A 72,089-nucleotide genomic window follows, 5' to 3' on the forward strand; every position below is an offset into this window, starting at 1 on the left:
TATGTATGTGTTATGTTTAGACATCATTTATATTGTAAGGTTAAGAATCTACAATAATACGGAGAAAACACAGAGAATCAAACAGTCCCCTATAAGCAAGCACTTGACGACAGTGGGAAGGAAAAACTGGAAAGCTGAAAAAGATTCATTGCATCATGTTGAAGCCCCCAGCGGCCGTGGCCTATTGCAGTGTAACTAAAGGAGGATTCAGAATCACCTGATCCCTAACTATATGCTTTAGCAAAAAGGAAAGTTCTAAGGCTAATCTTAAAAGTAGAGGAGGTGTCTGTCTCCTGAATCCAAACTCGAGGCTCGTTCCACAGAAGGGGGACCTGAAAGCTGAAGACTTCACATTCTACATTTAAAGCAACCACAAGTAACCACAAGCCTGCAGTCTGTTGGGGTGATACTGTATTATGAGGTCTTTAACATAAGATGGGGTCTGATTATTCAAGACTGTGAGGAGAAGAATTCAATTCAATTCTGGATTTAACAGGGAGCCAATTTTTCAGTCCCTGTCAGTATTCTTGGTGTAGCATGTCAATATTTACTGATTTGAAAATAAAAAATTGAAAATCCATGATTTTTTCCATATCACCCAGCCCTGGTTACAGATTGTAATCCTTATACAGCTGAGCGAGCATTCTCAGTTGCAGCTCCAAAACTTTGGAATTGTCTCTCTCTTCAGATTCATCTTCATCTATCTCACAGTAATCAAATCAACTTAAACTGACTGAAATACCTCATGCTTCTTCAGCTTCAGACTAGCTTAACTTACTGTGTCATTTTCCTCTTCTTCTTCTTGTGATAAGATTCAAAAGGAAATTTATATTATATTGAATTTACAAAAATGTCTCTGCAGTGTTTACAGAGCTAACTTTTTGCACATTTGCATTTACATTTAGTGTTTGCAAGTTTTCATATTTCCATATTTGCCTGTTTGAATAAAGTTTTTCTACTCTCTGATTGGTTAATTCAGTCACATGAGGGGATCATAGAGCGCAAAGTGTTGTAAGTGGAGGTGCTGAGTGTGGCAAGAGTAAAGCTGCTGCCACATATCAGTATAGTTTTCTGTCTCCATCTTGCTATTTTATTTTTAAGAGAAAACCATTATTATTAGAAGAAGTTGCTACAATCTGATACGACAACAGTAACAGTTTTCTGTTTATCCACAAACAAAACAAAATCTGCACGTGGAAACATCCATTGTAATATTGTGCATTACCCTGCTGAAGATTTATAGGTCAGGAGCTGTCAGGTAGCCAAAAGTGAAGACGATCAGACCCCAGGTAATGCCAAGCAGAGTGATGACCTCGAGTGGGGTAAAAATGTCTTTCTTGGCTCCGTACACAAACTGATTTGTTTGATTTGTCTGATTTGAAAATGCCACAGCAGATTATAACGCGAAGCTAACAGAATTCAAATTGTGTTTCAAGAGTGACTGCTAAAACTGCCATTCAAGAAAAATACTGTTGTCTGCACATCACAATACATCAATAGTGCCACATTTTTTAATCGGTTCTTTTTAACTTGCTGCTTGATGCTCTTCGTACGTTTTGTTTTGACAGATTCGACGACCTATCATCAAGTGTGTGTATCCTAGAAGATATTATCAATAATAAAAATGAACAAAAAGGGGTATACTTATGGAGAAAATGTGACATATTACTATACTTTTCAATACATAAGGATGACAAGATTAGCATGTACTATGTAAGTGTCATCTCAAAGATGATCACAAAACAGAGAACAACCTAGCTGAACAGCCCTACCTTGGTCACCATCTGTGCCTCGTGACAGGCATCTAGCATCTACAAAGAAATAGAGGGGATGATGACTGATGATATAATCTCTCACACTGAAACAATGAAAAATGAATTCTTAATAGAAATGTTAATTATGCATGTGACTAATGCATGCTTGCATGTACCTTCCTTATTTAAACATGCAAAGATCCAGAAACTCTGATGTAAATGCAAAACAGTAAATAGGTATAAGATTTTACATGCTTGCAAATTTATTCCTTGCATTGCTTTGTTGTTATAGTTAGACGTGTACAGAGCCATAAAAACCTCTCTCTGTCAGTCACTGAAACTGACTGCAGGGACAGCTGAAACACAAGAACTGCGCAGTCATTCAGAGGTTTACAGATACTGTCCTGCCTAAATTGTTCCACTCACCTCATACCACCACTCTGAGTTTGAGCCGGAATCGTTTGACAAACTTGTTGAACACTTTACAGTTTTTTCTGATGGCTTGAGCACATTTTTTGTAACTATTGGCTATTTTCGCAAAACCCTACACACAAATAAGAAAACTCTTCACCCAATCAGCAAAACATTGTAGTTTTCTTGTAAAAGCGAATAACCTTTGCTTAACTCACCACACCTTTGTAAAAATGGTATTTTTGTATCAGACAGTTCACACAAGCCATCAAATTAATAAGCACACAATGCACCAACTACACACTGATGGTATGAATGAAAAACACATCTGGCTTTTGCTTTCTCTGTGCACAAGGTAGGCTATGTCAGTTTGAGCTCATACTTTTGTCATAGATCCGTAAGCACAGAGGGATCCAAACTTCAAGTACTGGTGTTTATTCACACACATCAAAACAAACACAAGTGTTTATTTCCAAGTCAAAACGAAATAGTAATTTCACTGAGGAAAAAAAAGAAATCAGTCTACATCGTGTCATCTCTGTGGATCTGGCCACAAAATTTCGTCTACATCACATGAAATGTCCTCTAGTCCAGCGGTCCCCAACCTTTTTTGTGCCACGGACCGGTTTATGCCAGACAATATTTTCACGGACTGGCCTTTAAGGTGTCGCGGATAAACACAACAAAATAAAACTAGTACCGGTACCAAAGAAAAAGAAGATTTATTCATAACACACGTGAAAAGACCCAGGAAAAGCGAGTTAATGATAAAAACGATAACAAAACAACGCTGAAAACCGATAAAAACCCTGAAAACCACACATTTCACACCTGAGCCTCAACTCTCGCGGCCCGGTACCAAGCGACTCACGGGCCGGTACCAGTCCGAGGCCCGGGGGTTGGGGAGCGCTGCTCTAGTCCAAGGCACAGGGGAAAATATCTTCTGGAATTTTACATCTATGGTATTGTTGTGTTTCTCATTAGCATGGCAGTGCTACAAATCTTAGTGCAAAGTGACTGTACTAACCGACTCTCATTTCAAAATGTCCTTATGATGCTTGCTACAGTGTAGCGGCTCAAGTTAGGCTGAACCCGTTGGCCAGCTTCCCTCAGGGTCACTCCACGGTTGATTACATGGTCCACTATTGTAGCTCTGATGTCATCAGCAATTCTATTTCTTACTCTTCTTACCCTTCCTCTCCCCCCTCCTCGTCCTCCTCTTGCTCCTCCTTGTCCTTGTTGTCCTCTTCGTCCTACTTCTTCACCTCCACGTCCTCTTCCTCGGCCTCCTCTACTTCTCACTCTTCCTGCTCCCTCCACTGTACTCCACACACACAGCTTACCTGTATTATAATGCTTAGGCTGATTGCAAAGTGAACTAATTATCTAACAAAGTTTTCACATGTGACAGTGTGCCAGACAGTTGGCAAAATAGTGTAAATAATGGCCATAAATGTGTATAGTTTTGCTAGGAGTGTGTTGATCCTTTGCAAATTGAGTGTAAAGCCGTGAGTTGTGTTTACAGTTCTGCAAAAAGAATGCTGTGCAGTGGATTGTAGCTACAGGTTTGCAAAGTGTGTGTTACAAAATGGCAAACTGAGTGCAAAGCAGTGTTTGTGCTTTTAGTTTTGCAAACTCAGTGAGTGGTTTTGCTATAAGTATTAATAGTTTTAGAAATTGTGCTATAAGAATCACAGTTAGGGTTTAAGCATTCAGAAAAAACTGTAATAAAGAGAAGGGAGAGGTGGAACCCCTACAAGGCCATCCAACTGAAATTGGCCAGCAGGGAGCAGCGACACCCAGGAGAGAAAAAAAAAAGCGCCCAATTGGAGGACAGTGCTGCTACTGTGTGCCTGGACAGGAGATGCCGGTTAAGCAAGGTCAGGGTGATTACAAAATTGATGTTCATCTTCACAGGGATATCTTCTCTGCGTGTCCTCTCAGAATGGGCAGAAGCTGTCTTTGGCAAGTGACAAGTACTGGGTTGTTGTTAAGGGTCATATCGTTCTTGGGAAGAAGTTTTACAGTTTTGATAAGAAGTAAAAATAGGAAAATGAAGAAAGAGTTAAAGCATTGAAATAAAATAAAAAAATAAATAAATGCATAAATCCACAAATGCATCAGGAATGTGCAGCGAAAAAATTCAAGCAAGAAAGGAAGATAAGAGTGGAGCCATGAGTGGAGATAAGAGTTGATATATTAGGAGCAAGTACAAAACAATGCTAATGAAAATGAAAAAAGGGATTTTAGAAGCACAGCTGACTAGATATGAGGTTTATAAAACGGTCTAGAAAAGTAGGAACTCTCCACTGTGTGTCAAAGAGAACATTTTGAATTGGGCGTATATTTTGACAAGGTAAGTTTAATTGAAATAAAGACTGAACAGTGGAAAAAAATAAATGATTTTTCTAACTTTAATACGCTACAGTTAAGGTTATATACCTAATTTCTAGTATAGAAATCCTAGTATAGGATCCTATATTTTTATGTATGTGGCCCTCAGTGAGTTTGGACATCCCTGCTCTAAACTGAGTGCTTCCTAACTACAGTCACACTCCTTGCATGCAGACGGGAGGAACAAGGGATCGAACCACTAACCTTCCGATCAGCAGGTGACCTGCTCTAGCCTCCCGAGCTACAGCCACTCGCTGGCAAAGATGAGTAAACCGTCACTAGGTTCTGGATAAAGTGTACACTCACAAACCTGTCAAACCTGCATTTGAAATGCTGGCTACCATAGCAGTATAGTATTGTAAAAAGGCATTTGGGTCTTCTAACTAAAATAGGAAAATAGGAACATAAATAGTGCCATCATTGCCAGAACTGGCCCACATCTGGTTGCCATGACACCTGTCAGTCAGAAGTGCCAGCTTGATGCCAGACCGGGCCAGACCTGTTTTCTATGGGCCTAGGCCACATAAACCAAACCACAATCGAGCCAGATATGGCATGCTATCACATAGACAGTCCCATCTATGCCAGGCCTGGCCCATATCTGGATGACATACGTCTTATCATGCCAGAAGTCAACCAGCAGTGTCGGCTTGATACCAGATCTGGGCCAGACCTGCTTGCTATGTGGGTAAGGACAAAGGACAATAGTACCCCAACTGCCTTCTACACACAACATACAATTCGGATAAATTTCACTGTGACAAGGAGAGGATTCATTTCCCACCTAGGAAGGTAGGTTGTCAATTTACAAGCAACACTCATGAACTTTATTCATTAATGTCACTATACACAACAGGTGAAGTGCAGACATTAGTATACCTCAGTAATCACAACTTTTAAATGCTCTGGCAGAAACAGTTATTTTATTTTTATTTTTTTATTTACACCAAAACCTTGTATCTCTGATCAACAGATTGGAGTGAAATAGATTTTTGGTTTTGTAGTTGTTGTTCTTTTTTTTATGGCAAATGCAAGTTTTAAAATTTTCCCTTTTTAAAATGAGTAAAAATGTAAAGACAAAATGTTTTTTTGATTAATTGTGAATAAGCATTCATTATGCATCTGCAGTACCCTCATGTCCCATTAGATGGACTCATCATCAGTCATTTCAGTTATTATCAGAACACTAACTGAACAAAGAAGCAGGTTATGCAGACCTTGCAGAGGGAGTTCAGGATGCAGAAGAGGTAGAGGCCAGGAGTAGTCAGATAGCCAAAAGAGAAGAAGACCAGGCCCCAGGTAAGGCAGAGGAGAGTGATGACTCCAAGCAGGGTAAACAGGTCTTTTCTGGCTCTGTCACGGTCGACCTGTCCAAACTGATTTATCAAATATACAGTGACACAGGAGATTACAGAACATCTGAAACTGGTAGAAGGAGATTTTGAAAAGTGAATTTACATTCAGAGACAACATTCTTGCCAAATGAGGGAATTCACATTTCTTATTTGGTCTCTTTAACAGTGTTTAACATATTCAGACCACCATAGTGCAAGGTTTATGCTACTGTCACGGTTCTGGGTCCATCGGACCCAGTATTTTGAGTTTATTATGTTTTGGTTTACTTTTGCATCATGGATTATTCTTTATGTTTCTCTGGTACTTTGTGTTTCAGTTATCTTGGTGTTTTGGATTGTTTTCTCATTCTCTTGTGGTGGTGGTGATGATGGTTATTATTAGAGTTCATGTTTCTGTTTATTCCGTGCTTTAGGATTTGTGGTTTCATGTATTGTTTGAGTTCCATGTGGTATTTTCTGTCTCTCAGTGTTAAGTCTGCGTGCTTGTTCAGTAATTCATGTTTCCCGTTTTATTGTGAAAGTCCTTGTCTTATGTTAGTGTGTGCAGCTTGGTTCCCCCGTCTCGTTAGCCCTGATCTCTCCCAGCTGTGTCTCCCTTCCGTTGCCCATTCCCTCATTACTACCCTGTGTATTTAAGCCCTGTGTTTTCCTCAACCCGGTGTCGCGTCGTACCATCAGACTATGCCTGTGTGTTTCCATGTTAGTGTTCAGTATTCGCTACCATTGCTCAGTTTATGTTTTGTTTTTGTGCCAGCAATAAAGCTGAGGTTTAAGTTACAATTCAGTGTCTGAGTCCTGCGATTGGATCCACCTCTCCATCCGCCTGCACACAGAGCCCTGACAGCTACAGCTGCTCTAAATTAACAGAACTGGTAATTACCAAAATCTTTTTTTTTTTTTTTTTTAAATACACATTTCTGTAGTGTTTAATCCACTATTAAGCCAGGTGGATGCAAGCTTTTTGATTGAAGTTGTATTTTTAATGCTATGATATAATTATTGTTGTTAAATCTTAAATTAACTTTCTTATACAGTGCTTTTCTACTCTATCCGAGTACTCAAAGTGCTTTATACAACATTCCCCGTTCACCCATTCACACTCATTCATGCAAGCACTTTTTTTGTATGCTAAGTGCTTTCTACCCAACATCCACACACATTCACACTCTGATGGATGCATTGCAAAGCAACTTGGGATTCAGTATCTTGCCCAAGGATTTTTGACATCCAGACTTGAGCAGCCACCAACTACCAATTTTCTGATTTGAAGATTGACCTGTTTTACCTCCTGAGCTACAGCCACCACTATTTCTTTAATCAAAATATTATTTTTAATGTTAAAATTAAATTACTGTTCTAATGTTCTAATTTACCATTTTTACAAAAATTCTGAAAAAAATAGTAAAACTTATAATTATAATTATTATCCATTAATTTTCTTACTGTTTCACAAAAAAGCTGTAAAACAAATTGATTATTATTTTTTGACTAAGATGCCAAATCACTCATATTTACCTACATTCTTGAACAGAAACCTTAGTTTTAGTGGTTGAGTAACTTCTCTTAGAAGTTCAGTGTGTGGTCTAAATGTGGGTATAAAACGTGAATTTGGTTCAGTGAATTAAGTAATTTTTAGTTTCTAAATTAGTTGTGTTTTCTTGTTTTTATGACAAGTGTTAATCAGTTATTAAAACAAGAAAACATAAACGTATACAAACAGTGTGTTTAATAAAAGCAGCTAAGTATGAATTAGACAAAAGCCGGAACATCAATTAAAGGTGTCACGGCAAGTGGAGTGAGCCGTGTGGAAAAATAAAGGAGGATCCAATAGCAGGCAGTTGTGAAGGTGTGAAGGTGATTTATGGCAAACGAAGATAAACTAAACAATACTGGAACAACTAAACTGCTGAACATGAACATGAACGAGAGCGAGCAGAGGCAGACGACGGTTGACAGCAGGGAGAACACACGAGTGAAACATGGTGGATACACAGACGGACCAGCGACTACTATGACAGAAGACACGACTTAAATACACTCAGAGAAACACAGGGAGATTACACACAGGTGGGGGACAAAGCTGGGGGTAATTAACGAGACGAGACAAGGGAGGTAAACTGAACACACTGGCCCTTTCTCAATTCTCAAGTACGCAAGTACGTACTCGCGTTCTCGGCGAGTACGTACTGGCCGAGAACGCACGGGAGTACGGACTCGCCGAGAACGCGAGCACGGACTCGCGATTTGTACAATTGGAACACTAGCATACTTGATGATGTCACAGGGCCGGAGTTTTTACTTCCGTCCCCTCTTAATTTAACTGTGAGTAATATGTTATGAAGCTTAACTTTAATCACAGCCAAACCGGTTTACTCAGGAACAAAACACTGAAATAAACCAAACATTAACATTTAGAAGTGATCTAAGTGACTTATATATCATTTTTAACCTCAGTAGTGAAATCTCTATTAATAAAAATGGTGTACATGTACATACGTGTACAGACCTTAATAAAAACAAGCAGGTGAGATGTTACAACGCTTTTATTTTTATTTTAGTGGACACTCAATACAATAGACAGCTGGTGGGTTTGTTTAACCTGAGTAGCGAAAAGACCGCGGGGGGGGGGTTGAAAAACGATGTGCCGGGAGTCCGCTGTTCTCGCCGGCTCTAATAATCCTCGACCTCGCTGTCTGCTATGGAGCTGGCGGGTCACAGACGTCTCCGAAAACGTCGGAGCGCGTTTGGAAATATATGATATCTTGATAAATCGAGCAGATATTTGAAGTTTACACAGCTACATTCTCGCTTGAAAATAACTTAAGTTTATTTTGTGACCCAGAGAGTAATATTTAAAAGTTTTTAGTCCCGCTCGTCCGCCATTGCCGCGTTTGAGTTTTGGACAAAATGCATTCTGGGATATTTAGCTGTACCAAGTCCACACGAGTCACCACCGATGCATGCTCGATAAAACGGGCGGAGCGAGAACACATCCGGGACTTTTTCGCGTTCTCGGCTTGATACGTACTTCGAATTGGAACAGTACTTAGTCTCCGACTGATGACGTATCACGCGTACACGAGAACGCAAGTACGCACAAGTACGCATATTGAGAAAGGCCCACTCACATGAGACGCAGACCTTCACAATAAAACAGGAAACAAGAAAACACTTGTGGAATAAGGAATATTTTACTGCTACTTATACTTATTATTGGCATTACCATTGTATTAATTAACATCGCATTAAACCACATAACAAGCATTTGTAATAATACATATAATCAAGAAGCAGGCTTGAGTGAAGGCCTGAATGTATTCAGCTTCTTGTTGCATTTGAGTTTGCCTAGCAACAGGTGACGCAAAGAGGAGGACAAGTCCATGGGGACCTCAAAGGCCTGAGATCATCACCATATTTGAAAGAGGATGCCAGAAAGGGGAACTTCTGTGTCTGCATTTATTTCTTAGAATAGATCATTGTCTGTACAAGGGGCAAAGAATGTTCTTAAGATGCAAATTATGTGCTTGTAAACGCATGAGGGGGCGTCATAATACCCTGATGTTATAAAAGCAATCTGAAGCGTATTTTTGGGTGGGGATTTACAACTGATGGTTTCCAGTGTACGTCTCCCCACACTGCGTGTATTCATTAAAATCAATTGTTTGACTGACCTCTTTTGGACCATCATTGTTTTACTCTCGTCCTCAATTTCGGACCCGTAACATTTGGTGCATTGGCCGGGGTTGAGGAGAGAGTTGGAGGTTGAGACCGAGAGGGTCCGAGGCGCTCGAACGGGCAGACACGAGTCAGTGGTCGAAGTGAGTGGACATAAGCCGGCTTATTCAAAGGTAAGGCACTACCTGTTGAATTATTTCCAAAATGTGCCAATTGGATATTACAAAATTAAAAGTTTACTCACTGAAATTACTGGTAAATGTCTGTTTTGATTTTGGTGAAAATCTCATGAGAATTGAAGTTGAAGTAATGATAATGAAACGTTGAAAATAAGTAAAGAGAATAAGAGAAAATAAGTAAAGAGTAAAGAGAATAAGTGTATTTAAAGCAGTTGGACTGCAGAGTGAATTTAGAGTTATAGGTTATTGGCGAAGAGTTTGTGACAGTTAAGTCCTAATTGAATATAAAGCCGGGCTTGGACATCAATAACATTGCTTGTGTAATTTTATGGGGTGTCTTCAAAAGTAATTAAATTTGTGTAGTGCGGGATTCTGGGAATTCTGAGAAGTGCATTGTCGGAAGGTGACGCTTCCAATTTGTCGGTGACGATCGACATCTGCCTCGGTGAGGGATAGTTCACTTGGCAAGTGTGGAGAACAACGACGCTCCAGAATAGCTACTGACTAGGTCAGTTTACCGTCCGGGGCGGTGGTTTGCACTTTTTTGGTCAGTAGAAACCGGGTTTCGGGCGTGTAACTTTAACTTAAAACTTCGGGGAAGCCTGGGATGTGAAATGCCCCAAAATAGAGCTTCTCGGCAGGGGTTGAGTTGGTTGACGTTTTAAATTGTGTTAGGGCATTAGATATCCCAGATAGCAAGGAAACATTGAAACAATGTTGAGTCAATATCAGGCGACGTCATTGAAGCAACGCTGAAGTGTGACGTTGACCCAACATCACTCTTGCACCCATTTTTAACGTTGAAACAACGTCAGGTTTTGATGTTGAATCAATGTTGAAACCTGACATTGATTCGACGTTATATTTTCTAACACTGTTGACATTGAAACAATGTCAGATTCTGATATTGAAACACTGTTGAGCTATGGTATTGATTTTCCACCTCTTTCGTACAGTTGCTTTTTATTGAAAAAAAACAAAAAAGGTCAATAGACATGTATCATTTGCAAAATACTTTATTAAAAGACAAAGTTTCCTATTTACATTTCTATGTTTCACGTCACTTTTTATTATTTACTCCGGGATGGGGATGGATGATGTGCGTCCTGCGCGCCACCCGTACGATCTGGAGCATATCTGAGCCATTTCTGGACTGTTTGAGCAAAGACCAACTCAGACATAGAGTTCGCCCCTACCTGCTGCGCCAGGCCATCTAGGACAAAAACAGACACACACACAAAAAAAACAAAGACAAAAAAAGGGAATTAGAGCACATGAATAAGCTCTTGTTAACTGTCTTCAGCAGGGAGAAAGTATGTAAACTCCTAGGCTGATAAACATGAAAGTCACCAGGCGGAAATCAGCAAACTGTCGCATTTGATTCCCAAAGAGCTATAAGCTGAAAATGTGATATGTCTTAGCATGGTGTGCAGTGTATCCTTTAAAAAAAAAAAAAAAGAAAACATGGGGTCCTCGGGCTGTACAAAGTGTACAACCCGAGGACAAAACAAGCCGAAGACCAAAGACTCCATCTCCAGATTAACCGGACATGAAAGTCTTGTTATTAAGAAAGACAAAGTAATATAGCAAAAAACAGACATAGGAAATGTGAAACGCACCCAGCACATCAATTGATCCCTTTATTGTTCACTTTAGGCTCATAAAACTACAATAAATGTTAAAACTTACCAAATATGCATCTGCACAGCGCTGTCTCTTTAAATGCCCTTTTTTGCTTTGTCTGGTCCTTGGTTTTTTCCCCTGCCCAGTTGAGTACAGAGGCCAGCTCCTTTGTAATGGCATAAACCATTACACGGCGGACTCGCACCTCCAGTGTGGTCCAGCAGCACCAATCAACGCAAAGCGTCTCACCTTTAGACACATTTTATGAGATGGAATTAGCGTGTCTCATGTCTTAAATGTGTATGCAAGTGCTTGTGTGTTTACTTCATGTAATTGATGATAGAAACATGTCATTTAGTTTTCCCTAAAGCCTGATTTTCAAGTCATACAAAGAATAAACCAAAGTATTGGCAGTACAATGTATTTCTATTCCCTTTTGTTGGATATTCATTTGTTAGTTCTTGTAACTGCTAAAAGTGTTTACTAGTTTTTGCCTGTCACATATATTTGTCATACCATGTAAACTGTGAAATTCCAAGATTTTCAAACTTGCCTTGTAATAGTGGCCTCACAGTCTCTGGAATCTACAGAAAAAAAAAATCACAACAAGATGACATTCAGGAGTATAAATTGTTTGTTTTTTTTAGATAAGAGTACAATGACATTGTGATGCAGCTTTAAAGCTTTTTTAAAAGCATACCATCTATAGGGAAGACATCAGACTCTGCATGCTGGCGAGATCGCAAAGCTGTGTCGGTTTGTGCCGGAGTGGCGAAAGGTGCCGGAAGCTGGGTGGGGCATTATGATGGTTGCTATCAGTGGGCTGGGGGGCAGACTGCGGAGTGATGAGGGCTGTTTAGAAAAAGATAATTTTTTAAGTATTTAAGAATACAGACAACTTGTCAAAAAAGTTTCCTCGTGTCAGACACAGATATGTACACAGACACTAGACAGTATTTTATTACCTGGTATTTTCACTCGAGGGGCCTGGGGAAACCGTTTTTTTGTAGGCTGCTCATCCTCTGAGTCCGTATATGTGTACAGGGGATTTGGTCTAAAGAAAAGAAATTAAAAACGGTCTTAAGTAATTGTAAATATGCTTTTGGCATATTGTTTCCTAAAGTTAGTTTGATTTCTAACAACACACACAGGAAACAGAGACGTGCAAGAAGGTACAGTATACAATGAATTTTTGAAGTGCACAAGTGTACACGGCTTTGCATTTTTAAAAAGTTTACAAACTTCCACTTTTTGGACTATATTATGTGGTGATATTGCAGTATGCAAGCACCACAGATATGTATAAAAGACAAGATCATAAATTCTTAACAATCAAAGATATGTTTGTGAATAAAAAGGTTTTACTTGTGCTTTCTTTTAAGACTGGTCTGGGTTTCTTCTTCGGACTGAAGGTCAGACGTATCACAGCGTTCACGTGGATATCTCTGAAGACTGCGTTCTGCTTCGTGAAATGTGCCTGGAAATACAAACACAATGTACGGCCAGACATACATTACGTGTGGACAAAAGGTGCAAACCAGCGGTTTCAAAAATACGCCGGTACGTGTGGACGTAGCCTTATTCATTATTCAAGGCACAAACGGAAAGTCATGTACGCGTGCAACGTAAAGTTAGGTGACCGTGCAACGTACAGTCACGTGGGCATGCCGCGTGAGCATTCAAGCTGAGTCTAAAGTTTTCGTGTGCGAATTGAAACGAGTGCTCTCCAATCATCAAAAGTAACAAAGTCATTGAACACGTTTATACAGTTAACTTTACGTTTATCAATCATATATCACAGATTTAGAATTTTTTGTAGTACTAAGCAACTACAGAGTGAAAGTCTGGGTCAAGCGCCGAGGCGACGGCAAGAACAAAGGAAAACTCGAAGCGTTAAAGCTAGCTTTGTAAGGGAATATAACGAAGAAATTATGAAACGAAAATGTTTTCTTTGTTGATATACTTTGTTTGCAGTGCAATTTATTTGTTGCCGGATTGTAAGAAGTAGACACAATTTCGGGCTCGTAAATAACAGTAAAAAACTTGTTAATGTACAACATTAAGGAGTTTTTTACTGTTATTCAAATGCAAACATGGAAATAACGAGTAGGAAAAAAAAAATCATTCATTCTTACCTTATACTAATCGTGGTGCAGGCCAGTGCAGTGCATGACCTGATGCCTCCTCCGGTCAATTCCGCTGAGAGTAAATCAAATGTCCCGCTCTACTGTAGAAGACAATGAATACCTGGGGGATGTACCAATGTGAGAGGGGTGCTGCGGAATAGTCCAAGTGATCGCTGCTTTAATTTCGGTCAACTATAAATAAATTGTACGTAGACACGATTTTTTAAAGCTGGTGAACTAGACCAAGTCACTGATAACAAATGAACAATAAATCTACTTTCTCTGGTACTTTATACCTGATCAGTTGCAATGCAATTTAATGCTCAACTACAAATCGATGGTTTTTGATGGTGACCGGAGCCGAATGATCGTCAACTATAAATAGACGTTTTCTCGACGTTGTTGTTGTCACCTGGTCGACTATAAATAGATCAAATATCAATGACAAAAAAACAATGGTGAATCAACATCGTTACAACGTCTCTATAGTAAGACCGTCGGTTTACCACAGTATTTCAATGTTGTTACAACATTGGCATTTCAACCCCGACCATATACGACGGTTTGGATGAAAAATCAACATAGATTCAATGTCGTCTTGCTATCTGGGATGTGACCACGGTCCGGGGCCGAGACTGGTTAATTGATGACAAAAAACTCAGGGAGTTTATCGGTTGGACCGTTAATTTAAATTTGTAGAAATTGTGTAGGTTTTGAAATGTCAGGCCTAATACTGCAGTTGTAAATATAAAGACGTCTCTGTGTAATATAAAATATGAGATCTATGAGTAAGATCAGTCTCTGTGTCAGCAATGCACAGCCGGATGTGCACTGATGGTGTGTAAATGCAAATGAGGAGCGGTGACGCGCAGAGAGGGTGGTTTCAGTTTCGAGAGTATTGAGCTTTATAACTATTGTTTGCCAATATTGCTAAATGCCTGTAATTAAGAGGCTGGTTTTGCTTATTACGAGAGTATAAATACAGTTTGAATATATTAGTGTGGATGTATAGTAAATGACTGAATTTTGATAGATGTATATATCTTGAGTAACAAATGCTGGTGTGTTTTATTTTTTCAGTTATGTGTGTGTGGTGAGAAGCTGTGAGAATGATGAGAGGTTTCAGTTTCTTTTTCTTTTGACTTGCTCTTTCTGATTATGGAAGGCATGTCCAAAATACGCATAGGAAAGTGTATTTTGAGTGATTTTAACCGTGTGAATGCTGTCAGTATTTGATTTGAGTGACTCTGCGGGAGTTGTCTGAGTGAGAGAAAAGGCAGGGTGTGTGAGACGATTCATGGCGTGTGAAAGAGGTTAGAACGTTTAAAAAGTGTATATGAAATAAAGGAGTGTGAAATATATTTCTTTTGTGAGGTAAAATAGGATGTTTAAAGTTTGCAAGTGCTTTTAATTCAAGAAACGCATGAGTGATGTTATGAGAGGTTGAGTTTATTTTTCTGATTGAAAACACATAAGTGTATACGCTACAAACTGACCTAAAGAATGGAGATGTGTGGGAAGAAGTGTTAGTTGTCCTGATGTTTGAAAGAGCTCTATTTAAATGTGTGTGAGTGAAATGAAGGTGTATTGTTTTTAAATCAAGATTTAGGAGAATTACTGATTGTTTGTAGACTGTGAAATTTAAGGGGAGACAGACTCTGCCTGTTGCCTGCAGAGTCTGCACAAACAGGAAGTGTGTGTGTGTGGGACAGGAAACGCATGCCCATAAAAGGTAACTGAGTGTGTAAAGAGAGAACACAGAGAGACAGATGAGTTAAACTCGAGGGAGATGAAGCAAAACAGAGGTTTTAAGAATAAGAAATGAAAAGAATACTAATTCTATGCTTTAGTGTGCCAATACAGGTGGACTTCTCTCAACATTGGAACCTTGAGTGCAGCGGCATAACAATAGATTAACAGAATTGGGAGAAAATAAGCCAGTCTTTGGCTCGAAATTGTGCGGCTTGATCTCTCACTTTGTCCTTGAAACTGAGAAGAAACTCAAAGGACAGTCAAGGACAGTCAATTTCCTGATGAAGACCGACAGAACATCGTGGACTTGAAGAATTAACTGAAGCTAAAAGCAGTGCAAGCGAAAGCAGTAACACTGATGACGACTGATGAGTCCAGCAGTATGAAAGATGCAACATGCATGCTGGTGAAGAACAGTGTGATGTGTCTGCTTGAAGGCACTGACTCTCATATTTGCCATGCTTGGAGCAATCTTGGAAGAGAAGACTGAAAGGATGAATGGAGAAGAAAACAGAGCAAATGAAAATAAGACTGAAGGCACTGAATGTGATATTTTGCCATGCTGGGACTTAACCTAAAAGAAAGACTGTAAAGAAACAGAGAAGAAACAGACTGTGTTTCTTGGAACTTTGAAGCCCGGAGAGGACCGGCACATGAAAAAGGACCAGTGAGAGATGAAGCTGGACGAGTTTGACTGCGAGAATATAGGATATAATTGGAATGAAAATGGAAGCCGGAACTCATGATTGTTTAGGGATGTCCACCACATCACAACAAAGAGGTAAACAATACAAAAGGTAAAAATAATGAAAGAAAATAACTGACAACTCTATTAATGAATAGAAAACACACATATACAAATTGTTACATGTGAGATTATTTTTTAAATGAATCAGAAGTGAGATAGTTTGAATTTAAAAGCTCAGTGAAAACATGCATAAAGTGTTAAATATGAATACATGAAAATGCAATGAAAAGCACAAATAGGATGCAATGAAGATGCAGCTTACACTTAATTAAGATGATCACATTGCATGCAAGGAAGAACACGCTTACATGAATGGCATAATTGGTATTTCTGACCAGACATAGAGAAATGGGTCATTTAAGTACTTGTGATAATAATGAAAATGTCTTAGTTTTGTTATTTTCAGGAGTAAAGCAGAACCGGATCAACTTTCCATGGCCGCAGTCGGAAGAAAATTATAGGTTAACATCACTGGATATGTTAAGGCAAGTTTCTGGTTGAATTGTTCACAGAATGATGTGTCCAGGAACCTGAAAAGCAAGCCCTAACTCCTGGCTGAAGACCAGGAGTGCTTTTATTTAAGGTGGGAAATCAAAAGTTTGGGCTAGTAATTCAGGGAAAGAGAAAACTGACTGTTTAACTGGAGAGTTGGGAAGGAGTCTGGGAGACTGCGAAGCCATAGATGCAAAATACCACACACAAACAGAAAATGCATTAACCTTACAAAGACAAGCTCATGAAGCTTGTCTAATCAAAGCTTAATGCATAGAGAGATTGATTGAAAACCTGGCTAAGAACACAAGCATATGCAATGAAGATCAGCTTGCTGCTTGTATGAGTGAGAGAATGGTGTGAATGTTTAATATAATAGATGGAAAAAACAAAAGAAAAGTGACTAAAGTAGTTTAAAAGGGTGACTTAGGAGTGCTCTTGCACTGATTGATCAAAGCAAGTGATTAGTATAGAAAGAAAATGAAAGTAATTCAATAATGTTATAAGTTTTAAACATGTATTTCTCTTGTCAAGTTTACTTGTGGAGATATGAGTCAGTATGCAAATTAGCTCGAGTGAGTGACGACAGAGGAGCTTTCTGTGTGTGTGTTTGAGGCCTTGAGGAAAGGAAGCAAAGTAGACAGTTCAGAGGTGCAGATTTGGACAAGAAATTTATAATTTAGTGTTGACACATTGTTATAACATGTTTATATTTTAGGCTGAATCTAAGTATGGTGAAGTGTCAAAGGAGACATGGTTGTGTGTAAAACGGTGCAGCTTTGACAAGGTTTTCAGTGCGTTGAATGGGTGAAATTTAAGATTGTTTAAGATTTTTTGGGGCTGTTGTTTTTCATTTTAATAGAGGGAGTTTTGATAAACATGGACATGTCTAAAAGGGCCCATAGTTTTTGTAACAGTGCACTTAGAAAAAAAGAAGAAAAAACCTGTCAGGTGATTTTGTTTTGTACTTTGATGAGCTAATAATCAGCTCTCTTTTTTCTCATGTTTGCTCTAAGCAGGCCTGGAAGAAAGTGAACTAACAGCGCTGACAAAATTTCCGGACAAACAAATATGAGGTGACTTTTCCAGATTTCAATGGGTGGAGGAAAGGCTACCTGTGGGGACCTGATCAGATTGAAAGTCCCTGTCTAAAAGATTGCCGCGAGCCAATCCAGACAAAACCATAAAGAACTATTTTCTAAAAAAGAGAAAACAAAATAAAACAAATGAATGAGCTCATGTTGCTGAGAGTGAAGACTCTGATTATTTGCGAGGGAGTCCACACTATCAGCAAGACCTGATGTTAATGCATGTGAGTGAGTGTGTGACTGGACCAAGGTGGGGATGAATAAAATGTTGACAAACAGGAGGAGTGGAAGACTTAATTCTGGGGATGCTGATGTTTGCTTGGAGGGAATTTTTGTTTTATTTACTGGGGTTGGATTATGTTATTACATTATAAAAAGCTAAATGCTAAAAGGAAAACATTTTTTGATATAACTCATGTTACCATTAACTGAAGAAACACATGACTGATGACAGTTCTGTTTAAGTTTATTTTTGTGTTATGACACAGATTGGATCATAAAGGGGGAGAGTTGAGTACAGGTTTTGTTTCCAGGAAATTCCAAGGATCCTTCGAAGGGAGCAGGAGTTCAAGAAGATTTGACATGATGATTAAATTGATCTTATTCCTTAAACACAGGTTTTTAGGGCTGGAGCAAAATACCGGAGAGGAGGATGGCTGAAGTGTTCTGAGAAATGATATGATATGACTAACCTTTTTTCCCTTTTAATTTGTTAAGCTTGGGTGAAGCATTTTGAGTTTTTTGCCACATGAGATGTGTCAAAAAAGAGAGGGGTTTAAGGTTTAATTTGTTTAATTTGAAATGGGTTTTAGTATGATTTTATAACTATTGGGGTTGGTTGATAATTTAGGGTAAAACCGAGGCAGAGATTGTCATTTTTAAATAGAGTTATTTTTAAAGTAAAATGAAACTCCCTTGCTTCCTGTAGCTTTTAACTGTATAGCTCTTAACTTGCAGGGATGGCATGGAGTGTAATGAATGAATGCAAAACATGCTTACAGACACAAACATGACATAGATTTAGTTTATAGGGCAAAGGTGGAACACATGGTGCTTTGTTTCTGCTTAGCAACCACTGAGGCAGAAGGTGTTAAAGATAAGTATGTAATAAGTGAACAGGAAACATGTGAGGCTGAGACGGGTGAAGCAAAATGTTGTAGATAATGGAAACTTGTCTAACTGGCATTAACAGTAACTTTTGCATGTTATGTATATGCTTGAAGCAAAAAGAGGCGTAAATCCTGATAGAAATCTTGAAGCGTGCTTTCTAGCGCAGATTTAGGCTGACATGGGGATGGTGTATATTTTACCCGGGGTGTGTTTAATAGAACTAAAAGCATTGCTCACACACATAAAGAGCATTGAGATTAAGTAAAGTTAATAAAAAGGATAAAGCCCAGAACATTGTGAACCAAGTTTGAATAATTAAAGGAACATTGGATGAACACAGTAGATTAGTGAGGTGTAGCAGAGAGAGGCTTTTTGTTTTCTATCTTTTACAGGAGAAGATTTCAGGACCACAGCGACCATAGGGGGGCGAGAATCCTGGAAGCCCCAGACCGAACGGAACCAACCAGAGAAAGGAGAAAAACAGAGCACAAATACACCTAGTTGTTTATATTACAAAGAAGATCAAAAGCTTGTTAGACATAGGTTATAATGGAAGCATAAAAGGGATGAGAGGAAATTTACATAACATAGAAATCCTGCAACAATTCGTAAATTGCCCAAACACAGTGTTCAGACCGGATATGCGCTACCCGTTAAAGGGGGCGAAGAAATCAGGCCTAAGTTTGAAAAATGAAATGGGTTAACTCGATAGAGGATGTTTCCAAAGGTCGAGAAAATAATGTAGGACCTTTTACCAGGAGAAAGCTAATTGTATCTTTTACACTTTACAGTGTGCACTGAGGGAAGTCTATGGAGGACCAGAAGAGCCACGCGCATCGAAATAAAAATTTCTGTGCTTTAATAATGAATTTTAGAATAAATTCTGCAATTGTAAATTCATTTTTGAATTCCAATTTAATAAACTGCATTTCAAAATCCTTTTTCCAATTGCATTTCAAAATCCTTTTTCCAATTGCACTTTAATAAACTGCATTTCAAAATCCTTTTTCCAGTTGCACTTTAATAAACTGCAGTTCAAAATCCTTTTTCCACTTGCAATTTAATAAACTGCAGTTCAAAATCCTTTTTCCACCTGCAATTTAATAAACTGCAGTTCAAAATCCTTTTTCCACCTGCAATTTAATAAACTGCAGTTCAAAATCCTTTTTCCACTTGCAATTTAATAAACTGCAGTTCAAAATCCTTTTCCACTTGCAATTTAATAAACTGCAGTTCAAAATCCTTTTTCCACTTGCAATTTAATAAACTGCAGTTCAAAATCCTTTTTTCCACTTGCAATTTAATAAACTGCAGTTCAAAATCCTTTTTTCCACTTGCAATTTAATAAACTGCAGTTCAAAATCCATTTCCCTTTCCTGTTCGCTCTGGGATTAGCTGCTGGATTAGCTGCTGGATTAGCTCTTCGATTAACAACTTGCTGGAGGCTATTCAAATTAGCCACACCGTGGGATGTAAGGAGCTCTCTGATTGGTTGGTCGGACACAGGCTGTCTGCCAGCCTGGATTTTTCTAGCTCAAAGCTTCTCCCTGCTACGAAGCGTGTGTGCTTGTACAAAGGCCGTTCAGCGTCGGGATTTACACTCGGCTCGACACGGATATGTGAAGAATGAAGGGACCCTGCAGCGAAACGGAGAGCCAACCTCTGACTGAGTGCCTGTCTACACAGTCTGACCACCTGTTGAAGGTAAGGTGCTAACATGGCTAACGCTAGCGTCACCGCACGTAGCCCCGTTATTTTAAGATCATCTTAGCTAATGAAAGTTTTACGTCGCAGCTGTACGAGCTCGCTACGTGTTTTATAAGCTGCTGTGCTCTTCACAAATAAAGCTGGAAGCAGCTCAGACTGTTAGAACCAGCACTGAGCCCTGTTACATTTATACGGTGTTAGAGCAATGGCTGCAACCTACAGCCTTTAAACTAGCGATTACAAATGCTGACAGTAAACTCGTCAGTCCAGATGTTACCACATTACTCTGTGGTACTTAGAGTTAAAACAACTGAGACAGGCTGATTAAAATAACAGCTGTCAGTTCTCTCATTCAACATATAAAGACTGGAGATCACACTACTGATTTCAGTTCATGTAATATGTGAGTGCACAGATTCATTCTCAACTGGACATAAATGATGATCAAAGGTTGTATATATGATGAATTCATCAAATCCCAGCCTCTAACACAGTGCGCTGAATCTTAGCTTTGAATGTCCAGTATATTCTAATCAGTGCAATGTAAGCATTCACCGAACCTATAGTATCTACACCTGTGTGGCAAATGTGTGGTAAAGATACAGATAATGAAATTTAATTATTAATACAATATACATCATGAAAAATGAAAGCTGAAATTGATTCAGTTTAGTACTTTTCTCTGTATGCTCTGTGATTATAAAGGCCTTAAATTCTGTGATATATACTGTAAATGATTTTCACAGAGGTCTTAAAGTACTTAAATCACTGCTGATAGTCTGGTTGTTTATATTTTCACATGTTTTTGTGTCTGTAGGGCTGTTTGATGACGATTTGGACTCCTATGGGAGATGAGGACACACCCACATCTGTTCCATACTGCAGCCATTGATGGTGTTACAGCTCTGAGTCAGATTTGGGCCATCAGACGCACACACTGGAAAACCAGCACCTGGACTTCATGCAGGAGAGACGGCCTCAGTGATGGACTCTGCATCCTCTACTTTACCTCTAATCTCTTTCTTCTTTAACACACAATTAAAATCACTCCAAAAGAGTGTAAACTTACTGAGGAAGTCTCTAACTTGTACACATTTGTACTTTTACTTGTTTTATGAGTTATTTTTAAGAAGAGTAAAGTTATTCACATAAAGTTGTTATTCTTCTGTATTTATTCTTTTGTATCATGTACCACAGTCATACTGAACTTTACAGACCTGGTGAATTGGAGAAAACAAAGATCACACACACATACATACACACACATATCATTCAGCTTCAGCAGTATTTCTATTCATCTTATGAATTTCCAGTCTAATGTCAATTCACGGAGTTCAGTTTTGGTCTTAAACTCCAGAGAATACCACCTGGTTCAACAATCTTTTTATCTGATTATTGGCAAAATGTTTTCTTCTGAAAGAAGAAAACATTTTGGGCTCAATTTCAGCCTCAGGCAAAATTGAGCCCAAAGAAACAACAACAAAGTTTAGTTCCTCTGGATTTTCCATGGAAAATTGTTTTATCACTCATCCAGGTGACTTCTCCAGTGTCACGGATGAGTGATGAATGTATCTCCCACTGGAAACCATTGTGTCCAGTTAAAGTCAATCGACTTTTTTTAAGGAGAGTTGTTAGATGCTGTGCTCATGAGGACAATGGGTTTTAACTTGCAGCACAACACAAAGCTGCCATACTGGATCAACGATCAAAACACTTAATTGAGCAGAATTAAGGCAAAATGTAATATCCTCATATGATGACACATCACACATGATCCAGCATTGTTCTAAGAATGCAAACTTTCTTAATGGAAGTTTCCACAGCTGCCAGAAAGGGACAGATTTCTGGCTGGTCTTAATGAGTGGTCGTTGCTCTCTCGTTTTCTCTGGAATTGCTGCACAGAGGATGTAACACCCATGATAAGCACTGAGGTTTGTGTCCTTGTCAGAAATCAGCAATACTCAGCTTCCAGGTAAGGAAAAGTGGAACCAGAAGATATTCAAATGCATCTCTCCACAGCTGCTGATGAATTCTACAAAAAACAAAGTTTGTTAAAAACATTTGCAGGTGAATCACCACTGATTTATCAGTGACATCCATTTACTCAAAAAATACTGACAAGTGGATAACTAGGATATATAATATCTATATAGATATAATTTCAAAAATGTCCTGTACAAAATGGAACTGTATATGACAAATGTGGTGTGGTGCTTGTGGAATTTTTAACAAGGACCCTACAAAACTTTACAGTACTCATGCTGCCAAACTTTTGACAGCTAGGTGTGCAGTAGGGCTGGGTATCGTCACTGATTTCTAGAATCGATTCATTTCCGATTCACAAGGTCCCAAATCGATTCGATCCACGATTCGATTCAATTCGATTTGAATCTGGGAAATTTTGACAGTCAGAAATATTATAATTCAGATTTCATTGACATATTTTTGTATCTATAAAAAGGAAGCTGACACACGCAAGACTTTATCAAAGGTGTGAGCGTCACAGCAGATGCCTTTGTGTCAAAGTAGCTGAAGATAATACAGAAAAACATGAAGGTGGTTTTCCTGGCCTGGGATTTTATAAAAATATGTATCTGCAGTACATCAAAAACGAAAGAAAACCATTAATCAACATATGAACGTTACCTCTGACGTTACAGCGGTTTTATTAGAGACACGGCTAAGCGTTTTGCATAATTTTAAAAAGTTTAAATTTGTTCAGTATTGAACGGCAGAAATTAGGTTTTCTTTTCAGAAGTATGTAAAACAAAAAAAACAAAACAAAAAAACAGCGGCCGACAGCTCTGTAAACAACAGTAGAGTTGCGCGTAACAAGCAAGCGAATAATGCAGAAAACAGTACAGAGAGAGAGAGAGCTGTGCATGAAGTGTGATTTTATCGTGGGTGAAGCAAAACAGTAAAAGTCAGAGGGAATTCATGACGATGTTTACGTGAAGCGTAGTTTGGATCTTCTTTTGCTGTTGGTTCAGTCAATATTGTTTGGAGAGAGATAAAACTAACAGCTTTAGAATCAGCGCAAAAAGGGCGTGAACACAAAGCGCGGACCCGCCGAAACAGAATCAGCGAGCTGTCGGCTTTCAGCACCGACCGTGTCCGTGCAGTTGTTGTGCCAGAAAGTGATTGCCGTCTGCGGGAACGCGCGCAGACGCTTAAAGCTGCAGCGCCCGTCGGGTGAGAAAGGCGACATCTCACTGATTCTGATCCACGGGTCCGCGCTGTGTGTTTACGTCCTTGTGCAGAATCCGTGTACCTGCTCTCATTTACTGTCTTAGCTGTTTGGTGGTTGTTGAAATTTTGTGAGGTTTCACCTGAGATTCTGGCGTTTCGGGCAAAATAAATTTATATTAAAAAATCGATTCAGGATTTTAATGAATCGATTTCACGTTATCCAAGCCAGGCAATTTTAATCGATGAATCGATTATTAAAACCCACCCCTAGTGTGCAGTTCCTGCTTTAAATGCATTCAAAATCTAAGTGATAAGAGGCCAGAAATGTTTGAACTCGCTTATGAACCTACATCACTGAGGCCGTCTCTCCTGCATGAAGTCCAGGTGCTGGTTTTCCAGTGTGTGCGTCTGATGGCCCAAATCTGACTCAGAGCTGTAACACCATCAATGGCTGCAGTATGGAACAGATGTGGGTGTGTCCTCATCTCCCATAGGAGTCCAAATCGTCATCAAACAGCCCTACAGACACAAAAACATGTGAAAATATAAACAACCAGACTATCAGCAGTGATTTAAGTACTTTAAGACCTCTGTGAAAATCATTTACAGTATATATCACAGAATTTAAGGCCTTTATAATCACAGAGCATACAGAGAAAAGTACTAAACTGAATCAATTTCAGCTTTCATTTTTCATGATGTATATTGTATTAATAATTAAATTTCATTATCTGTATCTTTACCACACATTTGCCACACAGGTGTAGATACTATAGGTTCGGTGAATGCTTACATTGCACTGATTAGAATATACTGGACATTCAAAGCTAAGATTCAGCGCACTGTGTTAGAGGCTGGGATTTGATGAATTCATCATATATACAACCTTTGATCATCATTTATGTCCAGTTGAGAATGAATCTGTGCACTCACATATTAAATGAACTGAAATCAGTAGTGTGATCTCCAGTCTTTATATGTTGAATGAGAGAACTGACAGCTGTTATTTTAATCAGCCTGTCTCAGTTGTTTTAACTCTAAGTACCACAGAGTAATGTGGTAACATCTGGACTGACGAGTTTACTGTCAGCATTTGTAATCGCTAGTTTAAAGGCTGTAGGTTGCAGCCATTGCTCTAACACCGTATAAATGTAACAGGGCTCAGTGCTGGTTCTAACAGTCTGAGCTGCTTCCAGCTTTATTTGTGAAGAGCACAGCAGCTTATAAAACACGTAGCGAGCTCGTACAGCTGCGACGTAAAACTTTCATTAGCTAAGATGATCTTAAAATAACGGGGCTACATGCGGTGACGCTAGCGTTAGCCATGTTAGCACCTTACCTTCAACAGGTGGTCAGACTGTGTAGACAGGCACTCAGTCAGAGGTTGGCTCTCCGTTTCGCTGCAGGGTCCCTTCATTCTTCACATATCCGTGTCGAGCCGAGTGTAAATCCCGACGCTGAACGGCCTTTGTACAAGCACACACGCTTCGTAGCAGGGAGAAGCTTTGAGCTAGAAAAATCCAGGCTGGCAGACAGCCTGTGTCCGACCAACCAATCAGAGAGCTCCTTACATCCCACGGTGTGGCTAATTTGAATAGCCTCCAGCAAGTTGTTAATCGAAGAGCTAATCCAGCAGCTAATCCAGCAGCTAATCCCAGAGCGAACAGGAAAGGGAAATGGATTTTGAACTGCAGTTTATTAAATTGCAAGTGGAAAAAAGGATTTTGAACTGCAGTTTATTAAATTGCAAGTGGAAAAAAGGATTTTGAACTGCAGTTTATTAAATTGCAAGTGGAAAAAGGATTTTGAACTGCAGTTTATTAAATTGCAAGTGGAAAAGGATTTTGAACTGCAGTTTATTAAATTGCAAGTGGAAAAAGGATTTTGAACTGCAGTTTATTAAATTGCAGGTGGAAAAAGGATTTTGAACTGCAGTTTATTAAATTGCAGGTGGAAAAAGGATTTTGAACTGCAGTTTATTAAATTGCAAGTGGAAAAAGGATTTTGAACTGCAGTTTATTAAAGTGCAACTGGAAAAAGGATTTTGAAATGCAGTTTATTAAAGTGCAATTGGAAAAAGGATTTTGAAATGCAATTGGAAAAAGGATTTTGAAATGCAGTTTATTAAATTGGAATTCAAAAATGAATTTACAATTGCAGAATTTATTCTAAAATTCATTATTAAAGCACAGAAATTTTTATTTCGATGCGCGTGGCTCTTCTGGTCCTCCATAGAAGTCAGGAATAGTTTAAATTAGGATAAAAAAAAATTAAACTAGGTGAAAAAAGGGGTGTAGCAAGTAGATCTAGGGCAGCTCACAGCCTGGCGTAAACGCAAGGTGCCGTCATACAGCTTAAGTTATTTGTTTGATTTATTTTTATGACAAAATAATAAGGAAACATTGAAAACATACAACCCGTTGAGGAGACAGATAGGGTTGGGGAATTGAAAGGTTTTGTTTGTTTAGCATAATGCACTACAAAGTATACAAAGTTTATATAACATGATGCAAACACATGAATCAGAGACACGTAATGAGAAAACTGATTAGAATGTTTCTTACAACTACATGTTTATTGTACGCAATGATATTAACTATGGCTGTGTTGTTTATTGTGTATATTTTGCAGGGCGCTCCGAACCACTTGTCTGAACACGGAGGCCAGTCCAGCCCAGCACTTCCTGAGACTGTAGTTGCTAAAACAGGATCGGTAAAAAAGACAAAAGCGCGAGGTGTCAGGTAAAGGTGATGAGTGTCTCAGCATGAATAATGGCATAGGGTTGAATTATGGTAAAGGGTCTACCAGCTCATTCACATTTGATTTGTGTGACGTCATTAAGTGTACAGGAGCTAGTAGTAGCTGGAGAGCGTATGATGTACGGGTCTGCAATCACCCCCATGATATGCTTAGGGTAAATTTAGTTGATGCAAAGTCTAAGCCGCTCGCAGAAAGCTTAATCACCATTCTGACTGATCAGATGGTAACTTCGGGAACAGTAGCTCAAAAGGAACAGGAACCAAAAGGGAGAGTACTTCTGACAACAGATTACTTTAGACTGAAGCCTAAGGAGTTGATAAAGTGCGCCACGGGTTTCAAGGACAGTAACCTCTGGCTTGATTGGGTGGCTCAAAATGCTAGAGAACAACATGTATCTGACTGTGTTGCCTGTGCTTCAGCTAGGTCACGGTTGTTTACAGAGCCCGCACCATTGCATTAGAGGATGAGTGGGGCTATGATAGTATGTTACAGTTAACTAGAAGTGCAGTGACTACTGGCAACTGTATTTTGTTGTCCAGACTTTTCCCTCCCATTTCAAAGCAGACAGCAGTGGGACCATTTATGCTAAAATAAGATAATTACATGTTTCAAGTTTTCTACAGATAATGAAAAGTACAAGGTGGGAGAGATCGACCCAACTAGGTGTGCTGTCACACTAACGGGACGAGCCACCAACAATGTAAGCGACCCTAGCACGATAATTGGAACATGGGCAAGAAGTGGGCTCTATTATTACTGTGGGGAAAATATTCGTGTTCCTATGGGAAGCGTAGGGACATGTGCGATGGTGCGATTGGGAGCTCTGCTCATGCTTATTGGAAATCAGGTAAAGGCTATTCCACAACATAACATGCGAACTTTAGCTGCCATACGTAAGAGATACATTTTGGCCAAAAGAGGGACCCAGGGTACCCATGCATATGATCCTCGTTTGAACTCGCCGACCTGGATAGACTCCATAGGAGTGCCCAGGGGAGTTCCTAATGAGTACAAGCTGGTAAGTCAGGTAGCTGTAGGATTGGAGAGTATATTTCTTTGGGGAACGCCTAATAGAAATGTTGGCCGCATTATGTTCATTACAACCTGCTGAGACTCTCTAACCAAACCAGGGACGCCATGATGGGGTTCGCAGAACAATTGGGTCTGAGTTCACTGACGGGAGAGCAAAATCGAATTGTCTAAAACCATGCATGAGCACTCAGGTATCGAAAATCTGCTGGCGTCCTGGATGACATCTGTGTTTGGACAATGGAAAGGTGTGGCTATGTCAGTGATGTTTTCTTTGACTGTATTTTTGGGAATACTGGTCATCGCCAGTTGTTGTATCATTCCTTATGTCAGAGGATTGTTGCTAAAGATAATGGCAAGGGTTGCGAACCCTGGTTGGGTTGAGGGCATCTATTAGATGAACTTAGAACCCATAGAGTGGGGCAGGGAGTGATACAACATAAGGTGTGGTGATATTCCTTGTCGGAATGTCAGAAGAGGGAATGTGGGGATTCAGAAATTCTTTTATTCCTACTATATAATCTGCATTATTATGATTGCATTAAGAACATGTTTTACAGCATTGTTTATCAGTAATAGTGTTTACAGGGTTCATATTGCATTGAATATGTTTGTCATCACATTCATTCTATTCACAGGTTTAGTTCATTTTATACACAATGCATATCTGTCCTTGTTTAGAGTTGATGTTCTATCCAAGAGGGTTTTAAGCTTCACTGGTGAGAGTGTCCAGGTGATACATGTTGAGGGAAGATGAGAACATAGCAGGTTAATTGCATGCATGCTTACAATACACATAAATCTAGTAGCAGGCCTGAGCGAGGGCCCAAGTGTCTTCTGCTTCTTATTTGAGACCTGCGAGAATTCAGTTTACTTAGTGATTGATGACGAGGGTCCATTCCACTAGATTTCCACTAGAGAGGGACCCAGGAAAGGGGCAGAGACCACTTAAGCATGAAGTGTTTTCAAGTGGGAGCTGGCGTTTTATTACTGGACCACCTAGATCAGGGGTGTCGGACTCCAGGCCTCGAGGGCCGGTGTCCTGCAGGTTTTAGACCTCACCCTGGGTCAGCATACCTGAATCAAATGATTAGCTCATTACCAGGCCTCTGCAGAACTTCAAGACATGTTGAGGAGGAATTTAGCCATTTAAATCAGCTGTGTTGGATCAAGGACACATCTAAAACCTGCAGGACACCGGCCCTCGAGGCCTGGAGTTCGACACATGTGACCTAGATGATATGAGGTTATTGTCTGATTTGCTGAGTCAGGGGACGGCTAGAGAGGGTCAGAGCGAAGGCAGTGGACCTGGGAATGGTGGTTTCGGGCCCATGATGCCATTAATGGATCCAGAGGTGACAGAGTGGGTTGAGTGACTCAACGGAGTGTGGTGACCCTGTTTGTGAACAGGGTCAAAAGAGGGAGTGTGGAATAAGGAATATTTTACTGCTACTTATACTTATTATTGGCATTACCATTGTATTAATTAACATCGCATTAAACCACATAACAAGCATTTGTAATAATACATATAATCAAGAAGCAGGCTTGAGTGAAGGCCTGAATGTATTCAGCTTCTTGTTGCATTTGAGTTTGCCTAGCAACAGGTGACGCAAAGAGGAGGACAAGTCCATGGGGACCTCAAAGGCCTGAGATCATCACCATATTTGAAAGAGGATGCCAGAAAGGGGAACTTCTGTGTCTGCATTTATTTCTTAGAATAGATCATTGTCTGTACAAGGGGCAAAGAATGTTCTTAAGATGCAAATTATGTGCTTGTAAACGCATGAGGGGGCGTCATAATACCCTGATGTTATAAAAGCAATCTGAAGTGTATTTTTGGGTGGGGATTTACAACTGATGGTTTCCAGTGTACGTCTCCCCACGCTGCGTGTATTCATTAAAATCAATTGTTTGACTGACCTCTTTTGGACCATCATTGTTTTACTCTCGTCCTCAATTTCGGACCCGTAACACACTACACAAAGACGCGGACCCGACACTGAGAGAGACAGAAAATGACACATGGACCTCAAACTATACCTGAGACAACAACTCCTAAAACACGAGTAAACAGAAACATAGAATTCTAATAATAATCAACGAAGGACAAGAGTAACAAAACAATCACTCAAAACTAAACCAAAACAAGAGAAGTCAAAATGCTGGGTCGAACCGACCCAGAACCGTGACAAAAGGTCACTATAAAAGAGATTCAGCAGTATATCATTAGGTGTGCGTATTAATTGAAAGGAAGATAAAACCCAAAAGATTGAAGCAATAATTATAATATAATTATATAAATAACAATATATATTTCTTATTGCCTATAAATTCAGTATGAATGCCATCACTCTATTCATTTGTGATTTTGTTGCTTTTAATGGATATGCTAATGGTGAAGATTATGATATATTACTTTACTTTTCAACACTAAAGATGAAAAAATTAGCATGTACCTCTTGGGAACATCGAAGAATCCAAACACGTCTGACTGTCACCCCAAACATGATCACGTTAAAGAGGAACACCAAACTGAACAATCCCACTGTAGTCACCATCTTCACTTCATAAGTGGTGATGTAACATCTACAACGACAGTGCAGGTGTTCTTTTCAGTCACATTCACTCACATTGTAAAAGCAAAAAGGAATTCTGCAGAAATATTAATGTGGATGCAATTTTACTCTGCCTATTCCTTTTTTTCCATTCAAACATTCAAGTATCCATGCACGTGCAAAACAATATAAGTTATTATTGAGATTTTAAATGTCTGTAAATTTGCTTCTTACATTGCAGTATTATTGGAGTTGCTCGGTGTGTCCAGAGAGACAGGACCAAAAGTCAGGAACACCTGAAATGCAAGAACTGAGCAATCATTCAAAGGCTTACAGACTGCTAATGACAGCTCCCTGCCTAAATGAGTCCACTCACCTGTTACGTTCTTAGTCTAGGCGTGTATGAACGCAACAAGAAATTGGCCCACTCATGCCCCACCAAAGCAAGAACACAAACAACAATGTCTTCTAAAATGCTAAGCAGCCATTTATTTTCTTCAGCAGTGAGCAGTGCCAAAAATAACAAACAAAACTCCCTACTGGTCCCTATGACCCTCCAGCGGAGACGAATGAAGGCTGGACAGGCCCCTTGGACCCTCCAGCGAAGACGGAAGGCTGAAGCGGTCCCTCGGACCCTCCAGCAGAGACGAATGAAGGCTGGACAGGCCCCTTGGACCCTCCAGCGGAGACAGAATGCTGAAGCGGTCCCTCGGACCCTCCAGCGAAGACGGAAGGCTGAAGCGGTCCCTCGGACCCTCCAGCGGAGACGAATGAAGGCTGGACAGGCCCCTTGGACCCTCCAGCGAAGACGGAATGCTGAAGCGGTCCCTCGGACCCTCCAGCGAAGACAGACGGATCCCGGACGAGCCCCCATTTATGTTACGTTCTTTGCCTAACTTTCTAACAAAAAACAGGAGAAAACTTAATCAACAAAAATGGCTTCTCACGCCTACTAGGCTGCTGCAGTGAAAAATATGTACAAGGTGAACAAAATACCCGATTGCTACTTGACGAGACTGTTTACAACTATTTACAAACCTAAGCTACTAACACCAGACACACGAGTGGAACATGGTGGATACACAGACGGACCAGCCACCACAAAGACAGAAGACGCGACTTAAATACACACAGAAAAACACAGGGAGATTACACACAGGTGGGGAACACAGCTGGGAATAATCAACAAGACGAGACAGAGGTAAAACTGAACACACTCACATGAGATGCAGACCTGACACTGAGTGACAGACAGAATGACACATGGAACCTAAACTAAACTAAACGTGAGATACAACCGAGAACAAATCCTTAAACATGACAAAACAAAACACTGACAACATTAAATCATAACACACCCCATCCCGGTATGCTGAGTTTGAGTAGGTATCTCTTCACATAGATGTTGAAGACTTTGACCAAGAGAAGATATAGGTGGAACCCTTCCAAGGCCATCCAGCTGAAAGTGGCCAGCAGGGAGTAATGAAGTAAAAGAGCCATGTATAAGCAAAGTCCAGAGGAGGACCCTGCTCCCACTGCCTGATTGGGCATGAAGTGCAGGTTGAGGAGCATCAGAGCAATTACGAGGTTGATGTGGACTTTCACAGAAACATCTTGTCTGAGTTTCCTGTCAGGTGATGTCATTGTTTGAAGAACATTAGGCCAATCATCAAGTAAGGAAAGAAAGCGTAGATGACAGCATTAAAGACGAAGGCATTATATTTTCTGCAAAAAGAAGAGGAAAATAGCAGAAGAGTAGTCCTGCATTGCCTTTTGAAGTAATGAATTGAAGGAGAGAAAGACAAGGGCATTAGAAAAGAGCAGTAAAAAAGTCTGAAGAGTTGTTGGGAGCAAGGACAACATGGTAATAAAGTGGACAGTACTTATCTTGGAAATAAATCATTGAAAGACGAGTAAATTACCTATTTGTGATGAAGAGCAAAAGGGTGACAGCCAGAGCAAAAAGCGAAAGACTGCAGCCAATCAGAGTAATGTCTGTTAACATCTTCAGGTCGTTTTCTGAGAGGGAAGAACTCACCTGTAGAGAAAATACACATTCAAAATGACTTGTAGCCCTTATATTGTCATGTCATACTTATCTGAGATGTTTATACAGGGAGTGCAGAATTATTAGGCAAGTTGTAGTTTTGAGGAATAATTTTATTATTGAACAACAACCATGTTCTCAATGAACCCAAAAAACTCATTAATATCAAAGCTGAATGTTTTTGGAAGTAGTTTTTAGTTTGTTTTTAGTTTTAGCTATTTTAGGGGGATATCTGTGTGTGCAGGTGACTATTACTGTGCATAATTATTAGGCAACTTAACAAAAAACAAATATATACCCATTTCAATTATTTATTTTTACCAGTGAAACCAATATAACATCTCCACATTCACAAATATACATTTCTGACATTCCAAAATAAAACAAAAACAAATCAGCGACCAATATAGCCACCTTTCTTTGCAAGGACACTCAAAAGCCTGCCATCCATGGATTCTGTCAGTGTTTTGATCTGTTCACCATCAACATTGCGTGCAGCAGCAACCACAGCCTCCCAGACACTGTTCAGAGAGGTGTACTGTTTTCCCTCCTTGTAAATCTCACATTTGATGATGGACCACAGGTTCTCAATGGGGTTCAGATCAGGTGAACAAGGAGGCCATGTCATTAGTTTTTCTTCTTTTATACCCTTTCTTGCCAGCCACGCTGCGGAGTACTTGGACGCGTGTGATGGAGCATTGTCCTGCATGAAAATCATGTTTTTCTTGAAGGATGCAGACTTCTTCCTGTACCACTGCTTGAAGAAGGTGTCTTCCAGAAACTGGCAGTAGGACTGGGAGTTGAGCTTGACTCCATCCTCAACCCGAAAAGGCCCCACAAGCTCATCTTTGATGATACCAGCCCAAACCAGTACTCCACCTCCACCTTGCTGGCGTCTGAGTTGGACTGGAGCTCTCTGCCCTTTACCAATCCAGCCACGGGCCCATCCATCTGGCCCATCAAGACTCACTCTCATTTCATCAGTCCATAAAACCTTAGAAAAATCAGTCTTGAGATATTTCTTGGCCCAGTCTTGACGTTTCAGCTTGTGTGTCTTGTTCAGTGGTGGTCGTCTTTCAGCCTTTCTTACCTTGGCCATGTCTTTGAGTATTGCACACCTTGTGCTGTTGGGGACTCCAGTGATGTTGCAGCTCTGAAATATGGCCAAACTGGTGGCAAGTGGCATCTTGGCAGCCGCACGCTGGACTTTTCTCAGTTCATGGGCAGTTATTTTGCGCCTTGGTTTTTCCACACACTTCTTGTGACCCTGTTGACTATTTTGAATGAAACGCTTGATTGTTCGATGATCACGCTTCAGAAGCTTTGCAGTTTTAAGACTGCTGCATCCCTCTGCAAGATATCTCACTATTTTTGACTTTTCTGAGCCTGTCAAGTCCTTCTTTTGACCCATTTTGCCAAAGGAAAGGAAATTGCCTAATAATTATGCACACCTGATATAGGGTGTTGATGTCATTAGACCACACCCCTTCTCATTACAGAGATACACATCACCTAATATGCTTAATTGGTAGTAGGCTTTCGAGCCTATACAGCTTGGAGTAAGACAACATGCATGAAGAGGATGATGTGGACAAAATACTCATTTGCCTAATAATTCTGCACTCCCTGTAGATCTTGAATTGAAATTGTGTCCTATATAAAGGGTGAATAAATCCTCACAATGATGTTACATTAGTTTAAAACCCACAGGTTCTAATTTATGTTTTTTTTCGTTACTAACTGTAATCTTTAAAAACTACAAATACAAATGTTCTATACCCTTTATTTAGTCATCAGTATATTTTATTCATTTAACCAGACATTGAGGATATATTTTTATTTACAGTGGTGACCTTTGATAAAGGTGCAAAGGTTAGTGATGAGGAGAAGGACGAATGATTATCTAGTCAAATCCCAAAATATTTATATTCAGTGATCTTGACTATTGAATTTTTAAACAGACTTGCTACTTAAGTTCTAATATATCCCTAATAATAACGGTGCAGTATAATAATTAATCTTTCTTCTACTGATATTCCTCTTCCCACCTCTGAGCATACCTCCTGTCTCCAGAGAATAATTCCACCTCTCTGGGCTCTCATCCACATTTTCACTTCTTTCAATTCATTAAAATATTTCCATCTCTATCCTTAACGACCTTAATCTGCTGTATATCTTCTCCAGCTTAATCACTCTGTCTGTGACCAGTGTCCAGCCTCACATACAACCCACTATAAGCCTCCTCTGTCTACTATTCACAGATAGTTGACAGGACTGTAAGAAGCAAAATGTAGGCACCCTCCTCAATTCAGAGATGGCCTTATGGCCTCCTTGACTCCCCGCCCAAACCAGCGTTTCTCCCTGTCCAGGATGTGTACATTGTTAGGAACAAAATGATTAAATAAAACTGTTTGGTTTTTTGTTTTTTTTATGTACACTTTTCAATTGTGCTCATTAAAGAGTCACACTTTATGTAACAAGGGTCAAAAGCATCAATTCAGCACTATGATTGAATTGAATTATTGAGACTGACCTGTTGGGGGCAGAGGGATTTGAAAACATGCTTACACATCATAATTGGTTAAAGTCAGGGGGGCATTTTTTCTGGGCCAAGTGAGTCTAAACAGAATGTCTCAGATGTGGATAATAAGTAGAATCAATACACTGTGAATTGTTAGCTAATAATACAGAAAGGTTAGGGAGTGAGGTGTTTTTCTTTCTCTATCTTTTTCCAGGAAAGGAGCAGATGTGAGACGAGGTCAGACGTGTATGGAGTGTGGGAGAAGAACCAGTTGGGAGACGGCAGGACTGGCCACATCATTTCCCAAATAAAGATAGTCATAATAATACTTGTTTTTGTTGTGGTCTATAACTGTATTGATGACTTACAGGGTCATCCTTTTTGTGAAGCAGACCACTGTAAATTGTCATTTCAACTGCTGAAAGGTTTTAAAAGGTAGTTCTTCTTCTGTACTTCCTTAAAGAAAGGAAAAAACCCACTAACAACATCCTCATCATTGAAAGAGTATCCACTGGCCTGTGGGTGTAAATAGACTACGGAGTCCTGGCCTGACCAGTTAGCGCTTCTCTGTTGTGCCATCCTCTTCACCAGAGGTTGTTTGGTTTCCCCGATGTATAAATCATGGCAATCCTGAGTTGGCAGTTCGTCTTGTAATCAGAAGGTTGCTGGTTCGAGCCCTGGCTTTGACAGTCTCAGTCGTTGTGTCCTTGGGCAAGACATTTCACCCGTTGCCTACTGGTGGTGGCCAGAGGGCCTGGTGGCGCCAGTGTCCGGCAGCCTCGCCTCTGTCAGTGCGCCCCAGGGCAGCTGTGGCTATCACCAGCCATCACCAGTGTGTGAATGGGTGGATGACAGAATGTAGTGTAAAGCGCTTTTGGGTCCATAGGGACTAAGTAAAGCGCTAAGTAGCAGTGTTCCAACATTCGAAAGAAGGGACTGCTCTCACAGCTAGAGATTGACGAGGTACAACATAAATGCTACGGCAAGGGGGACCCCAACTGACAGCGTGCTCAGTGAATACCTCAGGCAGCAGAAACCCAAGAAAGAGGAGGGAGTCGAGGAACCATCATGGAAGGATAGGCCCCCGCACGGTATGTACCACCGGCAGATAGCGGAGGTGGCTGATATCCAGAAATCCTACCAGTGGCTGGACAAAGCTGGACTGAAAGACAGAGGCACTAATCATGGCAGCACAGGAACAAGGACTGAGCACCAGATCCATAGAGGCTGGGGTCTATCACAGCAGGCAAGACCCCAGGTGCAGGCTGTGTAAAGATGCCCCTGAGACAATCCAGCACATAACAGCAGGGTGCAAGATGCTAGCAGGCAGGGCATACATGGAACGCCATAACCAAGTGGCCGGCATAGTGTACAGGAACATCTGTGCCGAGTATAACCTGGAAGTCCCAAGGTCAAAATGGGAGATGCCCCCAAGGGTGATGGAGAATGACCGGGCTAAGATCCTGTGGGACTTCCAGATGCAGACGGACAAAATGTTGGTGGCTAACCAACCGGACATAGTGGTGGTAGACAAACAGAAGAAGACGGCCGTAGTGATTGATGTAGCGGTTCTGAATGACAGCAACATCAGAAAGAAGGAACACGAGAAGCTGGAGAAATACTAAGGGCTCAGAGAAGAGCTCGAGAGGATGTGGAGGGTGAAGTTAACGGCATACAAATTCCCAGAGAAATCTGGGAATTTGTATGCTACCTGTCAATCTAGTCATGTTGACAACTGAATGTTGACATACAGTTCTGAGAGAACACCTCAAGAGGAATGGAAGATACCATCCAGCAGAGCATCCACCACTTCATCCTGTGTTCAGAAAATTGATTTAGTACTAATAATGCCATATTATGTTGTATTGTGAAGGCAGTTCAGAAACTATACTAATAAAAAAGGGAAAAATGCATTACTTTGGACTTAGCAAGTTAAACAGGGAGATTAAAGCCACCCTTGCTGCGCCCATCATCACGCTGAGAGGAAATAAAAAGTTTAACATCCAGGCTTATGTATTAAAAATCATCAGTGCTAAAACAGAGCTTTTTTCCTATCTGGCACCTTTCATCCATCAACTGTGATGGTTCTCTGTTGTTGTTTCTGTCAGTAAAAAAAACACTTTATTATTAGATATTTGTGCTAGCAGCATATTACAGTCTATAGTTAACATCGTTTGTGACACTAACTTTAAGAGGCTCAAGTGCCATGCCTAAATTACCCTTTGGGAGGGAATACCATAGCGTTATCCTTTTGTGTCTTACTTATTTTATGATTACTAAAAAAAAGGTGAATGCAGCAAATAAGATAGCATAGCCTGGAAGCCAAAAAGTCTGTTTGATGGAGTTAAGGGTTCCTGTATAGCCCAACACAAATTGGAAGTTGGAGAGCGCTGTCTCCTATTTCAGACTGACAGTCAGTGTCCCTTAAATTGATTTTTTATACTGAGTTCTAATGCACCTCATGTGATCAATAACATTAACATTACTGAACACTTGAACACACTCAAATATCAAATATGCCCAGTAGCGTAATAATAACAATAATAATAATAATAATAATAATAATGATAATGATAAAGCTATGTCATTAAGAGAAAGCAGAGCCTACCTTTGCATGTTCCAAGTACCTGTAGAAGTTCTTTCATCTGAAAAGAACCAATAACACAGCTGATGTAACAGGAACAAAAAGGCAAATGAATAAACTTGCTGTATGTAAACAAGTTACAAACAACATGTAAATGAGTTACCCAGTCTGAAGGCTACTGGTGATAGTTCCTAAGCATGACTTTTCCAACAGTATTTTGTGTCCCTAAACACTCCTGAAGACCTTCTATGACTCTGTGGTGACCTCAGCCATTTTTTATAGTGTGGTCTGCTGGAGCAGCAGCATCTCTGCTGGGGAGAGGAAGAGAATGAACAGGCTGATCCAGAGGGCCAACTCTGTTCTAGGATGCCCTCTGGACCCAGTGGTGGTGGTGAGTGACAGGAGAATGGTGGCTAAGCTGTCATCTCCCACCCCATGTTGGAGACTCTGACTGTCATGGGCTTGGTCTATGACCAAGCATTTTAAGTTCGTTTTGTATTGTTGACTTATCTTTTTTAAGATATGTTAAGTTGTTGTTGTTGCAATTATTAGTTCGAATTTGAGTTTCCTTGTATTTTGTCATTCATTGTTTATGTTAAGTTCATTTAGATATTAGCTCCTAGATTGCTCAGTTTTAGTTCTTTGCTTGTTCGATCCATTTGTGTCTTCACCCTGTGTAGTTAGGTCTCTCTTGTTGGTTCATGTCACGTTTCACGTCTGCATGGTTCATGTGGTGAAGTTTGTGTCATGTCTGCGTCTCGTCATGTTACCTGTTTATTTTGAAAGTCTTGTTTCTGTGTTCTATGTGCTTAGTTTATACTTCCCCTGTGATGTCATTATGTGGCAGCTGTTTCCTCATGTGTTTCCACTTGCTATGATTACCCCTTGTGTGTATTTAGTCTGTCTGTTTCCGCTCTGTCATCGTCAGGTCGTCTGTACACACCATAGTTGTCTCAGTCTTTGTCATAGTTATCACAGCATTTCATAGTTGTCATAGTTTTCATAATCATCTCTTCTTCATATTTTTCATAGTTATCTCTGTTTTTCATAGTTTTCTTAGTTTTCATGTTTATCTCCTGGCAGCAGCCAAATAAAGGCTCGCCTTCTGTTTTGCAATCCAGCTCCGTCTCCTGCAGTGTCTGCTTTTTGGGTCCTTTCAAAAACACACCGGCGCACCCCACCATGACACTGACAGCACTAACTCCTTCAGTGTCAGGCTGCAGCACCCACGATGTGGGATGGAGCGATTTGCAGGTCTTTCCTTCCAACTGCTGTCAGACTCTGCAACATGGTCTCTGCAGATGACTACGCATGTGCAGACAGACAGACACACACATCCCATACACAATTGTAACTGTCTCCCTAATGTGCAATTTATCAAGTGCAATTTTTCCTGTTATAACAAAGCTTTTTTTTCTATTTTGTACAGTATTTTATTCTATTTTCTATAGTACTTTATTCTATTTTATCTTATCCTATTCTATTGTGTTTTTCTTAGCTTTTACTGCTCTTAGACTAGTACTTTCTGCCTTGACCAAAAAATTTCCCACGTGTGGGACTAATAAAGGTTTATCTTATCTTATCTCAGTGGTTCCCAAACTTTTTTGCTAGGCCCCCCTTTGTTTTACAAGAAAAATATTCGCCCCCCCCCGTGCACATGCGCATGCACACGCACAAACACATCCTCCAACCACACACACCCATATTTTGCTCAATTGCGGTTTCTTTCATACCTCAAACATTTAGTAAACAATTAAGCAAATACAAGTAATCTGCAATAAATGACAGGTAGCAGTATAATATAAACTACTAACTCTTTTATGCTACGTCCCCACCTACACGGTTATTTTTGAAAACGCAGCTGTTTCGTCCACACGTAAACGGCGTTTCGAATCACCGAAAACTGAGATTTTTTAAAATTCCTTTTTTTCCATTTACGTGTGGACGAGGAATACAGAGTTCGTCACACAATATCAAAGGTATGTGCCTTTTTTCCCGTCACGCTGTGCGCACGTTATTGTTTACATGAGATGAATTGCAGAATGGGAGATAAAGACAAAATACTGTTACTGTTAATCTTACTATTGTGGTGGACCACTGGAGGGCTCCACTCACACCCAGTTCTCAGGAAGTGTTGTTGCTGTGTTTTGGAGGGAAAAGAGTTCAGTTGTGTGGTGATGAGTAATAAACGAGAAGTGTTAATCGAGAGCTCTCGTGTCTTCTGTGTTTACCTCCACATTGGTGACCCCTGACTCGAACATGCTGCAGTCCGATGGTGGCACCGACTCCGCTCTGGATGCATCAGCAGCCGCCAGCTCTCTGCCTCCGGCAGCAGCTGCGATCCCCCGTCGTGGTTCGTGCACGTGGAGGCTCAGTTCGCCCTTCGTGGCATCTCGGCTGACGACACGAAATATCACCATGTGGTGGCCTCGTGCAGGTGGTGGCTTAGTGCCTGGGCCCCTCCACTACATGGTGCCCAAGTCAGATGGTCGGTGGCGGCCGTGTGGGGATTTTCGCCGTTTGAATAATGTCACCCCATTCCGTTACCCACATCCAGGATTTTTCCACCCACCTCGCCGGCATCTCGATTTTTTCTAAAATTGACTTGGTGCGGGGGTATCACCAGGTTCCTGTGTGTGCCGAAGACGTCCCCAAAACTGCCGTTATTACCCCTTTCGGCCTGTTTGAATTTTTGCGCATGCCATTCGGCCTGAAAGGCGCTGCCCAGGCTTTTCAGCAGTTGATGGACTCTGTCTTGCGCGGGCTGCCTTTCGTCTTCGTGTACCTTGACGATATATTGGTGGCCAGCGTCCCATCTGCGTCAGGTTTTCCAGCGCTTGGCGGCACACGGCCTGATCGTCAACCCCTCCAAGTGCCAGTTCGGCTTGCCGGTGTGGTTCCGTTGCCGGACAAGGTCCAGGCCGTTTCGGCTTTCCCACGTCCGTTAAAGCGCTGCAGGAGTTCTTGGGGATTTCTACAACCGCTTTCTCCCCAGAGCTGCGCACCTGCTGCAGCCTCTCTATGCTGCCTTGAAGGGTAAAACAGCTAAGGACCCGATTGATTGGCTCCCTGAACGCATCCAGGCATTTTCTGAGGCCAAGGCCGCGCTGGCAAATGCCGCCCTGCTGGCCCACCCGTTTCCGTCGGCGGAGATTGCGTTGACCACCGACGCGTCGGACGTGGCGGTGGGCGCAGTGTTAGAACAGCAGGTCACCGGTGTCTGGCAACCGCTCGCTTTTTTCAGTCGCATGCTTAGGGACAGTGAGCGCAAATATAGCGTTTTTGACAGGGAGTTGCTGGCCCTGCACCTCGCTACGCGCCATTTTCATTTTTTTCTCAAGGGTCGGAGCTTCACCACGTACGTCGATCATAAACCCTTGACATTCGCGATGTCCAAGGTCTCTGACCTGTGGAGAGGGCGCCAGCAGCGCATAGACTTTGACGCCATGGCCGCTGACCAACGGGCCGACCCAGACATCCTTGCCCTTCGGTCTGCGCAAACGGGCCTTGTACTGGAGGACAGACCCATGTGGAACGGCGGGCCTAGCCTGCTTTGTGATGTTTCCACCGGCCGTCCACGCCCTGTAGTTCCCCTTTCGTGGCGTCGTCGCGTTTTCGACTCCGTACATGCCCTCTCTCATCCAGGCGTCCGGGCCTCGGTAAGCTGGTCAGCTCTAGGTTCGTTTGGCCAGGCTTTCGTAAATCGGTGAAAGACTGGGCAGCGGCGTGCATCCCATGCCAACGCACTAAGATCCATAGGCACACACAGGCGCCCCTCGAATCCTTCCGTGTTCCAGGGAGGCGTTTTGATCATGTGCATGTGGATCTGGTTGGTCCTCTGCCGCAGTCACAAGGTTTCACGCACCTTTTGACTGTAGTGGATCGCACAACCCGCTGGCCCGAGGCAGTGCTTCTGGCGTCCACTACAGCAGCAGCGGCCAGGGCTTTTTGTCAACGTGGGTTTCGCGTTTCGGTCCCCCCGCCGACATCACCTCAGACAGGGGCCCCCAGTTTGTTTCCGAGCTTTGGTCTGCCATGGCTGACGGCCTGGGGGTCAAGGTCCACCGAACCACTGCGTACCACCCACAGGCCAACGGGATGTGCGAGCGTTTCCACCGGTCGCTTAAGGCCGCGTTCTGTGCTTCTCTCACAGATGGCAATTGGGTTGACCGCTCTCCGTGGGATTTACTGGGGTTGCGCTGCGCAGTTAAAGAAGACCTCGGGGTTTCCCCGGCTGAACTTGTCCTCGGTCAGCCCCTACGGGTCCCCGGGGAATTCTTGCCCGAGAGCCCACCCCCGTGCTTCGCTCCCTCTGTGCTGTCTCTCCGTCCCCCAAGAGACTCGTTTTCTCTTCCTGGCCCAGTGCACCATTGTCTGCCCGACACCTTTGTTCCGAGGTCGTTGGACTCTTCACAGTTTGTTTTCGTCAGGCATGACGCTCATAGGCCTCCGCTGCGTCCGCTGTATGACGGCCCCTTTAGGGTTATTCAACCGGGCCGGAAGCGTTTCCTTTTGGACTTTGGGGGTCGGCAGGAGGCTGTTTCTATTGACAGACTTAAACCGGCACATGTGCTTCTGGATGATCAGGTGGTGCCGGCTCAGGCCCCCCACCGTGGCCGCTCGCCTTCCACTGGACTGGACAACCCTGCTTCTTCCCCTGGGAGTGCCCCCCACCTGGCGGGGCCCGAGCTATCTTCAGCTTTTCCTGACCGCCCATGCCAGCCTGGTCCTCAGGCTCGTTTCCCCTCAGCCAGCTCTCCACCTCCCCGGTTCAGCCGTTCTGGACATTTGATCAAAGCGAGGGTTCTGGACTAGGGGATGACCCTACTGGGTGTTCGGGGGGGGGCATGTGTGGTGGACCACTGGAGGGCTCCACTCACACCCAGTTCTCAGGAAGTGTTGTTGCTGTGTTTTGGAGGGAAAAGAGTTCAGTTGTGTGGTGATGAGTAATAAACGAGGAGTGTTAATCGAGAGCTCTCGTGTCGTTTGTGTTTACCTCCACACTATCTTCAGGTTTTACACGCTTACATATACACACGCATTTACTGTCCCTCCATTTAGAAAGGCAGAGGCATCACGCTGTGATTATTTTACTGTAGTTGTTTTTTTCATGTGTAATAATATTCAACATTGCTATCAATGCATTTTTCAAAAAATGCCTCTCTGTGCAAAATGGGTTTAAAAACATAAACAACTGTGGGATACAGTTAGTCCGTGATTTGAACAGCCCAGCGCGTGATCCCGACACAGGGAAAACCAATTATTAGTGATGTGTCGGTCACGAACGAACGATCTTTTACGTGAACGACGCGAGCCGGCTCCTTATCGTGAGCCGTGGTTTTTTTTTTCTTTTTTTTTTTCTTTCTCTCACCCTCTCTCTTGCACTTTTTTCCGCTTCACTCCGCTTCACTCCGCATGTGAGCCTTGTGCTTTGCGCTGGGAAGAGGGGGGAGGGGCGGTAGCTACACTTGCAGTAGCACAGGAACAGAGCGGGAGGGAGAGAGAGAGAAAGAGAGCCGGGGACAACAATGTCACATTAGAAAGGTATAGTCAGTGGCGGTCCTAGCCTGTTTGGTGCCCTGGGCGTACACTCCCTCTGGCATCCCCCCCCCCGACAACGCACACACACACACACACACACACACACAAAACATATTAGGGATTGTACATGAACATAAAACTGTTGTCAGAACCATACTGAATTTCACCAGAGAAACATACACACACACACACACACACACACACACACACACATGAAGAGAGAGTATGCATAGTATGCAAACGGCTACCAAACAGCCATCATAATTCGTCATACAATGAGAACAGGACAAATCAACAACTCACACTGACTAATTAATATTAAAATCTGTAACATAATCTATTGTTTGGAGTTTAGTCTGTTACTGTTACTATTTTTACCATTTCTTCTTGGAGCAACTGTAACCCACATTATTTCCTTAGGGATTAATAAAGTATGATTCTGATTCTGATTCTGATTGTTTCAGGATGACCTGCCATTATCCAATGACACATCTGCTTACCTGTATCTTTTGCTAGTTTCTCCTCCTCCACTTTTCTATTTTTCTAAATAGAGCACCTGATGGCTTTGAACTTTTCTTGTCCATCTTGGTTTTAATTTTGCACTCCAGTATGAACACCCATCCCCCAACCCGAGAATCATAACCTAACAGACCTACACCTTATTTCACAGATTCACTTTGTCGAGGGTTTATTTCTGGGATTTCGCACAACCCAGGATTCAAATCATGAATACATAATGGGCTTGGATTTACAACATTATCAATGAAATGTGCTCTATTTGGAAGCAGCCGGCCCCTCCCCTTTCGACGGGTTGTGTGCGAGACTTTAAATCATCAAACTGTAAATTATACATTTTAAATTGTTATTGATCCCTTTACCCCGAGTCCTAAAGTGTATATTTACTTTCTTACTCTTCTTATATTTATTGTTTGTTTACTTGCACTGCTGTAACTGGAGCCTCGTCTTCTCGTCTCTCTATATACTGGACTGTATGTAGCGGAGATGACAATAAAGTTTACTTTGACTTCAGCAGCGAGCAGGCGCACCGAGGGCTCTCGCGCTCACTTTTCGCGTATAGAATTTCGAAAAAACATCGGTGCAAATTATAAGTCTGTATCATTATGTCTGGTGGTTTCGTGTTTGTTGGTTTGTTTTTATTTTGTTTTATTTTGCGAGTTGGTTATTAGATGCTGCTCCAGCCAGCCAGAGAATTCCCCACCGCTCCGCCCTCTCCTCCCTGTGCCGCAAGCAGCAGGCGCACCTCGCAAACGAGGGCGCCCTTACTCCCAGCAAATGGGCGATGCAAAACCCATCCGTGCCTACGACATTCCCAAAATGCGCATGATGTCGGCGCAGCATGAGTATGAGCAAATTTTTTTTTTTTTTTGCCGATGCCCGTGATGCCGCCCCCCACCACTGTGCCGCCCCGGGCAACCGCCCGTGTCGCCCGTATCAAAAACCGCTACTGGGTATAGTAATCATCCACAACTATTTTCAGTTGCAGATGATAAAGGATTCAGAAAGTTTATTCATGCAGGCCCATATGACAGAGAATGTGCATCTTCTTTTTGTTTTCATATTTTAATTTATATTTAATTGTGTTGTGGTTTGCAGTGTTTTGTGTTGTTTCACTTTAAATTTGTTTAAAAGGAAAAAGCTGAAAATTTAAATAGTTAAAAGTTGAACTGTGACTAGTTGGTTTTTGTATTATATGATGTATTTATTACATTTTACGTGGAGTGAATAAATAAAAGTATATTACGGTGGCCCCTAGAGTCAAAGCACGTAAAAACTCCAAAACACGTAAAAACTCAGAAGCATGTAAAAATTCCAAAACACGTACAAAACACAACAGAAGTGCTCCAGAATGCTAGGCGCAGTGTTGAGCTTTTGTTGCCTAGTGGCTACACAAGCCAGCAAGTACCAACGACCGGATTTGGTGTGTGGTAGTAACAGGTAAATTAACATTTTTTTTAAATTATTTGAATAAATATGAGTGCTTGTGTATAAATACACAAACAATACACATATGCTTTGAATCGTGTAATTTAAGTGATCTAGGTAGCTCTGTTTTGGAAGTTCAGTTAACGCTAGAAATGTGTTTTGGAGTTTGTACGTGTTTTGTCTCTACGGGCCACTGTATATATTTATATATAAACATATATAAATAAAACCACTTTTTTTTTTTACATTAGTAATTCCTTTTGTGCATAATTTTATATTATTGTTAATAATAAATTAATTAAAGCAACAAAACAACCTGAAGAGTCGGTTCGGAGCTCTTTTTAGTGAGCCGAGCCGAAAGAGCCAGTTCTCTAAAAAGAGCTGGAAATCCCATCACTACCAATTATGCAGGGGAGACCTACCTTGGCACTTGTGCAGGTGAAACCAAAGGGAAGATATGCTTCACCAGATTTTCTAGTCTTTGGCTTAGAATGAGGTTGGTTTGGAAACATATTCAGCTATGCTTCATCTCCTGCTTTGCATTTCTGGGGCGCCCCGTGCTAGCAATGTCCAAGCGTTTTGTTCCGACCCCCCCTTTTCATACCGCGCCCCCCCCCTGGTTGTGCACTAACATGTTCATGTTTTGTCTCACATTTCAATAACTGCCATGAGGCTGGTGTGCTGAAATGACATGCTGAGACATAAGTGCTAATTTTGAAAGAGGATTTTAATTTAGGTGTAGTCTTAGTATTTTAACTAAAATGTCATTTGTTTTTTATTATAATTTAGGGATCAAAATTCTATTAGTTTTAGTCGACTAAATATCAAAAAATTATCATACACAAAGTTGATTCAGATTATTAAAATATTAAATGTAAAAATTTATTGTGTTTTTATCAGTAAGAGTTGCTCCACACTGTTAACAAAGCATCTTATTTTACTTGAAATCGAATGTGAAATGTATCCATATTTATACTTATCTTCTTCCCAAGCATTCACAGTTTGTCGCGTTGAAACACATAGCAGGGGTGCACCCCCTCCATGCCTGTTGATTTGTCAGTACATTTCATCAAGGGTGTGTGTTGCCCTTAATATTTTATCCATCTGGTTTACTGGCTGACCATGGAGGTGGCCTTTCTGTCAGGTGTCCTATACAACATATAGGAATCTATTGAAGCGTAAACATCACTTAATTGTTATGATAGCAATGCACTGATATGGCTCATGATGTAAAAAGTCAGCAATTTGATCTAATGATGGCGAAAACTGAAACTAACACTGTAACTAACTCATCTGTGAAAGGTGCCAGATTGAGTCTGAAATCTCCCTCAATGTCACATGAAGGACTCCGCCCAGGTCTAGGTGTAAGACTATCACTAAACTTGAGTTTAATGTAAAAGCAGGACAGGGGACATGAATATGCACCCCAGAGTGATGGAAAGTGCTCAATTCTGTCTTAATAAGAATACACAAGACCAGGAAGCATGGGAGGCAAGAGCCAGCAGAGTGAAACTTCACTCCCAGGAGAGAGTTCCCACAGCACCTCCACTGGACCAATGGGTTTGCTTGAAGCATCGAGACTTGATCGTATATAAAATGCCCTGTACCAATAGACAAGAAATACTGTGGTTCAAACCAAAGCCTGTGCAGTTTCATGTCTACAGAGAGCCAAGACAACGGGCCAAGACAAACACACATCCACAATTTTTGAAATTCTGCCATTTGTTTAAAATTCATCAAGAAATGGCAGTATCAGAAGGCTGGAGGGGCCACAACGGATTCACTTATAAAAGTATATTGGAAAACTGTTTAGATACAGAAGGCATGAAAATATTGGCATGATATCAAAAGTAGGTAAAAAAGAAAAAATTTACCTTTTGAAAGGTTCTCTAATAAATTATTTTAAGTTCAAATAGCTAGCGTACCGATTTTTTTGTTTATATGAACTAATGTTATCAAAGGCATTAAAATGGTGCAGTTTTGATACTGAAACTGTGATACATCCCATGTTGATGGTCAAAGCTGTTTAGACAAAAAATGGGAAGGAACAAATGTGAGGAAATAAAACAAGATTTTGGCTTTAGATGGCTATAACTCTAAATTTTATTAGTTTATGAAAGGAAAATTCTGTCTGGCTACATTACATTACAAAGGTTTTATACAAATAAATAAAAATCTGCTGATTTTGATGTTTTTAGATCTGATTGATTTAACATGGAATGACACCTACTGTTATAGTAATAAACTCAGTAAAACAGAATTGTTTTCCTAACAGCAAAACAAGCATGCACTAACACCGTTATGCTTTTAATATTGGCAACACAGGTATACAAGAATATATGTTCGGATACAAACTTGCACAAAAATATAACGTGCATATATATAAACATATATAGTGCTCAAATATGGAAAATATATATATATATTTATATATATATATATGTAGGATAAGACTGTATCGATCCCACGGCAGGGAAATTTTTGTGTTACCTCAGCTAAGGTACAAATAACAGAAGGAAAATACAAAAATTACAAATAACATACAAACAAATATAAAATAAGTAAGATAATAGAGTAATACATACGTAGCATACACAGAATATGACTATGGATATGGTTTTGGAAATATGCAAGGCATAAACTATATAGTTATAACATAACTATTCTACCACTACAATTCCTGTGTAAGTAACAAATATCTATAAGTATAGACGTACACGCACACACACACCTGTACACACTAAATATACATATGTATACATATACCTGCACACGTCCATACACATAGAAGGTGCATTAAAAGCGCTATACAAATACAGGCCATTTACCATTTACCATTATGCATGAAGTGGCGACTGTGGATATATATATATATATGTATATATATATACATATATATATATATATATATATATATATACATTTATATACTTGTATATATATATATATATATATGTAGATATATATATTAGGGGTGCAACAATACTCGTATTGATATTGAACCGTTCGATACAGTGCTTTCGGTTCGGTACGCATATGTATCGAACAATAACAATTTTTTATTTACTTTATCAACTTTTCTTCTGACGATGCAGTCTGTGTTGAATAGGGATGGGTATCGTTTAGGTTTTATCCGGTACCAAACCGGTACTTTTGAAACGGTGCCGGTGCTTAAACGGTGCTCGAACCGGGCTTAAAGAATGAAGAACACACACTTTGTCCAAAAACCTCTCATGTTTGTCTTTTTTTTTGTAAAAAGATAACAATGTTAGCCTTTTCTGCAGCTATAGGGCATATATGGTATCACTCTTGGCTGGAAGCAGTGCTTAAACAATGGGAAAACACAAACTTTGTCCAAAAACCTCTCATGTTTAGCTGTTTCCCACTTTTTCTTTGGTCATTTTAGCCTTTTTAGCCAGGGTGAAGGGAGTATCTGCCATCAAACAAGAAGACAGCCGCATGTAACTACGACGGTGTTTGCTAGTTCACCTTACGTGCATTAATTTAATAACGTGGTTAGCCTACTCTATCAAATACGGTGCATTTCTCGGCTTTTAAAAAAACGCTATGCGTCGCCAGGTGTTTCATCAGATTCGAGGAGTTACCTCCTTTGCACAGTATCAGCTTAAAGCACTTGTTGCAGGCTGCTGAGTTTGCATCTTTTGCTGTGAAGTACAGCCAGACTTTGACCGCTTCGCCTTGGGCATTTTTAATCTGTAGCTCTGCTCTAAAAGAACGTACGTACCTGGGCCCACCTACTACGCTTGCAAAGGTAAAATGATTGGCTAGAATCCAAAGTGTATGACATCTCAGTAAAAAAAGCACCAAAATAAAGCACCGAAATGTGCGCTGCTTTTTGGTGTGGTTACTACCGTTTATGTCAGAACCGGTGCCATATTTGCACCGGATACCGGTACCCATCCCTAGTGTTGAGCACTCAGTGGATCTGCGTTCGACTACTCCGCCTAGGCTGCACTGTCGAGTTCAGATCCACTGAGTGCAGCGCAAGCTAGCAAGACAGAAGCTAAGCTCGTTGCAACATGGCAACTGCCTCAAAGCTAGCCAAAATTGAACCTCCCACACCCTCATTCAGAGCTGGCATTTGGAACTATCTTGGTTTTCATGTGAAGCATGACCCTGATGGTAAGTGCATCATGGACAAAAGTAAAACAGTATGTTGGATGTGCCACGCAATACTCAATTGGTAGGAACTAGTGCGTTAGCGCAGTTGGCTTGTTAACGTGTTGATGCCGTCCAGCCCCATGCACGGGGCGATCCACGGTAACTCGTTAACGGAGATTTGCCGCGTTATGGCGTTAATGTCATTTAAACGAGATTAACGCTGACAGCACTAGTGGGAACACAACGAATATGACTGCACATTTACGCCGACATCATCCTAGTGCAAAGACAAGTGGAAGCAGACAAAAACAACAAGCACGCATGCTATAAACTTTACCCGCGTCATTTAGACAGCCGTCAGCACATGATTCTCCTTTTGGGGACCTGATATGTTTAATATGCTGCTGAGAATATACCCCAGAAGAAGGGTATAGTATAGCTTTTATTTTGGAAAGAGCCATTTCTCTGTAATAAACTCTCTTTTCCAAAGATGAGTGATTTCTCGATAAGATAGATTTTTATTTTTCTGTATCGAAAAAATATGGAACCGTGACACCAAAGTATCGAACCGAACCGTGAATTTTGTGTATCGTTGCACCCCTAATATATATTTTAGTTGTTATTTCCTATGATTTTTAGTATGTATGTATGTAAAAAATAATAGGAAATTATGACTGAGATAAAAATTGAATAAGTATTAAAATATAAAACATTCATGCATGAATGTAAATGATTGACTTTAGGCAGAAAACCAATAAAAACAGTATTCTGTAGTTATCCCTCTACTTTTACTTTCTGAAGTGCTCAAATATGGAAAAGTTTACAATGCATAGGGAACCCATCCTCTAAGTTGCTCTTAGGAGAGATTAATTCCTTACCACAAATGTTTTATGCCATGTATTTCATCAATAAAGCTTTAAACATAACATTAATGTTCACACTCACTCAGCTGCCTTCTCTGTTGTGCTGTTCTCTAAATAAACATCATGATTTAAAGAAGAAATAATCATGTTGTCACTGTATTACAATATGAATTATACCAACACACACAGATCTTTATGGAGGTGTTGCTACTAGCTGTTAGTGCTGCGTGTTTCACTGCTCATCTTAGTAGCCGAGGTTTTAGCCTTTCTCAGTGACATCACAAACCAAAGGAAGATGAAGAAACCTGCAGTCACAAAGGAGAGAGACAGAGAGATGTACAGGTTTAGATGGGAAAAGGATGAATTCATGAAAATGGTGCTAATAATGCATCTGTGTCAAATCTCTGTCCAGTAACTGTGTATCCATATCCAACACAAAATCTTAGCTCTACATAAACAGATTTTTAACAAAAATCTTAAATAGTTCTAATGCAATTTTCATCATTAGGCAGAAGAGACGGTTCATGTGTCCCCTATAATGGAAAGTAACATCACTTTTACAATCTATTATTGCACAGCATCTATTTAAACTTATGAATGCTGTGGCTTATCTTTTATATATTTCAAATCTTTTATTGCTCACTTAAACTTAAACACTTTTAACTCTAATCAACGGATAGGTCATGAGATTTTCTTTTAAATGTTACGTAAAATGTAATTAAAATTATAAACAAATCTTATACTATTATTTCCCCTTAAATGGTATCTATAAGGACAATGCATATGTGCATTAAGCAGAAGAGCTGAGTATGTGTGTTCACCCATAAAAAAAACTTGACAAATTTCTCTGTTAACACGGAATAAAGTGGGCGTCCAAAGAAGACGACACCACAAGAAGACTGTTTCCTCCCCTTGGAAGCACTTGGGACCTGCAGGCAGTCTTCCACACATTTGCAGTCAAGATTTGCAGGACAATATGGCTGACAATACTCTACCCAAGCAATCCTGAATAGGCTGCAAACAACCAATCTCACAGGGCTTACCATGAATTAACTTCACAGTCAGGCCTGTTAAAGCTGGTGTCAGCAACATGTGCACTGGAACCTGAACATGTAGAGCACAAGTGTCGAACTCCAATCCTCGAGGGAGGTTTTAGATGTGTCCTTGATCCAACACAGCTGATTTAAATGGCTAAATTACCTCCCCAACATATCTTGAAAGTCATGTCCAAATTCATGGCCTGCGCTCTCCTGAGGACCCGGCCTTCGCGGTCCACGTGGGCCGGGTCCTCAGAAGATCGGGTAGGCCGGAAGTAAACTGCTTTGAAATTGGACGGTCTAGCCTTCAGATTTGCATCACCGCTGTCTCGGTGGAGTTTAATAAACTCAGCTGTCTGCTTCTTGCTATCTAAAATATAACAGGACACTGGTGTAAATTCTCGACCATCTCACACTTCTGTTTAATCAGTTTTCTGTTTCAGCTGTGTGAAAACCACCCAGGGGATTAAAAAAGGTTTTTTTTAATCTAATCTAATCTAATGACTTTAATCTCAGCCAAACCGATTTACTCATGAACAAATAAAACACTGAAAAAAGCCAAACAATAACATTTTTAGGTTATCTAAGTGACTTATATATTACGTTTAACCTAAGTAGCGAAAGTCCGCGGTGAACTGAAAATGATGTGTCGGGAGTTGTGCCATTCTTGGCGGCTTCAGTGGCCCTCGAGCTCCCAGCTAGCTATCGAGCTGGTGGGTAACAGACGTCTCCGAAAACGTCGGAGCACTTTTGCAAATATGTGATATCTCGATAAACCAAGCAGATATTTGAAGTTTACACAGCTACATTCTTGCCTGAAAATATGTTAAAAGTTTATTTTGTCACCCAGAAAGGGTAATAAGAGTAATATTAAAACCTTAGTAGCGGCTGTCATTGTTGAAAACTGGAATTGGTTGAGCCGCGCTATGAATTCTGGGACATGGTGGGCCACAAAGGACACACCCGACCCATCCTTCAAATTCGGGGAAAAGGAGGAGGCATTTGTTGGCTGCATTCAGAGGAGTCTACGAATTTGAACAGCCTTCGTTGTGTCGCTGTGACGTAATTGGCCTACAAATGCGGCCTCAGGAGGATGCAGCCCATGAATTTGGTCACCCCCAATATGCGTACTTGTGCGTACTTGCATTCTCGTGCTCCCGAAGTTGTCCAGAAACCTAGTAATGAACTAATCATTTGATTCAGGTGTATGGAAAAGACACAAGAACGATATACAGGCTGTGTCCCAATCCAGCGACCGCACGCTTCATAGTATGCACACTTTGCGGACTGCTCAGGTTGCCTAGCAACCATGATACTAACTGCGAGAAACGTTTCATACAGCATTGTTTGACAGAAATGAAGAACAAAAAATGTTTTTTTGTTCGTTAATTTTTTTATGACATCACTTTGATTAGTTGAGTATCTGAGGCTGAGACCACGGGACTGTTTGTGTTATTACGAGTGCTAAACAAGAAGAGTTCCCAGATGGTACAGTGGATACGTGTGTGACTCCTGTGATTAAAGCATCTTTCTTTCAGCTCAACGAGTGAACCGTCAGCTCGTTCAAACACACGTTAAAGTCTGTTTTGTAGCAGTGTGTACACCTGAGACTGTCACCTGTCTGTCTGTCCTGCACTCTCTCTCTTTTACTTTCTCTCTGATTGTGGAATAAAAGTATGAACATGTATTTATAAGTTACACTTGTGTTTGAATCCTGCAGCTTATCACACATTTGATTTTCATGTGTGACAACTGCAAGTGTCCAGAGTGAGGACAGACTGAGGGACCCAATGCTGCACATCATTTGTGAGGCTTTGCATCCCTGATGATCCACCAGGACAAACTCAGCAGTGTGTGAGGAAGAGGAGGAGGAAGAGCCAGCAGCAGCTGACAGATGGAGAGAATAGACAGACTGTTCCCTGTTTGTGAAGGACTGCTAGGAAAGTTTAAAATAACTAATTGTCTGTCCTGAATCAGTCTCATTAGGTAATGTTCAAATAATGTTATCATTCCAGTGTTTTCAGTGTGGGAGAAAGTACTCAGGGCCTTCAAGTTAAACACTATGAAATGGTAAATGGGCTGTATTTGTATAGCGCTTTGCTTAGTCCCTAAGGACCCCAAAGCGCTTTACACATTCAGTCACATTGGTGATGGCAAGCTACATTGTAGCCACAGCTGCCCTGGGCACACTGACAGAGGCGAGGCTGCCAGACACTGGCGCCACCGGGCCCTCTGATCACCACCAGTAGGCAACGGGTGAAGCGTCTTGCCCAAGGACACAAAGACTGAGACTGTCCGAACTGTGGCTTGAACCGGTAACCTTTCGATTACAAGACGAATTGCCAACTCTTGAGCCACGATCACCCACATGAAAGGCAGAAACAAGTTTAATATTCAGAAACCTAAAGTATGTATCAGCAGCAGAATGCACCTAAAATTAAATGTCCATGTTTATTTCAGTTCTATGAAGCTTTGAGTATTTTGGATTAGTAGCACTGCTGTGTTTGTTGCATCATATTGCTGTAATTGTTTATATGCTTTATATATTCTGAGGTAAGTTGATCTATAGTGTTACATCATATTCTATAAGGATGTTATGTGTTTGTATACTTTGTGCCCAGTTTGACCCATTTAGCAGAAGTCGGCCTGTTTAAGGCTCTGATATCTATTCTGTATGACTTAAAGCAGTTATGACATGGTCTGATTTTCTCACCCAATAAAGGAATATTTCATATATCAGTCTACTCTTCATTTTATCAGAAACAGTTATCAAAGCTCGTACATTTCCTTTTTATACATATATGTAAGCATAGAGCCAAATTTAGTAATGCCAACATATTAAAATAACATTTATCTCTTATATATAATACATCTATATATATACACTGTCAAAGATACTTGTCTTTGAGTGACAATAGGAAATATAAATACATGCAACTTGAATCTTTACTGAAGCTCAGTATTTTACAGTCGCGAGTTCACTCGCATGAATTTTACTCGCATGTGCTGTACCAGTGTACCTGCACATGTGATGTGACAATAGAAGTGATTTGATTTGCTTTGGTTTGAGAGAGGTACTACCTTTAATATCGGCCATGCTATATTTACATTACCACAGTGAGATGACTTTAGTCTCATGAACAACATTAGCTAATTGTTATTTACTAGCTAATCTTAAATTGACTGTCCAGTACAGAAATGACGCCTGACAATCATCTTTTTACAGTCCCGTGGTCTCAGCCTCAGATGCTTATTAAAATCAAACAAAGCTCATATAAAAACAAACAGATGAACAAAAACATTTTCTCCTTCATTTCTCTCAAACAATCCTGTATGGAACGTTTCCAGTGGTTAGTGTCATGGTTGCTAGGCAACCTGAGCAGCAAGAAGGAGGCTAGACCGTCCCATTTCACAAGCCTCGCACTTCCAGTCTTCGAGGACGCAGCCCACTCAGACCGCGAAGGCTGTGGCCTTGAAGGACGCAGACCCTGAATTGGGACACACCCACTGTTTGCTGCACCATGGGTGACAGCTTTTGGTGGAATCAGTGTGATGGTGTGAGGCAGCAACTCCCTCACTGAAAACCAAGCCTTGTCATCAGTTTCATCAGTGTCAACGAACAGAGATGTTGAGATGAGATTCTGTAACCAGTGGCAGTCCCATATCTCCTCAGTCTGGGCCAGAACTCTATCCTCCAAGATAGCAACATACACTTCCACAAAGCGAGATTTAGCAGATACAACTGAGATCCCTGTTCTGTGAATTGATAAACTGTCAAATTGGCAGTATGTCTTGTTTCTACAGACTTAATTCACCCAATGCAATGAATGACACCAAAGAGTAAATAGCAGAATACTGGGAAGTTTTTCTATAGGCGTAACCCACATACCAAACTCTGCCACTGTGTGTGCATGTGTGTGTGTGTTTGTGTGAGTTTATAGACCTTGCAGGGAGTTCAAGATGCAGAAGAGGTAGAGGACAGAAGTGATCAGGGGGCCGAATGAAAAAAAGACCAGGCCCCAGGTAATGCCGAGCAGAGTCATGACTCCAGCCAGGGTAGAAATGTCTTTCTTGACTTTGTCAAGGTTATTCTGCCCAAACTGATTTACCAAATGTAAAATGAAATAGAAGGTTACAGACTATTTAAAATTTGACTTGAGACCTTAAATTGTCATTAAAAGAAGAATCATTGCTAGTTTAGGGTTTCCAATGGATACACTGATGGATTACTACTTAAATATTTCTTTTAAGACTACAGAATTACCTCTCTGGTGTGGTGGAGAATCAAAACTTGTCTGACTGTCACCCCAAACATGATTACATTAAAGAGGAACACCAAGCTGAACAGTCCCGCTGTAGTCCATATTTTCACATAGTAATTGGTTATATAGCATCTAAAAAGAAAGAGCAGATAATGTTTTAACCTCTAAAACTGAAAAATCAACAATATATTTAGTATAGAAACATTAATGCAGATCTATGTAGTAAAAGCATCCCCAGAGTTACAAAGGAATTAATGTTTCAATTTTAGTAGGTAGGTTAGATGCTTGGTGAAATGGCACATTTCTGCTTCTCCCTTTAAAAAAAAATAAACATGTATTTTTACATAAACCCTGACAGGCAAAACAGTTAATAAGTAAATGTGAATTATTATTCTTGATACATGCTAGCAAATCTTACATTTCAGTATTGCAGGAGTTAGACGTGTCCAGAGGGGTAAGGCCATAAAACTGTCTGTCTATGATGACCACCACTGACACAATCATGGCAGGGACACCTAGAGCAAAAAAATATATATAAATGTATATATTTATATATATATAAATGTATATATTATATATATATATATATATATATATATATATATATATATATATATATATATTAGTAAAACATTTCCAGATTGACAATGACAGCTCCCTGACTAATTGATTCCACTTACCCCATCCCACCATGCTGAGTTTGAGCAGGTATTTCTTGACATAGATGTTGAAGACTTTGACTAAGAGAAGATATAAGTGGAAACCTTCCAAGGCCATCCAGCTGAAAGTGGCCAGCAGGGAATAATGAAGTAAAAGAGCCATGTATAAGCAAAGTCCAGAGGAGGACCCTGCTGCCACTGCCTGATTGGGCAGGAAGTGCAGGTTCAGGAGGATCAGGGCAATTACAAGGTTGATGTGGACCTTCATAGAGACATCTTGTTTGAGTTTCCTGCCACACAGAGAAGTGATGTGTTATAAGCAACATATTGTATCACAACGGGAGGAATGGTAGACCATAACAAGAGAAGAAAAAAAAAGATGAAGAGATAACAATAGCATTTGCTGTAAGATGATCAGTGAATGCCAGTGAATGGAAGATTTCAGTATCCTTTAAGGCAACTGAAAGATGAAAAACAGGCTAGCCATATGACAAAGGTATGAGGAAGTTCCAGAAAAGGGGACAAGAGCAGAGGCAAATTAGATTACAGGAGGTACTAAAAACATGAAAGAGGAAGGACTGATGAAGATGGGAAGAATATGAAAAATGAATTTATTACCTGTTTGTAATAAAGAGCAAAATGGCTATGACCAAAGTAAAAAGGGAAATACTACAGCCAATCACAGTAATGTGTGTTAAAATCTCTTGGTCTTTCTTTGTGATGGAAGGATCAGGTATCTGTGGAGAAAACACATGTTTATATAATCTTTCACTTTTTGTATTATAACAATTAGTCAGCAAACCTTTCATCTTCTAGTCAATGACAGGTCAACAGGCCAATAGATACCACATGTCAGAAGTCAATACTTTTCTTAATTTTTTTTTTTTTTTTTTACACAGTAAATGTAACTTTATTTAACCCACTAGGTTATTAAGTATACTTTCTTATTTCTGGTGGTACAAGTCCCTTGAAGAAAATGGGGGCAGGACTAAAAAGAAAGTTAAATGAACAGCTTAATACATGTGAAAAAAAAAAAAAAAAATAAAACAACTACTACTATGCTACGTGCAGTCATGACAAGCATAACATAACAACACAATAACATGCAATGAATACACAAAATTAAGGTAGGCAAAGGGTAGATAATCAAGCACGAGCACCAGACACAAACAGTTAGCATGAAAACCAATACAACATAGTAGCAATACAGGACTGGCATACAATAACAGACAGCACTGTACTCACACACACACACACACTTCCTGTGTGTGTGTGTGTGTGTGTGTGTGTGAGAGAGAGAGACAGAGAGAGTACAGTTTTGGTTGGAGTGTTTTATGAATAAAGCAATAGACTGCAGTGATGAGTTATGATGCAAACCAGACAGATGGCTCTTAACTGTGCCCTTAGCAGTTGACCTGCATGTAACATCCCCATCTTCTGACCAGGGAAGGATAGTAATTTGAATGAAAACAAGTTGAGCAGAGCAAGTAAAAGAAGAACTGATTATGTAGAAGAAATATTTTTACTGTGGTGCCATCTAGAATGACACCAAACAAAAAAGAAGGAAACGCACAACTAACGTATCTGCATTCATAACAAATCATATTTGTTATTATATTTGCATGCATATTATTGACATTCAATGAATGTGTAGGTTAAACTGTGCATTTATTATATAGAAGAGCTGTAACATGGCAAAAATGTTTCTTTTCTTTGCACACAGAGAGCAAAGTGAACCGTCCTTGTTTGTGTGCACAAACTTGGCTAAATAAAGATGATTCTGATTCTGATTGTGCAACAAAATTATAACAACATGTTTTCATTACCACATGAACTACTCCTTCCAGAAAAATTATAAATACATTAAACTGCAGTTTACTGATGAATCCCATGTGATTTTATGAAAGAAGAAAGAAATAGAGAATCTAAAGGCTGTATACCAAACCCACATGCATGTGACATCCGAGTGCTTCAAACACTTACAAAACAAAACAAAGAAGAGAAACACTATGGAAGCATTTACTATTATTTTTACTGTTATTTATTATTTGATACTAGCTGAAAATGAGGAGTGGTGGAGGATTTTTTAAATCCCTCCTTTTTGTAAAAGAAGCAATAAAACGGCATGAAAACACTTGACTATTCATAAAACTGTATCAGATAAATTATCAAAAAACCAAAAAAAAAACCAAAAACAAGATTATGCAGACAAATGTCCCCCATCAGTGTTATATGGATTAACATCATTGCTTAAGATGTGATTGAGCTCATCTAATGCTTTGTATTCATTAACATTATATTCCCATTTTTGCCCTCACTGTTTACTTTCACTCACTGCTTAGGTTTATGGATTCATACAAAGGGCATTCTTTTTGTAAATCAAAAACTGTAGAGATTCTCTGAATTACAGAAAATTTCAAAGTTAATAGCAAAAAACCCATTTGGATAAAGAACTATTGATAAAGCACATGGTTGATTTCACGCGGGATTGACCTGAAAACCTGCAAAAGGTCCTTACCCCTAGAACACTATCGCCGGGGGATTTTCACCCGAGCAAATGTATTTACATGATTTTCAATTTGTTGCGTTTGTCTGAATGTCATGGGTCCTTGTGTAGCTTCAGCATGGTCTTTGATGTCTTTGAAGGCGTGGGTGTTTCCCTACCCCAAAGCCCACTTTTTCCTACAGGCATGTGTTCGGGTGATTTTCACCCAGCAATAGTGATAGAGGGTAAAGTAGGTTTTGGGTGGATTTCACCTGGTGATAGTGTTAGTGTATAAAATCAGGCAATCTTGCTGCATCCTGATCTGTAGTGTGCTTGACATCCCTACCCCTGGCACTCTTGCAGGTGAGGCAGGACCAGTGGGAGCAGAAAGCAGTACTCCCTTAGTGAGGTGTGCTGACTGCCCCGCAGCCTTGGACAGGAAGTGTGTCCACACCATTACTACCCTGCGTCTATTTACTGCATATAAGGAATAGGTAAGTAGGAGTGGTCCTGGAATTTGCATGTTATCCTTATTTAGTGCAGTTGTTATGAATAAATATCGCAAAATGAATTCCAAGGGAATTCATATGATGAAAAAAATCTTTTAGTCACCTGGTCATTTTTACCCACCAAAAAGTGCAATTTTTTTGTTTCTCTCTCCTGCAGCTGTTCGTGTGTCGAGGAGACTGTGCCTTCACCAGGGAAGTCTCAAATGTCCCAGGAATGGGTGGACCAAAGACCAACTTTCCAGTGTCATTGTTTTTTTGTTTAAGAATTCTTTATTTTCGAATTCCTAATTTTTGGGTAATTTAGGAGCACTTTTTTAGTGTCCCCCCATGACTCTTCTTTTTCATTTTGTTAGATATGGCACAGTTGAAAATCAAAGACCACGGTAATTTGTCATGTGTTGTCATATTTTGATATATTTTGATGCCGAGTACCTTTCGTTGGGTATATTATATCGGGTAAAAATCACCTGGCGCAAGTGATGGTGTTACTATTTATAGCGATAGTGTTCTAGGGTTAAAGAACCTTGTAGACAGGATTCAGTATTGTGGGGATAAAGAGATTTGCTAACATATAAAAGAAACTTTTGTTTTTTACTTCTTTAATTGTACTAATACAATGAGTGCAAAGTTACCCATGTATTAGCTACTATAACTATTCCTTCTAAAGATCTCACATGCAAGCAGTTTCTTTGTGTGTGTGTGTGTGTGTGTGTGCGCATGTGTGTGTTCCAAATCTAGCTGTGCAACTTTGTGGTTTGTGGTCTTAACCTTTCATCACCATTTCTGATAAAGGAAACTGAAGATCTTAAAAAGAAATCTAAAAAAGATCTTTCTGAGAAGCTGTGTGACTTTAAAACCATCAGTATGACAAAATTTTGCAGTGTTTTTTAGCTTGCCATGTCTTTCCCGACACCACTTGAAAAGCCTGTTTGAAGGTTTAAGGCAGAATTAAGGTAAAGTGAGTAATGGTCTGGCATGTCATTGTGAAGCTGCAAAGTTTGAGGCAGTTCAGATAAGTGTTTGTTGATAGAAGTGAAGAGGAGATGGACAGACAGAAGGAGATCTCTCAAATTCTTCATTCTTTGAATTCCTCTTTACATAATAAATGAGTCCAGTCTTACTATGAGGATACCAAAGTATGTGAGGTGGTTACAGGAACAGGTGATGTTAGTCTGACCATGTGTCCAGTGTGTGACGCAGCCATCCTCACTAAAATCTGATAAGCAAAACAAACAGATCCATTATGCAAAAGATCACATTTCTGAACATCAGCTCAGTTTGGTGGCCCTGAGTGAAAACACAAAACCCAATGAGTCCAACTTCTGAAAATATTGGTGCGTTATACTGCTCAAAAAAGATTAAAGGAACACTTTGGAAACACATCAGATTTTGAGGGGAGAATAAATCGTGATGGATATCTATAATGAAATGGGTAATGTGTCCCATAAGTTTAAATTATTATTAATTATTTATTTTTTTGAGCAGTGTACACTACTGTTCATGACAGATGTGATGTTTGTTACTTACTGTATGTTGAATAATTAAAGAACTGACACGAGGGTTTCTGAGTTTCCTACACAAAAATATGTCATGTTTGTACAACATTTACAGCATATTATATGTGTCAAATAATTATGCAATAAAATTACAGGAGGTAAGACTGAAATAAATGTTCAAAAAAACAGTCACCTTTATACACTTGGTAAACTCCATTGTGATGTTGATTCTCTCCTGCAGTCCTGATATCTTCTTGCCCTGCACACTCAGACCAACCAGTCTTTGATCATATACTTCATGTGGGCTTTCAAAAACTCTCTACAATAAAATGCAGATTTGTCAGCTGGTTTAACAGTTTTGCAAAGACAGTTTTAATATTATTTTCTGACTCTTCTGTGTTAAATGGAAAAACACTACTCAGTGATCTAGTTGCATGGTTTGATATTCAAGTAATTTACATTTTGTTAAAAAAAATGTGATGATTCTGTCCTGATGTACCCACCTTCCTTCAAAAATATGTGTACTAATTTTAAATTTTATGTGTTAATAAAATAATGTCACTGTGCTAAAGAGTACAAATTCCCCACTGGACAAATTATTCAAGCATCCAGCAAATTCAGAAGCTAAGTGGGTTTAATTTTGTGGCTGTTTGGTGTAGCTGGTGTAAGGAAGCTTGATAGGGTTGTTAAGATGGGATTTTAAATCTGATTGTTTTTACAGTATGCCATGTGTATACACCACTCCTTTGATAAGGACATGTAAATTTGATTTTCATTATTAAGATGCCTTTATAATGATGTGAAAATAAACAAGAGTACATTTCCTAACAAGTGGTAAACAAAAAAAATATAACCTCACAAAGAAAAACAAAAAAAACCCCAAATGTTATTTTATTAGACTAAAACAAGCAAGACCCACGCGCTCCATGAGCAGTAGTTTAAATTTAATGTGTAAATACAAAGATCGTATTATTCTATAGCTCACAACATCCTTTTTCTACATGTTTTTATATAAGAAGTGTAGTTTATGACCTTTTTTGTTTCAGGCCATTTAAACATGCAGAACACAATCTTGTTATTCGGTCCAGCACCCAGTTCTCTTGGCAGCTGGACACTCACTTTACTGTTGAGAAGAGGCACATCTGGTGTTACCTGTATCAGCATCAACATGCCAAGAATAGAAAGAGATTTAGTTTAGATTACGTTCACTAAAATTACCTTGAACAGAACAACATTAGATATCAGCTGAGTACATCACTACTTGGCAGGTATTTCTGACTAACAAATTAACAAATTTCCCACGTGTGGGACTAATAAAGTTGATCTTATCTTACTACACGTGGAGTCTAACTACAAACTACTGTTCAATAAAATTGTGTGAATAGTTTGTTTTTTTTAACCTGTGTGTCATTGGCATAAATTTCAAGGCCTCTGGAGGTATCATTAGGTTTGCGCAGAAGAGCGACAAAAGTCTTGACATACAATTGCATGCTCCCATTCACCTCTGTTCCCTCTAGAACCCTCTGTAGAGTCCAAATGGCTCTTGGGGAGAAGAATGCAAAAATATTAACAATATTAACAATTTACATCCTTTTATTGATGTAGAAAAGAGTCAAGTCTTTAATTTTTTTCAAAATAATTCATACCCCCCCCCCAAAAAAGTATTATAAATACTTCAAACCTCAAAGTCTCATTGAGGCTTCCAGTATTCAAAACATTGTCTGTGAAATTCATACAACACTCGGTCTGATTACGACCTGTAGAGAAAATGTAACAACACGCATTGAACCCTTGTACAATTTAATTAAAACACCCCACATGTCCCCATCCCCGGAATGTGTTAAAGTTTAATCTCAAAACACCTATTATACAATTTCATATTTCTTCATGAAGACATGTATAGGAAAATGAAGATGTAAGAGGCAGGCATGAGAAGTATATTTTTAAATGCCATATCGCCATGTTGGAAAAATGACTGTTCAAAATAAGTTATAGTATATAAAACCTGAATTCCAGAAGAGTTGGAATGTTTGTTAAATTTGGAAAAACATGAAAACCAAAAGACTTTCAAATGAAATCAAACCTGATGCTTGCTACAGCTCACCAAAAAATTGTCATGATGCAGCAAATGGCTGAAAAAGCAAGAAAGATCAAAAGGTTTCAGCTGAGAGAACATTTAGCAAGTAATTTAGCCAACTGATATCAGGTCTTTAATATAATTAGCTATAAAAGGCATGTCTTAGAGAGGCAGTCTCTCAGACGCAAAAATGGGCTGAGGCTCTCCAATCTGTGGAAGACTGTGTAAAAATATTGTACAATACTTCAAATGTTCCTCAACATCAAATTGCACAGGGTTTGCAACTCTCATCATTTTCAGTGCATAACATAATCAAAAGATTCAGAGAAACTGAAGATGTCTCTGTGCATAAAGGACGAGGCTGAAAATGTTCATTAATCACTCACACAGCATAATTGTGTCACTGACATTACTTAATGGGCCAAGGAATATTTCCAGGAACCACTCTCAATTAATACAGTCCAATCTGCCATCTGTAGATGCCAACTAAACCTCTATCATGCAATAAGGAAACCAAATTTAAACATGGTTGAGAAACGACGTCATGTACTGTGGGCCAAAACTCTTTTGAAATTGATTGTCTCAAAGTGGGAAAGTGTTCAGTTCAATAAATTTTATTTATACAGCGCCAAAGTACAAAGAGAGTTGCCTCAAGGCACTTTATATTGTAGGTAGACCCTACAATAATACAAATAGAGGAAAACCCAACTGTCATATCACCCCTATTAGCAAGCAACAGTCAGAAGGAAAATCTCCCTTGTAACAGAAAGAAACCTCCGGCAGAACCAAGGTCAGGGAGGGGCGGCCATCGGCTGTGACCGGTTGGGGTGAGAGAAGGAAGACAAGATAAAAGACATGCTGTGGAAGAGAGACAGAGATTAATAACACGTATGATTCAACACAGAGAGGTCTATTAACACATAGTGAGTGAGAAAGGTGACTGAAGAAGAAATTCTCAGTGCATCAGTGTGATCCCCCAGCAGCTACACCTATTACAGCATAACTAAGGGAAGATTCAGGGTCACCTGGTCCAGCCCTAACTATATGCTTGAGCAAAAAGGAAAGTTTTAAGCCAAATCTTAAAAGTAGAGATAGTGTCTGTCTCCCGAATCCAAACTGGAAGCTGGTTCCATAGAAGAGGGGCCTGAAAACTGAAGGCTCTGCCTCCCATTCTACTTTTAAATACTCTAGGAACAACAAGTAAGCCTGCAGTCTGAGAGCAAAGTGCTCTAAGATGGGGACTGATTGTTCAAGACCTTGTATGTGAGGAGCAGGATTTTGAATTCAATTCTGGATTTAATTCAAAATTAATTCCCTGGATTTCACAGGGAGCCAAAGAAGGGAACCCAATATATGAGAAATATGAACTCTCTATCTAGTCTTTGTCAGTATTCTTGCTGCAGCATTTTGGATTAATTTGCTTTTCAGGGGGGGTTTAGGACATCCTCATAACAAAGAAGTACAGTAGTCCAGCCTAGAAGTAATAAATTCATTAACTACCCCAAAAGGTTGGTTCTGTTTATCTGGACGTTTTCCGTGGGAGAAACGTTTCATCACTCATCCAAGTGACTTCTTCAGTCTTAGCTGACTGCATTCAGTCTTACCATGCTACACCATGGTAAACATGCACCTGTAGCAAGCATCAAATTTGAAATGAGCTCATTTTACGCTTAAAATGTACAATTTCTCAGCTTAAGCAGCTTGTATTTTATTGATGTTCTGTGGTAAATAAAATATTTGCTCATATGACTTGAAAATCTTTTACGGTGTGTTCACACCGAACGCGATAGGCGCGAGCGAAAACGCCCCAAACGCCCCTAATTTGACGCCTGCACATTCGCACCTCGAACGCGTGTCCAACAGAAATCCACCGCGCCTCAAAATTGCATATTTTGACGCGGGTGAACCGGAAATGTGGGAGGGATGTGGGAGGAAGTTGTGCCAGACGGTATCTTTGCTAGATGGCAGCTGTCGAGCTAGCGCTTGAACATGACAGCATGCATAAAAGCAGAACGGTATTTGTACATCAGTGGGAAAATAGCGGTGGCTTGCTAGCTTTTGTGCGGCTTCCCCGGGTCAGTGAAAAATGTAAAAAGAGAAATTAATGAACTCACCAGGTTGCCCGAACTGTTCACATTTCTTCCTCCAAACTCGGTCCTTTATATTCCTGTCTCGGTACACAAAGCAGCTGGTGTCGTACAGCTCCGGGTTGTTTGCTACGGTGTTGATTAGCCTTCCCTCCATTGAAGAATGAAGGGCTTTGGCTGAATCTGCCCCTTTGACCTGGTTACAGCCACGTCACCAGGCTCCTGATTGGTTGACGCGGCGCGATTTGACGCTGGAGTTCAAATTTTTCCAACTCGAGCGGTAGAGGCGAAAGACGCGTATGCACAAAATGCAACACAAAAACTCACGCGCGTGGTTTTTTCCGCGAGTCAAACGCGCCAGACGCGGTACACTGACGCGCGTTTCAGGCGTTTTGGCGTTTTCGCGACGCAAATCTGCTTCAGAATTTTCGCCGGACGCGCAATCGCGTGTCATCACCCTCTTTCCATTGACTTTACATGTAAACCTGACGCTCTGGCCGCCTCTATCGCGTTCGGTGTGAACGCACCGTTAGTATTTATGTTTTTCAAATTTAAAGAATGTCGTTGTGTCTACCAAGGGCGTAGATTTGGTTTTGGCATTGGTGGGGACGGATGATTCAGCCACCGAACCCTGCCCTGTTTCTTTTTTTTTCCTTTTTGTCTTTGCTTCTTAATAAAAAAAAGGGAGAAATATACTTGTCTACATATGCTATTCTACATGCTTTAAAACCATTTAAAATTACCATTCATAGTTTTATATGTGAATTATATAATGTTAAATTACTATTAAACAAATGTATTTTAGAATTTAGATTACTTCAGCCATATTCCATATAACTCAGGTATCATACAAAAATAAAAATAGCTTCAAATACAGTCATGACAATAAAAGAATATGACTTTAAGGACTTAACAACATTACTTCAGTTATATTACACCAACATCTTTGATACATTAGCACTAAGGGAACACTGAATGACCTGGTGGGTTTTGTCCATACAACTACTCATATAAGATTACCACACAGTAAAAGATCTCTCAGCAAAATTATGCAACATTTTAGGCACACTATACAAACATTACTGATGAGTCACTCATCAGTAATGTTTGTAGAGTGAGTGCATTTTTAAAACAATTTGTGCAAACTGCACTACAAGGTGGAATATTTGCAAAATCATGGCTACCTCATGATATATTGTCTCAAAAATTAACCCTATGAATATGTCAGTACCATTAGGATGAAATTTTAACGTTAGACATATAATTTTAACAGCCTCTGTAAACTAATATCCTGGCTTGCTCGAGGCTGCCGTTTTCTCTGACAGTTTCAATCAAAATTAGAAATGCTACTCTGAGACTGAGATAACTAATAGTGCTGCCTGTTGTCAAGTTAGCTTCCAAAACACTTTTTTCGTGGTTACATACAATTTTAGACTGATGTGGGCCAAAGCCTAGCATAGCCTGTAACGTTATTATGACGGACACATTTTATGAGTGAACTTGAATTTAAGTGACTTACAGGTTTCTTTGAAAAATACTTTCTTATATCCAGGTTCTTCCTTTTTGCTGCCATCCTCTCCTCCTTGCAGGTCCTGGCAGCGCAGGCTTGCAGCTGCTAAAACTAAACAGAGCTCCCTGAAAGGCACAGCCAATCACATTGGCCATATTTGTCACATGAGGTAGGACTCTGGTAGAGAACGTAATTTAACTCTTTCTGCACCGCTAGGTGAATGAGATGTTGATAGATCGTTATTTCTTTCTATCGGGTTTGTTTTCCTTTACTCGAAGAGATGAAATTATTGGTGGGGAAAATTCAATAATCGCTGGATATTGGTGGGGACATGTCCCTTCCGTCCATGCCAAATCTACGCCCTTGGTGTCTACAATAGTTGCAGACAGTATACTGAGGGTAGGATGCTTTCTTCTAAAGTGTAGTAATGTAATTTAAAGGGACATGACATTTTAGGGCTGTGGTAGAATATAGTGTGTACAGACTCTTTATACAGTATGAGAGAAATAAACAAATGTAGCTAAAAATTGACAGAAAGCAAGCTGAGTTTACTTTATTCGAACTCATAAAAGGTTAAAAAAAGAAAAAGTGAATAAGCCTTGTTTCTAAGGTTAGAATCTAAATTGTCTGGCTGTCTGTCATTTCTAGTAAAAAGATAATTATTTTGTCACAGCAGTTAATATAACAACTTACTTATTGGAAATGATATATTGCATTTAGTCCAACAGGAATCCTGTCCCAACACGCAATTTTGATAAAGCATGTCATAAGACACAAAAGGCATCAACCACCAGAATATCCAGCTCTTCTTCCTGTGAAGAGATTCTTACATTTAGAATGGAAAAAAAAGTCTATGCTTTTCAGTCAAAGTTCTTTTCTGATTAAAATGTCTTAATTTTTTAGATTAGCACAAAATTGACTTTGTTGCCATTATGCTGAAGGTAGATAGAAAGGCATTCCCACCACATTTAACAATGTTTCTAATTGACTAAAAAGGAAATTTGAGTTCACAGTATAGAGAAGGAATAATTGTTACATTTTACTCTAACAGATTGTATGATTGGAGAAAAGTAGGAATTAACATAACTGTTCAGGTTGGAATGCATTATTACAATACAATACAATTTTATTTATATAGCACATTTAAAAAGCAAACATATGCCAAAGTGCTTCACAGAAACCAAATAAGAGCAATAATAAATACAAGTAAATAAAATAAAATAAGTACAAATAAAATATACTAACAGGTGGGAGACATAATTAACCAATGATACACCAGGCATAGTAGGCACGAGCCGAAAGGCTGAAGGTTAAATCATAAAAACATTAATAAAAGCAAAAAAGATAAGTTACAGTACACTTACAAATGCAGGGTCTAGGAGGCAGGGTAGGCAAGGCTAAATAAATATGTTTTTAATTGACATTTAAAAGATTGAATTGAATCAGACGCGCGGATAGCTTGAGGGAGATTATTCCAGAGGTAGGGTGCAACAGAGGCGAATGCGCGGTCACCTCTGGTCTTAAGCCAAGATCTAGGTCACACCAGGAGCATTTGGCCTGCTGATCTAAGTGCTCTCCTAGGGGTATAAAAGCTGAGGAGATCCGTAAGATAGCTGGGCGTGGTGTTATTTATGATTTTAAAAGTGAGCAATAAGATTTTAAAATCAATGCGATGTTTAATGTGGAGCCAGTGCAGGTCGGAAAGAACTGGAGTAATAGACTCAAACCTACCAGTTCCCTTTAAGAGACTGATAGAAACCAGATTTAACTACAGAGGACACATGTTTGTCCTGCTTGAAGGAACGGTCCAAGACAACACCCAAGTTCCTCGCAGTATCAGAAAGGGAGTTAGCAAAGGGCCCAAATATACCAGTTACTTCAGCCCAAGGGATGGGAGTATCAAAGATTACAATTTCTGTCTTCTTGTCATTTAGAATGAGGGAATTGCTCAGTAGCCAGTTTTTAACTTCACTCATACAATCAAAGAAGTGTTGCAACGAAGACGTAACATCCTCAGCCAGTTAAAAATAGATTTGAATGTCATCTGCATAAAAATGAAAAGAAATATTGTATTTATCAAAGATTTGGCCCAAGGGTAACAAGTATAAAGAGAACAGCAAAGGACCCAGCACAGACCCCTGACACCAGAGGTGACAGGGGCAGTGGAGGAGGAGTAGGTACCCATCACGACAGAAAAAGACCTTTCTGATAGATAGGATTTAAACCAGCTAAGGGGACTGCCCGTGATGGTTTAAATCTTATCTATCATTTATTATTAGTAATAAATGCGCTGGTAATGTTACAGACCAGCACTTATTACATGGTATCAGTATCAACACAGTTTCAATTTGCTGAATGGTTTCTAACTTCATTGTGAGTTATAAAGAATTACCATTATCATTATGGTCTGTTTGATCAAGTAAGACTTTCAGTCAATGCGGACAGCCACCAAAACTCTTACATCATCACCCAGAAGACTCATCATCAGGATAATCCAGAATATGCTTTCTACATAAAGATTTTTAGTTTTATAGACTGTACCAACTTGTAAAAACACAGGTATAGAAATAAAATGAATTCAACTTCTACTCCTCCTATTTCTAATATTACTACTACTACCAATAATCCTAATAGGGCTTTGGAGTTGACGTCTCGCCGCAGTGCATTGTGGGATCGCGGCGCCATGTTAGAAGGCCACGAATCAAAACAAACACACTGTGTTGGAAGCAGGACTGCCAGAATCATGCTTGAAATCACCACAAAAGACAAAGGGCTGTATCGCGACTGACTGCGCCCAGACGCCAAGAGACGGTACTTGGAAAAAATAGCGTGCATCAGTAATGTGGACCCGTATGAAATAAGGCAGTGGAGTGGAAACCCAGACGACCTACCGCCGTTGTCCTATCCCGATATCTTCGCGTACCTTGTCTGTGGAGTCAGCACATACACGGCAAATCATTTTCGGAATTATAAATCCCTGGAGGCGCACATCTAATTCACAAACGGTTGGGTACAAGATTTGACCATTTTTAAGCCTCCACGTTGTGAGTACATTGACTATATGACCAAGATACAGCCAGAGGTTGCACATAACATTGACTTCTCCTCAGCAGCTGCCCCAAAAATTGCTCTAGATGAAAACATAAACACACCATCTGCAGTGAAAGACAAAAGGAGCCGTCTGCAAAAAAGGCAAATTCCACTTGCTACTCTAGAGGAGTTGTCACCGATAAGCTACTCCATAAACAGAACATAGTTCTGCTGCATCACACGTTAGGATGTTTGTTCTAACTTTCTATGGCCTCAGCGCATTGAAAATAAAACTGAAAGCCTATAAAGAGCAATATGAATTTCTTTAGAACTTAGCGGGGTTGTGCCAAAAAGTGATTGTCTGCCAAAAACTGATTTCCGGTATTTGCCAAAAACTGATTGCTTGTATTTAAACTGCTATAAATAACTTGTTGGTCTATAATATGTGAAACATATGTCAAATGTATCCCTCATGAATGATATCACATCATCTTGAGCAACAAACAACATTCCTGTAACAAGGTAGAATCCGCAATCAGTTTTTGGCAGTGACTTTTATGTATCCTTTATGTATGCAGTTAAAAAAAAATTTATTGTTAACTTTAAAAATGTCGCTTTAAAGAGTAACCTGGCCAAGAGGACAGCTGAAATTGCAACAAATGCAAAACTAGTTCTGTAAATATATTTTAAGTGGACATATATATAACCCCTTTGTAATACCTGTTCACCAAGGTGTATTTACCAACATACGTAACAATATTACACATAAAAAACACATGGAAACATTGGAAATCAGTTTTTGGCAGGCAATCACTTTTTGGCACAACACCGGAATGAAAATGTCGGGAGCACACCAACAAAAAATGACGACAGAGATCCCTCACGTTGCTTCCAGGAGGGGAAACGATAAAAAGAGAGACCATTTTCCAGCTTCCCAATCATGTGATCTAATGTTGCAACCAACAACACAGCATGTACGAACCATAGCTGATGCTTCCATGTGCTTTGTTTGGCCTACTAACATGGCGGCTTGACCAAAAAAACTGGTCACGCCCCCTCTCGCGACATAACGCTCCAAAGCCCTATAAGTACACAGAGTCGAGTTATTCGTTATTAGAGTTATTCGAATAAAGTTGAACAACTCTAAGAACACTAACAACCAATGTTCCCTCGAATTTTTCATGTGTCTGAGCGAACACACAAACTCCCTGAGCGGTCCCTTGGACCAGTGTGAGCGACATCAGACATGTGCACTGTGGTCACATCAGTATCAAATCCATCCAAGTTACATGGTTTATTAAAATAATCAAATTACAGCATTTACATTTATGTCAGATTACTGTTAATTAACTGCTTTCACCCACTTACAATGAAAATTTAAAAAAATCTTGTTCATGACCTGTGTAGTATGTTAACACTATTGGAAGTAAAAATAACTTGAACTCCAATTTTGAAAACACAACTTTCTTTTTTTTTCTTCTTTTTTTTAAAAATAAAGCTCTGACTAGTATTATGAGTCTGTGGTCTGGGAGAGAGTCCTGTAACTCTCTGTCTGCAAAACACAGTATACAATGACCAATGTTGGGCAATTAATTATATATAGTTACTTCTTCAATAAAGTAACTGAGTTATGCAAACAACAAAGTTTTTTGCAGCTGTTTACCTAAAAATGCAGCCAAGGCATTTTTTTTTCAAATAAACATTTCAAACTATTTACAGAGCAATCAGGTGTTCTGCATCAAATTTGATGCCACACAAATTATTTGTGCCACTCCAAAAAATAATTTCTGTCCACTATGAGATAAAGGAGAACATCACAAGCCTGATACCTGCAGGCCGGACAACAGGAGATGTATCACTCCTGTAACACCTCTAACATTCAGTAGTCGCCTCATTGTTCTGACACACACAATAAAACTATTGACTACACTACACACTAACTACACACTAACTACAAAAGATTTGCACTAAACGTTGCAAATCTCTCACATCTCAAAACACCGCCGACACTCCTTAAACCTCCTCCCATTCCTAAATCACTAAATGCCACGTTGCCATATCATTTTTTGATTGGTCGACATAGTACATTTTCCACCAACAGGAAAGGGTGGGTTTTTTTTGGTTTTGTTTTTGCTCACAGGCAGAGAGTGCTTTCGAGCGTTTTCCTTATAAAATGCGGTTTTTACCGTTTCTTCCCGCAGTAAATATAAACAACGATAGTATTCAGGAAGAAAACCAAACATTGCAGATATTTTTATCATAACTCTGGTTTTACGTGGCCTATCAACACAATTTAAAAACTGGTATAAAGTCCACACTTTTTCCGTCAATTGTTCCGTCTGTCCTGCTCACATCTCCAGTGGTTGTACATGTTGTCATTAACGTGGCTTCACTCCACATCAGCCACGCCGCTTTGCTAGCTAAAACACCGGTGTCGGCACATAAGGACGCTGTCATAACCTGTCAACGACGTTGATTAGCTGCGTATATACGAATGTGAATCGTATTATTGGCTGGACTATGGGATAAGGTGGCATCGTTCTAATCCCATACGGGAGCAGCCAGTCACTGAGTAACACTGCAAAACAGAATTGTTAAAGTCTTAATTTTAATTTCAATTCAGGTTAGATTTTTTTTTTTTTGTGCGCAACACAGATTTTCTGTGTGCATAGACCGTGCCAGCAGTGCGCGCACAGCTTAGAGGGACCATTGCTAACAACCCTTGTTATCAGCATCAACAGAAAAAGTAAAATGTATTTTAAAGTGAGCAAAAGCATAGCCTACCTTTCCATGTTGCTGTGGAACTAAGTTAATAGAGGACACAGAGCAAAGCAGAAGTGACAGCAGGGGGGAAAAACTGTTGAATTTGAAGAGCTGCAAAGGAAGTTGATGAAACAAATGTAAATGCTATTCTAAGTAAAAAAGAGGAAGTATCAACTGGCAAAAAATACATTTCTCATCTTCCTTGTCACTACTCAGTATGCAGCAAATACAGGATGACATTGAAATATTATACTTTACCCTGTTTATATGTTCAGCACTAAAACTACAACTAAAGCTACTTTTTTTTAAAACTGATTCTGATTTTGAAAAAGAAATTAAGCTAAACACAAATTTCCAATTTATGCACAGTGTGATTTTCCTCCAGTTGTTACAAGTCAAAGTTAAAGCCTGTAGGAAAACAGCTATATCTAATGTTACAGCTTGGTGTTAAAGTTTTGCATTTGCATAAAAACCTTGATTTGCATTGCAAATCATGAACAACAAAGTGATGCTGTAAGGCGATGGAACCTGATACTATCTGAGGTGTATCTAATATGCATGCATTTAATGAGTGTGTGTTTTTGTCATTTCATCTATTTTGA

General features: G+C 40.0%; 1 protein-coding gene and 1 long non-coding RNA gene across 5 annotated transcripts in view; both read right to left on the reverse strand.

Annotated features, from left to right (window-relative positions):
* Nucleotides 1-1,566: 1,566 nt before the first annotated feature.
* LOC102077719 (adhesion G-protein coupled receptor G5) lies at nt 1,567-30,331 on the reverse strand. The gene is made up of 5 exons (XR_003220518.1): nt 30,185-30,331; nt 29,852-29,981; nt 5,777-5,935; nt 1,773-1,811; nt 1,567-1,599 (listed from the first exon to the last, which is right to left on the reverse strand). It is a non-coding gene; the product is annotated as an adhesion G-protein coupled receptor G5 (long non-coding RNA).
* Nucleotides 30,332-49,235: 18,904 nt separating this feature from the next.
* The window catches only part of LOC100706076 (adhesion G-protein coupled receptor G1), a 23,925-nt gene continuing 1,071 nt past the window's right edge, over nt 49,236-72,089 (reverse strand). Inside the window, exons 2-15 of one of the 4 annotated variants that reach the window (XM_025908149.1) lie at nt 71,509-71,598; nt 66,388-66,506; nt 61,702-61,777; nt 61,421-61,562; nt 61,053-61,172; nt 60,214-60,339; nt 60,052-60,097; nt 59,646-59,740; nt 56,149-56,267; nt 55,552-55,820; nt 55,290-55,386; nt 54,874-55,003; nt 54,553-54,709; nt 49,236-49,877 (exon numbers count right to left, since the gene is read on the reverse strand). In XM_025908149.1, coding sequence (XP_025763934.1) covers nt 49,783-49,877; nt 54,553-54,709; nt 54,874-55,003; nt 55,290-55,386; nt 55,552-55,820; nt 56,149-56,267; nt 59,646-59,740; nt 60,052-60,097; nt 60,214-60,339; nt 61,053-61,172; nt 61,421-61,562; nt 61,702-61,777; nt 66,388-66,506; nt 71,509-71,516 — 1,599 coding nt within the window. In that variant the 5' untranslated portion in view covers nt 71,517-71,598 and the 3' untranslated portion in view covers nt 49,236-49,782. Of the gene's footprint in view, nt 49,878-54,552; nt 54,710-54,873; nt 55,004-55,289; nt 55,387-55,551; nt 55,821-56,148; nt 56,268-59,645; nt 59,741-60,051; nt 60,098-60,213; nt 60,342-61,052; nt 61,173-61,420; nt 61,563-61,701; nt 62,956-66,387; nt 66,507-71,508; nt 71,640-72,089 lie in introns of those variants that run through there. The other 3 variants (XM_025908150.1, XM_019361115.2, XM_019361118.2) reach the window with 3 other exon arrangements.

This window comes from Oreochromis niloticus, linkage group LG1, assembly GCF_001858045.2.
Source record: "Oreochromis niloticus isolate F11D_XX linkage group LG1, O_niloticus_UMD_NMBU, whole genome shotgun sequence".
Classification (NCBI taxonomy): domain Eukaryota; kingdom Metazoa; phylum Chordata; class Actinopteri; order Cichliformes; family Cichlidae; genus Oreochromis; species Oreochromis niloticus.